This window comes from Mirounga leonina, unplaced genomic scaffold (genome assembly GCF_011800145.1).
Source record: "Mirounga leonina isolate KUSES-001 unplaced genomic scaffold, KU_Mleo_1.0 Mir_94, whole genome shotgun sequence".
Taxonomy (NCBI): domain Eukaryota; kingdom Metazoa; phylum Chordata; class Mammalia; order Carnivora; family Phocidae; genus Mirounga; species Mirounga leonina.
In genome coordinates, this window is record NW_023270855.1 from 50600608 (window position 1) to 50661555 (window position 60948).

The 60948-nt window shown below is 49.8% G+C and overlaps 3 protein-coding genes and 1 pseudogene across 10 annotated transcripts; 3 read left to right on the forward strand and 1 right to left on the reverse strand.

Annotated features, from left to right (window-relative positions):
- The first annotated feature begins 1857 nt into the window (after positions 1-1857).
- LOC118005906 lies at positions 1858-2109 on the forward strand (annotated as a pseudogene).
- A 22244-nt stretch (positions 2110-24353) lies between these two features.
- On the forward strand, positions 24354-27864 carry ACP5 (acid phosphatase 5, tartrate resistant). Of its 2 annotated transcripts, none has more exons than XM_034997238.1 (6): positions 24354-24375; positions 25472-25559; positions 25819-26079; positions 26283-26410; positions 26517-26862; positions 27260-27864. In XM_034997238.1, the coding sequence occupies exons 3-6, from the start codon at positions 25819-25821 to the stop codon at positions 27530-27532; spliced, it is 1008 nt and encodes a 335-aa protein (XP_034853129.1). In that variant the 5' UTR covers positions 24354-24375; positions 25472-25559; the 3' UTR covers positions 27533-27864. The 2 variants fall into 2 exon arrangements, with proteins under 2 accessions (XP_034853129.1, XP_034853128.1); XM_034997237.1 differs by lacking the exon at positions 24354-24375 and adding an exon at positions 24405-24575.
- Positions 27865-33547: 5683 nt separating this feature from the next.
- On the forward strand, positions 33548-39747 carry ELOF1 (elongation factor 1 homolog). Of its 5 annotated transcripts, none has more exons than XM_034996871.1 (4): positions 33548-33617; positions 37365-37498; positions 37659-37729; positions 38005-39747. In XM_034996871.1, the coding sequence occupies exons 2-4, from the start codon at positions 37383-37385 to the stop codon at positions 38067-38069; spliced, it is 252 nt and encodes an 83-aa protein (XP_034852762.1). In that variant the 5' UTR covers positions 33548-33617; positions 37365-37382; the 3' UTR covers positions 38070-39747. The 5 variants fall into 5 exon arrangements, with proteins under 5 accessions (XP_034852762.1, XP_034852763.1, XP_034852764.1 ...); XM_034996872.1 differs by having other exon boundaries at positions 33563-33870; XM_034996873.1 differs by having other exon boundaries at positions 33598-33837.
- A 2070-nt stretch (positions 39748-41817) lies between these two features.
- On the reverse strand, positions 41818-48572 carry CNN1 (calponin 1). 3 transcript variants are annotated; one of them, XM_034998550.1, is made up of 7 exons: positions 48418-48572; positions 46229-46350; positions 43842-43908; positions 43602-43739; positions 43316-43426; positions 42675-42821; positions 41818-42592 (listed from the first exon to the last, which is right to left on the reverse strand). In XM_034998550.1, exons 1-7 carry the CDS (start codon positions 48478-48480, stop codon positions 42347-42349), a joined length of 894 nt encoding a protein of 297 aa, XP_034854441.1. In that variant the 5' UTR covers positions 48481-48572; the 3' UTR covers positions 41818-42346. The 3 variants fall into 3 exon arrangements, with proteins under 3 accessions (XP_034854441.1, XP_034854443.1, XP_034854442.1); XM_034998552.1 differs by lacking the exon at positions 48418-48572 and adding an exon at positions 47014-47091; XM_034998551.1 differs by lacking the exon at positions 43316-43426 and having other exon boundaries at positions 48418-48568.
- Between the last annotated feature and the right edge of the window lie 12376 nt (positions 48573-60948).

The following is a 60948-nucleotide window of genomic DNA, read 5'->3' on the forward strand; positions in this document are numbered from 1 at the left end:
ATTGACATTATACAGATTCCCTATATAATGTTTCAGTTGACTGTGCAATTGTTTCATATATCTTCCACATATGTAATATTTTAGTAAGTTTCCAGAATGTAAAACTCAATATAAAAATAAATCTCGGGGTGCCTGGGTGGCTCAGTCAGTTGAGCGTCTGACTTTATTTTGCCTCAGGTCCTGATCTCAGGGTCCTGGGATAGAACCTGGGTAGGGCTCTGTGCTCAGTGGGGAGTCAGCTTGAGGATTTTCTCTCCCTCTTCCTCTCCCTCTTCCTCTCCCTCTGCTTGCATTCTCTCTCTCTCTCTCAAATAAATAAATCTTTAAAAAAATAAAATAAATTTCAGTGCAGTTTGAATCGCTAGCAATAAGACACTGGAAGTAAATTTTAGAAGATATCATGGCTATAGTTTTAACAAATTTCTATTACAGCTAATTTTCTTAAAATCCTAAAATATGTCTAATGAGGGCTATTAAATGGTTATAATGGAAAACTATACATTGAATGACATCAAAGTATCATGAAATAAATGTTAAAATGATGTATGTCCTTAGAAAGGAGACTGAATATCACAATGATGTAATCATCCCATGTAGATCTAGCGTTTTAGTGAATTCCATTAAGTTCACAATCAGGTTTTTGTATTCTTTTGTTTTTGCTTTTTCTTTTAAAGATTTTATCCTTAAGTGATCTTTACACCCAACATGGGGCTCAAACTTACGAACCCGAGATCAAGAGTCACATGCCTTACCGACTGAGCCAGCCAGGCGCCCATGTTTTGTTTTTGAGCTTAATTAAAACTCCTTTTAAAAACCAAAGCAGGGGCACCTGGGTGGCTCAGTCGTTAAGCGTCTGCCTTCAGCTCAGGTCATGATCCCAGGGTCCTGGGATTGAGTCCCATGTCAGGGCCCCTGCTTGGTGAGAATCCTGCTTCTCCCTCTCTGCCTGCTGCTTGTGTTCCCTCTCTCGCTGTCTCTCTCTGTCAAATACATACATACATACATACATACATACATACATACATACCAAAACAGAAGACAAATGTCTAAGAATAGCCAGATTTTCTATAGAACACTTTGAGAGTGTCATGGGACTGAATGTTTGTATCCTCCAAAATTCACATGTTGAAATCCTGCCCTGCGTTGTGATGGTATTAGGAGGTGGAGCCTTTGGGAAGTAATTAGGTCATAAGGATAGAAACCTCATGAATGGGGTTATATGAAGAGACACAAGAGAGTTTGTTTATTCCCTCTGCACTCTATCATGTGAGGATACAATGAAATCACAGCCATCTGCAAGCCAGGAGGCAGATCTTTACCAGACACCAGATCTTCTAGCATCTTAAACTTGGACTTCCCAGCCTCCAGAACTGTAAGAAACAAATGTTTGTTGTTTAAGTGACCCAGTCTATGGTAATTTGTGATAGAAGCCCAAATGGACTAAGATAGGGAGGCACTTTCCCTAGCATACATCAAGGCTTTTAAATCTATAGTAATCAGGACAATATGGTATCAGTAGAGATATGTACAAGTAGACAAATGGAAAATAGGAATTTCTGGAACAAGGGCATCAATTTAAAATACATGAACCTATGACAGAACAGGTAATATAAAAATGATGGACATTTTAACACAGAGAAATGACAAGTGGTTACCTACAGTAGAATAATGAATCACCTGCCTATCATATCCATATACAAACATTATTGTAGAGCTACCTCTGAAAGACAAAAATAGAACACTTTCAAAGTTACAGGCAAATGTTTTTTTATAGCTTCACAATAGGGAGAGCTTTCTTATATAATAAAATAAAGGAGGCCCTTTCTCTACCTTTGTGGAGTGTGTGGTTGACTCACCATGTTTTCTCACAAGACTTTTAGAATCAAGTGATTCTTGGCCAAGAAAGAAAAGCAGAATTGTCCCATTCCCCAATGGATTCAGATGAAAACTGGTAATAAAATCAGGTACATCTCCAAGAAGAGACACTGGAGAAAAACCAAGCTGGGTCTATAAGGAATCACACATCAGATGGCCCACATATTTATGCTCCACTGTGGTAACCAACATCTTACCAGGCCACAGTGAAAACATCACCACAATCTCTGAATAGTTGGGCATGTTTTATTGGGGAAATCATTTTTCTCTTTGTTTCTATGCTTCTGCACTAGTAGGTTGGTTCAGAAATAAATATGTGAGATCTTTAGTTTGGGGGAAAAAAAGGAAGAGAAGAAAGTGAGATGGACAAATTCAACGCTATTAAAATTAAGAACAGTCCAGGGGCGCCTGGGTGGCTCAGTCGTTGGGTGTCTGCCTTTGGCTCAGGTCATGATCCCAGGGTCCTGGGATCGAGCACTGCATTGGGCTCCCTGCTCTGCGGGAGGCCTGCTTTTCCCTCTCCCACTCCCCTGTTTGTGTTCCCTCTCTCACTGTGTCTCTCTGTCAAATAAATAAAATCTTTAAAAATAAAATAAAATAAAATAAAGAACAGTCCATCAAAATGTAAAATTGAGTGAAAATTTGGGAGAAAGTGAATTTGGGAGAAAATATTTTAATACCTAAGATGATAAAGGATTAGTGTGCAGAACAGTAAAAAAAAAAATGTAAGAAATCAATAAATGTACAAATAAATTAAATATGAGAAAATGACTGAAACTTTCATCAGAAGATGAAAAACCATATAGGAAAAATGCTCAACACCAATGGTAATTAACAAAAACAATATATAATCACATGGAGATTCTGTTTAACACCATACAGGCAAAAATAAAAGGTGTTGGCCAATTGCAAAGAATAAATAAATGCACGTGCATGAATGGTCAGATAGTTAATTCATATCTTCTATCAGCATTTCCTAGTAAATTTGAATTTATCCATAATCTATAGCCCAGCAATTTTTTCCCAATGTTTAAAAAATTTAATAATGCACTAGCACTTGAAGACAAAAAGAAGAATAACATTATCAACAAGTTTGAAAAAAAACCAACAAAACCTCAATCAACTCTGTCCCATAAGCAGTGAGGTAGTGTAAGTAAACTGGGTGACCCACAGCTTCGCAAAGCAGTATGTGTGAAACAGACTGAGGCAAAGAAACCACAAAAAAGCCTTTTCAGCATAATATGAATGATATATTAATGGTAATATTAACGTATTAATCCAAAAGAGGCAGAACTCTGCTTCATGATAAATAGATGAAGGTCACCATATAAAGTTAAAAAAGTGAATTGAACAGGAAGATATAACAATTTTATATGTGCACCCACCACATAAATACATCTAAGTACCTAAGGCAAGTATTTACATGTGAAGGGAGAAATTGACAATATCATAATAGTATGATCATAATATCATAATAGTATGAGACTTCGATAGTATGAGACTTCGATAACCTGCTTTCATTAATGGACAGAACATCCAAACAGAATATCAATAAAGAAACAGCTACCTTGAACTATGCTATATATCAAATGGAACTAACAGATTATACACAGAGAGAGAGAGAGAGAACTTTCCACCCAAAGCAGAAGAATACACATTCTTCTCAAATACTCACAGAACATTCTCCAGGATAGATCACAGGATCACAGGTTAGGTCACAAAACAAGACTTAGTACATCTAAGAAGGTAAAAATCATCCCAAGTATCCTTTCACACAGTATGAGATGTGATGAAACTAGAAATGAATTAACAGCAAGAAAATTCACAAATATGAGGAAACTAGTCACAACACTCTTGAACAACCATTGGTTCAAAGAGGAAATCAAAAAGGGATTTTTCTAAATATCTCAAGACAAATAAAAATAAAAATACAACCTAACAAAACTCATGTGATGAGGGGCGCCTGGGTGGCTCAGTCGTTGAGCGTCTGCCTTCGGCTCAGGTCATGATCCCAGGACTCTGGGATTGAGCCCCGCATAGGGCTCCCTGCTCAGTGGGAAGCCTGCTTCTCCCTCTGCCTCTGCCCCTGCTTGTGTTTCCTCTCTCACTGTCTCTCTGTCAAATAAATAAATAAAATCTTAAAAAAAAAAAAAAACTTGTGATGCAGCAGAAGCAGTTCTAAGAGGGAATTTTATAGCAATAAACACCAACACTAAAAAAGAAGAAAGATCTCAAACAATCTAACTTTATACCTCAAGAAACTATAAAAAGAACAAACTAAGCCCAAAGTTATCAAAAGGAAGGAAATAATAATAAAGATTAGAGCAGAAACAAATGAAATAGAGAGTAGAGAAACAGTAGAAAAAAAATCAACAGGGGCGCCTGGGTGGCTCAGTCGTTAAGCGTCTGCCTTCGGCTCAGGTCATGATCTCAGGGTCCTGGGATCGAGCCCCACATCGGGCTCCCTGCTCTGCGGGGGAAGCCTGCCTTTCCCTCTGCCTGTCACTCCCCCTGCTTGTGCTCATGCTCTCTCTCTCTTTCTCTGACAAATGAATAAAGAAAGAAAGAAAGAAAGAAAAAAATCAAATCTAAGAGTTGGGTTTTTTAAAAAGTAAAATCAACAAACCCTTAGCTAGACTAAAAAAAAAAAAAAGGGAGAGAGAGAGACTCCAATAAACCCAGAAAGAGGAAACATTGTAATGAGGCTTCAAAAATAAAAAGGATCATAATAGACTTTTATGTACGATTAAATGCCAACAAGTCAGATAATCTAGAAGAAGTGGGCAATGTCATTCTTTACAGAAATTGAAAAAAAAAAATTCCTAAAATTCAGATGGAACCACAAAAGACCCAGACTAACCAAAGCAATCTTGAATAAAAAGAAAAAAGCTGGAGGAATCATACTGCCTGACTTCAAAATGTACTACAAAGCTATAATAATCAAAACAGTATTGTACTGGAATAAAAATAGCCATATAGACCAATGGAATAGAACAGAGAGCCCAGAAACAGATCTAAACATTTACAGTCAACGGATCTTCTACAAGGATGCCAAGAACAGACACAGGGAAAGTCTCGTCAATAAACAGTGTCAGGAAAACTGGATACCCATGTACAGAAGAATGAACTTGGATCCCTGTCTCACACCATATACAAAAATCAACTTAAGGGATGCCTGGGTGGCTCAGTCAATTAAACATTTTCCTTCAGCTCAGGTCATGAGCTGTCCCACATCAGGCTCCTTGCACAGTGGGGAGCCTGCTTCTCCCTCTGCCTGCTGCTCCCCCTTGCTTGTGCTCTCTCTCTCTGTCAAAAAAGTAAATAAAATCTTTTTTAAAAAATCAACTTAAGGGGCGCCTGGGTGGCTCAGTTGGTTGGGCGACTGCCTTCGGCTCAGGTCATGATCCTGGAGTCCCGCATCGGGCGCCCTGCTCGGCAGGGAGTCTGCTTCTCCCTCTGATCCTCCTCCCTCTCATGCTCTCTCTCTCTCAAATAAATAAATAAAATCTTTAAAAAATAAAATCTTCTGCACAACAAAACAATCAGCAGAGTGAAGAGATAAACTAAAGAATAGGAGAAAATATTTGCAAACCAATAAGGAGTTAACATCTAAAAAATAAAAGGAACTCAACTCAATAGCAAAACCAACAAAAAACAGTAGGCAAAGGATCTGAATAGACATTTCTCAAAATAAGAACAACAACATACAAATGGCCAATAAGTCTATGGAAAGATGTTCAACATCACTAATCATCAGAGAAATGCAAATCAAAACCACAATGAGATACCATCTCACATGGCTAATTGTGACAAGACAAAAGATCAAGAGTTGGCAAGGATGTGGAGAAAAGAGTACCTCTGTACACTGTTGGGAATGTAAATTGGTAGAACCATAATGGAAAATGGCATAGAGGTTCCTCAAAAAATTAAAAATAAAACTACCATTTGATCCAGCAACACCACTTTAGTATCTCAAAGACCTATCTGCACTCCCATGTTTATTGCAGCATTATTTTCAATAGTCAAGATATTGAAACAACTTAAGTGTCTCAACAGATGAATGAAGAAAATATTATATGCCTATAGATATAGACACACACTAGAATATAGTTCTTCCTTTAAAAAGAAGGAAATCCTGCCATTTGCAACAATATGGATGAACCGAGAGGACATTAGCTAAGTGAAATAAGCCAGACATAGAAATACAAATACTGCATGATCTCATTTATTTTTTGAGAGAGAGAGAGTGGGGGCGGGGGCAGGCAGGGGCAGAGAGAGAGGGAGAGAAAGAATTCCAAGCAGGCTCCACCCTGGGTGTGGAGCTCAATCTCACAACTCTGAGATCATGACCTGAGCCAAAATCAAGAGTTGGATGCACTCAACCGACTGAGCCACCCAGGTGTCACTGCATGATCTTACTTATATGTGGAATCTAACAACGTCAAATTCACAGAAGCAGAGAGTAAGATGATAGTTACCAAAGGTTGAAGGATGGGGAAATGGCGAGATGCTAGTCAAAGGGTGGTAACAAGTTTCTGTTATGCAGGATGAATAAGTTCTGGAGATATAGTTAATAATATTGAATTGTATACTTAAAATTTGCTAAGAGAGTAAATCTTTCTTTTTTTTTTTTAACTTTTGATTTTTTTTTTTAAGATTTATTTATTCATGAGAGACACAGAGAGAGAGAGAGAGAGGCAGAGGGGGAGAAGCAGGCTCCCAAGGAGCAGGGAGTCCGATGTGGGACTTGATCCCAGGACTCTGGGATCATGACCTGAGCCAAAGGCAGACGCTTAACCATCTGAGCCACCTAGGCGCCCCAAGAGAGTAGATCTTAAATGTTCTCATCACACATAAGAAACGGTAACTGTGTGAGGTGATGCGTATGTTAATTAGCTTGATTGTGGCCATTATTTTACAATATATACATGTATCGAAACATCATAAACATATTTTTGCATATGGTAGAGAAGAAAAATTCTAAGGTACTGTTTATGGATAAAAATACTGGCAAATAACTATTTCTTTGAGACTACAAAGATGCCCATACACTATCATTTTCACATTAACAAATTGCTATGTAAAACAACTAATCAAATCTGAACTTTTATCTCTGCTTCAGAGCTGTCCGACCTTCATCAGTTCGTGGTTGTCACCAGGTGCTCCATGCCTGAGGATACACATGTCCAATTTACCAATTTGAAACTCTCTCTAAACCCCACTCTCACCCCCACTGATCCATCCAATCATTTCTGTAGCTAAGTCCTAACCATCGCATAAATAGCTTTCTCTTTCAAGCAATCTGATTGGCTCCAGGTTGAATCCACCTCTGCCTCTCTGATTTCCCTTAATTTTATTTGTTTGTTTGTTTATAGTAAGCTTTATGCCCAACGTGGGGCTTGAACTCTTGATCCCCAGATCAAGAGTCACATGCTCTACTGACTGAGCCAGCCAAATGCCCCTTCCTCAATTTAAATTATTAATTTGAAATGGTCTTCCAAGATAGATTGTAATGTCTTGGGTAAGTGCCACAGCCATTTTATTTGCTTCTGTTCTCCCTAACCTGTAACACCACCTGCTCATTGAGGCCACACAGAGAATATTTTAAACTGACTATCATCTGCTATAACAGTGTGTGGATATTAATGCTGCCCTCACCACAAAAGGGAGCACCACTGCCTTTCCATTTCTGGAAAATGGTTTAAAGCAGTCTCCTGGAGGACTTTTTATATAAGATAATACAGTTAATAGAAGTAAAAGTAACACTGTTAAACTTAATCCCATCTACATGGTTTAATTTTTTGTAACTTCTTTTTTTTTTTTTTAAAGATTTTATTTATTTGACAGAGAGAGACACAGTGAGAGAGGGAACACAAGCAGGGGGAGTGGGAGAGGGAGAAGCTGGCCTCCCACAGAGCAGGGAGCCCGATGCGGGGCTCAATCCCAGGACCCTGGGACCATGACCTGAGCCGAAGGCAGACACCCAACGACTGAGCCACCCAGGCGCCCCAATTTTTTGTAACTTCTTAAGAAGGCAATAAACCCTGTGAACCTTGATTTCCTTAATTCTGAAAAGTGTGATGAAAAAAATCCACACTTGGAAAGTAGTAGGAATAATTGAGGTAGGAGGACAGACACTCTTGGAGGAGCTCACATTAGGGAAGAGACCTGATGTAATTGATTAGTATAAGAAAAGCAGAGGATACTGGGAAGATGGCAGAGTAGGATGCACCAGGAATGTCTCCCTACTTAGACAACAATTGCACTGGTAAAATCTGTCTGACATAAGCATTTGCACTCTGTAGTCTATTGAAGGCTTGCAAATTCCAGGGGATGGTTTGAAAGGTAAACTGAGGTAAACTACAATTAATCTCAGCTCTTTGCACAGTAGCAGCCACCCATCCCCACCCTAGCCTGCTGGCAGTAATCTGTGCATGTGTTCCTGGAGCAGCTTACACACAGCTTGTGGGAGAAAGGGTGGACAAAAAAGGACCTTGTTCCCCAAATATCAGGGATTTGTGCTCTGATGGTTGATTACTGCTTCTGATCACAGAGGTGCAAACAAAGAAGCAGTGGCCACTGTTGCTGCAAATCCCTGCACTGTTGTAAGCCCTTCCCTCTACAAGTGAAATCATTTCCAAGGTATTTGAAGGGTTGGTGCCCTTTTGTCCTCTTTCATTTCTTCCCCTTCTTTTAGGAGCCAGCCTAGAATATTAAAAATCAACTACGTATAAGGAAAAATTAGAAAGTCACCTGTGCATGCCCAAGGAAAGGCACACACTCAGAAAAGACCTAAATTTACACATCATGCTGATCTTTGGCACAGAGAAAACCTACAACAATAAAATAACAAAAAATTTTAATTTTTAATTTTTAATTTTTTTAAAGAGTTTATTTATTTGAGAGAGAGAATGAGAGAGAGAGAGCATGAGATGGGGGAGGGTCAAAGGGAGAAGCAGACTCCCTGCTGTGCAGGAAGCCCGGTGCAGGACTTGATCCTGGGACTCCAGGATCATGACCTGAGCCGAAGGCAGTCGCTTAACCAACTGAGCCACCCAGGTACCCCAAATTTTAATTTTTTAAATTAAGTAAGTGCTATACCCAATGTGGGGCTTGAACTTACAACCCTGAGATCAAGAGTCACACACTCTACCAACTGAGCTAGCCAAGCATCCCTAAAATAACAACAACAACAAAATTATAAAGCAAACCCTGGAGAAAGGGGAGAATCTGATTCCCAGCATTACAACATTTTTAGATTCAATTGTCCAGATTTCAACAAAGACATCACAAGGCATACAAAGAAATGAGAAAGTACAGCCATTTCAAAAGAAAAAATAAACCAACAAAAACTGCCCCTGAAAAAAAACCTGATGGCAGATCTACTAGACAAATACTTTAAAACAACTGTTTTAAGGTTGCTCAGAGAACTAAAGAAAGATGTGGAAAAGAAAACCATGTATGAACTAAGTGGATATGTCAACAAGAAATAGGAAACAAAATTGGGGCACCTGGGAGGTGCAGTCAGTTAAGTATCTAACTCTTGGTGTTGACTCAGATCATGACCTCAGGGTCATGAGATTGAGCCCTGTGTTGGGCTCTGTGCTCAATGAGGAGTCTGCTTGAGACTCTTTCTCCCTCTCCCTCTGTCCCTCCCCTCTGCTTTCTCCCTCTCTCTCTAAAAATAAATAAATTTAACAAATTAAAAAAAGAAATAGAAAACATTTAAAAAGTCTGGTTACAATTTTTATTTGTCAATTGTACATCAATAAAGATGGGAAAACATTAAAAAATAAACCTATTTCATCTGGAGCTGAAAAGTCCAATAACTGAAATGAAAATTTCAAGAGGCGTTCAAAGGCACATTTGAGCAGACAGAAGAAAGAATCAGCAGACTTGGAGATAGGAAAATGGAAATTATTGAGTCTGAGAGACAGAAAGAAAATTGAAAAACATGAAAAGAGCCTAAGGGACACTATTGAATGGGCCAACATATACATTATGGGAGGCATAGAAGAAGAGAGAGAAAAGGGGAAGAAAGAGTATTTGAAGAAATAATGGCTGAAAACTTCCCAAATTTGATGAAAGACACAAACATAAAAAACATACAAGAAGCTGAATGGACTCCAAGTGAGATGAACTCAAAGAGACTCACACCATGACACATTATAATCAAACTGTCAAAACCAAGGGCATAAAGAATTTTGAAAGCAACAAGAGAAGAGTGAATATAGGGATTCTCAAAAAAAATATTTGCAAGTTTCTCATCAGAAACTTTGGAAGCCAGAAGACAGTGGGCTGATATATTCAAAATGATAAAACAAAACAAAACTATCAATCAAGAATCCTATACCCAGCAAAATTATCCTTCAAAAGCAAGGGAGAAACAAGTTGCAAGGCATTTACAAAACAAATAGCAAAATGATAGAAGTCCCTCCTTATCAGTACTTATTTTACATGTAAATGGGTTAAATGCTCTAACCAAAAGACAGAGATTGGACTTTGAATTTTTTTTAAGTGGGCTCCATGGAGCCCATGCAGGGCTTGAACTCTTGACCCTCATAATAACATATGAGCTAAGATCAAGAGTCAGATGCTTAACCAACTGAGCCAGTCAGGCACCCCTGGACTTTGAATTTTTAAACATTAAGGTTTCCCATCTTTTTATGAATTATAAGTACCAGATATAAAAGCTTTATGAATCAGATGATGAAAACCATGTGGAAAATGAGACAAAACATCCAAAGGTCATTAATTAGAACAATATCTTTAAACCACTTATAATAGTTGTAACATTTTCTGCCACGTCAGATGGGCATGTTTGGAAGATAAGAGAACAAGATGACTGAGTAAAATGAATGAATAAATGATCCCATTTCCTTAGAAAATTACATGCACACACACACACACACACAGTCTAGTATCAGAGGACACTGTACCATCCCTGAAGGATAAAATACCATACTCTAAGATGCTCCTCTCCTCACTCCTCACAATAACTGCCCCATAAACTGTCATGTTTACTTGTTCCCAGAGAGGTGTTTAGAGAAAGGGCAGTGTATCCAGTTAAGTGGAAGGGGGTATTTATTTATGGGTTTTGTACATTTTTAAAGATTACAGCAATTAAATAGTTGATTATTGTATTGATTTAAATATTTATGAAAGCTTTCAGAAAAAATAAGCTTTCATGTTACCATGATGTGGGAAAAAGGAATAATTATTCTTGTGAAAAATTATAAAATAAATCCAGAAAACCTATAGGTAGAGAACCTTAGGAGAGCCCTGAGAGACCACATTTTGGCAAGGAATTTGGGGACTGAAACACACACATCACCATGTGCTTTTGCATTAGGATGTTTCCTTTTGGTCTTCCTTTAAAACAGATAAACAAACAAACAAACAACCTTCTTCCCTACCACTTGGTCAAGAAACATTAACCTCCACCTGCTGATAACTTTATATTTTTATATTTTTACTTTTCATTATTTCAATGTAAGTTAACTTTACTGTATGCTGTGAGGTAGGGAGTCTCAGGTCATCTTTCTGCAGGTTGATATGTAACTGTCCCAGCACCATATTGAGTAGACTTTCCCCAATGAATTGTCTTAGGCAATTAAAAAAACTGATTAACCAGGGCATGTGGGTGGCTCAATTAGTTAAGTGTCCAACTCTTGACTTCAACTCAGGTCATGATCTCAGGGTTGTGAGATCGAGCCCCATGTCAAGCTCTGCACTGGACAGGGAGCCTGTTTAAGATTCTCTCCTTCTACACCCCCCCTAAAAAATAAAAATAAAATAAATGAATCAATAAATAAATTAGCCAAAAATGTAAGGAATTGTTCCTGGACTGTCTCTTTAACCTCACTCAAATCTCAAGTGGGAAAGCAGTAGGCACTGCTCATAAAAGCTGCACGGCCTTATAAAGACCCACAATGCCCGAGGCAAGAGATTAGGGGGTAAAGACATATAGTAGACTGCCTAAATTCTAGAGGAGAAGCTAGAAAGTTTCTTTGAGATTTCAGGACATCTAAAAGCAGCTGTGTTGCAAGTGATGTCAGGGAGGATGGTGGAGTAGGGAGCACCAGGAATCTTTTTTTTCCCCACCTAGACAATTATACTGCTACAAATTGTCTGAAGTTAACTATTTTGAAACTATGGAGTCTATTTGAACTTGCACTTCCAGTTCCAGTTTTTTAACTTTCAGGGCTTTGAACTTGTGGCTGGTAAACTGCAGTTAATTTCAGTCAATTTTAGCCTTTAGTGCCGGAGTGGAGTGACCTATCTATTACCCACCACCCACTCCATGGCAGACAGCTTTGGAGAAAGTGACCTGTATTCCAGGTGTGTCTTGCTCGAACCGAGGTAGGACAAAAAGATTGTCTTCTAGTTATCCGGGTTCTAGGTTCTGATTGCTGCTTACTGCTTTTGATCACTGGGGTACAGACACCAAGGCTGGCTGCCATTGTTTCAACCCCCACCGACTACAGTGGGTTCCAGGAGATTTTTTTTTAAGACTATTTAATTACTTGAGCGAGAGATAGCCCATGCTCATGTAAGCACGAGTGGCAGAGGGAGAGGGAAAAGCAGACTCCCCCTCTGAACAGGGAGCGGACACAGGGCTCGATCCCAGGACCCCAAGATCATGACCTGAGCTGAAGGCAGACACTTAACCAACTGAGCCACCCAGGCACCCTGGCTTCCAGGACATTTTAATGAATAGTGTCTGTTTGGAACTCCCCCCACCTTTTCTCCCTTTGGGAGCCAGGCATTTAAGGATGATGACACTCATAAGCAACCAGATATATGGGTGAATTTAGAAAGCCACTGCACATGCCCAAGGGAAAACACAGGTTCAGAAAAGACTTCTGAAGGTCTTAAGCTTCCACCTTAGGCTGATCTACAGAACAGAGACCCCCCTACAACAATTAAAAAAAGAAAAAGGGAAAGAAAACCCTGGAGAAAGAGTGAGAATTAAATTTCCAGAGTTATCACATTGTTCAATGAACAGGTTCAATAAAACACAACGAGGCAGACAAAGAAACAGGCAGATCTGATCCATTCATAGAAACAAAATGAACAAAAACCAGTGTGAGGAAACACAGATGTTGTACTTACTAGAAAATAAAACAAAAACTATAAAACAATGATCTTAAATATGCCCACAGAGTGAAAGGAAAACATGGGCAAAGATGGGAAAATGGTGTATAAACAAAACGAGAATATCAATGAAGATAGAAATTATAAGAAGGAACCAAAGGGAAATTATGAAGCTAAAAAGTACAATAACTGAAATGAAAAAAAAAATCGACTACATGGTTTATAGATTTAAGCAAGAAGAAGAAAGAATTGGCAAACTTGAAAAACGGACAATTGAAGTAGGTGAGTATGAGAAGCACACTTCTTTACCAGCAGATTTTTAAAAAAGATTTTATTTATTTATTTGAGAGAGAGAATGAGAGAGAGAGAGCACATGAGAGGGGGGAGGGTCAGAGGGAGAAGCAGACTCCCTGCTGAGCAGGGAGCCCGATGCGGGACTCGATCCTGGGACTCTAGGATCATGACCTGAGCTGAAGGCAGTCGCTTAACCAACTGAGCCACCCAGGCACCCATACCAGCAGATTTTTCATCAGAAATCTTGGAGGCCAGGGCACCTGGGTGGCTCAGTCGTTAAGTGTCTGCCTTCGGCTCAGGTCATGATCCCAGGGTCTTGGGATCGAGCCCCGCATCAGGCTCCATGCTCCGCAGGAAGCCTGCTTCTCCCTCTCCCACTCCCCCTGCTTGTGTTCCCTCTCTGGCTGTCTTTCTCTCTGTCAAATAAATAAAACCTTTAAAAAAAAAAAAAAGAAATCTTGGAGGCCATAAGGTAGTGGTTGATGTATTAAAAGTGCTGGGGAAAAATTTTTTTAAACAGACTGTCAACTCAGAATTCTATATCCAGTAAAACTGTCCTTCAAAAAATGAAGTAAGGGATGCCTGGGTGGCTCAGTCAGTTAAGTGTCTGCCTTTGGCTGAGGTCATGATCCCAGAGTCCAGGGATCGAGTCCCGCATCGGGCTCCTTGCTCGGCGGGGAGTCTGCTTCTCCCTCTGTCTGCTGCTTCCCCTGCTTGTGCTCTCCCTCTCTCTCTGACAAATAAATAAATAAAATCTAAAAAAAAAAAAAAAAAAAATCTGCTTTGCTGGAACTTTAAAAAAAATGAGGTAAAAATTAAGATATGCTCAGATAAACAAAAGCTGATGAGATTCATTACTACTAGACCTGCCCCACAAGAAATGCTGAAAAAGTCCTCTGGGTTTAAATGAAAGGATATCAGACAGTAACTTGAGCCATAGGAAGAAATGAAGGTGCCTACAATAATAGGAAAATAAAGAGTGGTTGTTGTTTTTTTTTAACTGAGTCAGTAAAGTCTGACCCACACTCAAGCAAAGGGGAATTAGGCTCCATCATTTGAGAGGAGGATGTTATGGACTGAATGCTTGTTCCCTGCAAATTCATATGTTGAAGCCCTAACCCCCAGTGTGATGGTATTTGGAGGTGGGGCCTTTGGGAGGTGATTAGGTTTGACTGAGGTCATGAGAGTGGGGCCCTGTTGATGAGATATTGCCCTTCTAAGAAAAGACACCAGGGAGCCCCCCATTTGTTTCCCTTCCCCATATTGTCTCTGTCTCCCTCTGCCATGTGAGGACCCAGCAAGATGGTGAGCATTTGCAAGCCAGGAAGAGAGCCCTCATCAGGAACTGAATTGGCTGGCACCTTGACCTTGGACTTCCTAGCCTTCAGAACTGTGAGAAATAAATGTCTGCGGTTTAGACCACCCAGCTGATGGTGTTCTATTAGAGCAGGCTGAATGACTAAGACAGAGGAACAGCAAAGAAATTAAACTCATCACACCAGAGATGTGACATGATGGAGAGAGAGTGTTGGGGTTACGCCTGAGCTTTGGAGTTGGAAAGAACTGAGTTCATACCCAGACTGTTGACCTTGGACAAGTACCTTGAGTTCTCTGAACCTCAGCATGCCCTTTTATAAAATGAAGATGATAAAGCCACCGTGAAGCCACCTTTAAACCACATAACACAAGACTTGACATCGTGTAAATATAGGTAGCTGCTGTTTTTATTACTGTTATTATTGCTCGTGAAGTTTTTCATGCTAATGATGTGATGGAGCAGGCAGGTCTGGGTCTCCCACTACCCAATATACCAAGATGAAGGGTGTGGACTTGCTCTCCAGAGCACCTGGGAGCCAGGGCTGGGGGCTGGGGGCTGAGCAGGGGAGAGACAGGAAATGTCCCTTTGGGATTGCAGTAGATGACTAGGAATTAAAGGCTGGGACAGCCACCCAAGTGATGGGTGTCTGGCCCTGGGTGTTGGCCATGGGGATGACAGGAGTGAGAACAAGAGAGGAGCTCAGGACTAGGTGTGGGTCTCAATGGTGACCCCATGACCCAGGCTGAGAGGAGCAGTGAAGGGGATGAGAGGGGGGGAATGTATCAGGAATTCAGCTTTGACCTTGCTTTGCTCAGGCCCTTCCTTCTGCCTAGGATGTCTTTTCTTATTGTGCCTTCCTGATGCTCCCACTTGCCCCGGAAGATGCTGCCATAGACCCCTCCTCGGAGAATCTCTCTGGAGCAGATGTAGTGTGCAATTTCCCAAGAAGCCCACTGCTCATCAGGTTATCCTGAAAGTATCTGAATCCCCAGGTGTGTCATTCGGAGTTTCTCTGGAGCAATCCTTGGACCGATGCATCGCGGGGCTCTCCATGCCCTGCACAAGAGGACTGGAAGAAGCCTTTGCCTTGCTCACCAGAACGGAAACGCTGTGCTGCTGCAGTTCGGGATGTGGCCACGCGGGGGCAGCAGTGCACAGATCAAGGGTCTGAGAAAGGCACCTAGCCGATCTGGTCCCTGCTGGACGCCCCCTGAGCTTCCCAGGCCAAAACCTCCGCCTTTTTTTTTTTTTTTTTTTTTAATGGGTAGAGGGGAAACCTGTACAACCCAGTTTTTTCCCCACCTGCCCAACCCACCCAGTGCCCGAGCCCCAAATCCAACAGTTAGTGGAAATTATGCAAAACCAAGTTAGATCAGTCCCTCTGCTCAGAACTCCCCATGGTGAGCACCTCACTACGGATTCAGCCCTCATCCTTGCAACCCCCCAAAGCCCCTGACTGTCCCACATATCCCCTCTTCACCTCCTGGCCCTCATCTCCTCCCACTTAGCCCCTCATTCCCTCTGCTCCAGCCACACTGGCCTATTGGTTCCTCAAACAGTGCCTGGATTTGGGACAGCTTTAGTGCCTAGAAAAATGCATCATTGTGGTTACTTTGTAAATGTATAGTCAATTAAAATTATAGTTTTAGAAGCAGTTTCCCTTAAGCCTTTGGTTCCAATCGCAGCTGTTATGTTACTTATATACCTGGGTAAGTGGACCATCACTTGGCAAAGAGGCCACTGGGTACGCATTTGGATCCATTTAGAAATGTTGTGGGATGAGATCACTTAAACATTGTACATGGCATTTATAAAAGTGATATATCTGATTCTTTAATCTTGTTAAATGCCTCCACCAAGCAAACCCTTCTGAAATCCTTAGCAGTTACTACAAATCTAAAAATTAAATATAAGGAGAAATCTGTTCTTTTAAACATTCTGATAGTACTTCTAAACCTAGCCCAATTATCATGTTGTTTCCAACTTAAAGTTACCAGCCTGAAATCAATTAATCATCTCTGGAAGGAGACAGAAAAATCTGGTAACTCTTGTTCCTTCCAAGGGGGTGTGGGTGTTGGGAGGAGGTAGTTGAGGGACCAGAGAGGGAGAGAGGCTTCTCCTTGTAAACTGTTAGGGACTTTCTGAATTGAAATTATGGGGTGGGGGGAGGGTTCAACTTCAACCCTGTTTTCTTTCTTTTATAAAAGGAAAATGTATATCTGAAGCAATTACCACCAGATGTTAACTTTTGCTTCTTCATGTGAAGGTACAGGGGTGTTTGGGGGATTATCTTCTGTGCTTTTCTGTTTGTTTGCAACTTTTACTTTTGGTAAAATACAAGCAACATAAAATTTACCATTTTTACCTTTTTTAACTGTACAGTTCAGTGGTATTAAGTACGTTTCACATGGTCATGCAACCATCACCACCATCCACCTCTAGGACTTTTTTCATCGTACAAAACTGAAACTCTGTCTCCATTAAACCTTAACCCCCCTTCCCTCTCCCCTAACCCAGGCACCCACCCATCTACTTTTGATCTTTATGGATTTGACCACCCTAGGACCTTCCTATGAGTGGAATCATACAGACCTTTTGTAACTGGCTTATTTCACTCAGCATAATGTCCTCAAGGTTCATCCATGTTGTAACAGGTGTCAGAATCTTGTCTGTGTTTTTCAGATTAAATTTAAATTAAAAATACAAAAGCACATGCACATGATTAAAATAAAGGCGATCTTTTGCAGCACTTGTAATGAACGGCAAACACCTGTGGAATCGTAGCTTTCTCTCTGGTCATTTCCATCCTTCTCAATGTGCTGGCTCCCTCTAATCACCCAGAGGGGAATGGAGCCCTCACCTGCTGGTTTTCTGTGGCGGTGGATCAGGATTTAGCTCACAGCTTCCCTCTCTCTCCCCCTGCCTCCCCACACAGGTTTAGATCCCATGTAGTTCCTCTGTTGGCCATCTCTGAAATTTTTCAGGAACATACTTACCCCATTATTTCTTCTTCCACAAACTATAGTTCCTTTGTTCCAACTGGGTAATGCTAAAAGCGAGTGTTTTTAAGGCACTTGCTAGGGGCCAGGCACTCCTCGGTATTTCTACATAGATTAAGTAGTTTAATACCCACAATAACCATGTCTGATGTCAGATACGTCCCCTTCCTAGTCCATTTTAGAGATGAGAAGCTGAGGCCCAGAAAGGGTAAGTCATTTGCTCCCAGTCACAGAGCTTACAAAGTGGCAAAGCCTGAACTGCCTCTGGTTATTTTGATTTTTGTTTGTTTTGAATCTCACTGGGGGGAATAAGTTATTTCTTTAATGGCTATAGCTGAGGTTTATGAGAACTCAGGCCCTGTACACAAGATCTGTCCACATCATTGTATGCAAATTTTACATCAAAGAAAAGAGCTGTAAGCAAATATTGAACTCGTTAATGATACAGGCACTGAAGTATTGGGAGGGAAGTGTGTAGGTGTCCGTGACATATTAAAATGAGTAAAGAGCGGGGCACCTGGGTGGCTCAGTTGGTTAAGTACCCGACTTTTGATTTCGGCTCAGGTCATGATCCCAGGGTTGTGAAATTGAGCCCCGCATTGGGCTCCATGTTGAGTAGGGAGTCTGCTTGGGATTCTCTCCCTCTCCCTCTGCTCCCCCAACCCCCGCCACGTGCACTCTCTCTCTCAAAAAAAAAAAAAGTAAAAAGATGGATGAATGGATAGATATTAGAGCAATATATTCAAATGTTAATTGCAGTATCTAGGAGTGTGTGGGTATTCACTGTACAATTGCACGATTCTTTTTTTTTTTTTAAGATTTTTTATTTATTTATTTGAGACAGAGAGAATGAGAGAGACTGAGAGCACATGAGAGGGGGGAGGGTCAGAGGGAGAAGCAGGCTCCCTGCCGAGCAGGGAGCCCGACGCGGGACTCGATCCCAGGACTCCAGGATCACGACCTGAGCTGAAGGCAGTCGCTTAACCAACTGAGCCACCCAGGCGCCCCCAATTGCACGATTCTTTTAACTTCGCTGTATGAAATATTTCAGAACAAAATGTGGGCACCCCTGTCCTGAGCTTCCCAGGAAAACCTGTCTTCTCTCACCCAGACAGGCAAGAAGTCCCTCAAACTCAGTACAGCCACACGGGTTTGTCCACTTCCCCCCAAATGGTTCTTCTCCCTGAGTCTCTTCCTTGGGGTGCTTCTCACTCACCAGGCCCCAAAGCTGGGAGTTGCCAGAGATTTCTCCTTCTCACCAATGGGTCCCAAGATTTATATTATGGCGAGCAGCTGTCCTCCTGTTTTACCCAAGACCGAGGGTTCCTGGGCTGTGGGACATTCTGTGCTAAAATCAGGGAAGTCCCAAGCAAACTGAGATGAGTTGGGCCCCCAACCTACCACTTTTGCCTCTTAAACATGTTCAGTTTATCCAAATTACCACTGCCCTAGTCTGTACTCATAACACACATTACAGTGATGACAATACACTGTGGTAACTGCTTCTTTCAAGGGCTTGTTATGAGCAAGGCGCGGTTCTGCATATTCATCCGTGGCAGGACTCTGATGCACACAACACCCTGTAGTGAACAACTGTAATATCTGTGTCAGAGATGAAGGAATAGGCACAGAGAGGCAAGGTCACTAGTCTGCAGTCATATAGCTAAGTCACAGCAGAGGTGCTGGCATCTGAAGCCAGGCAGATGGCCACAGAGCCCTCAGGCTCACCGACCTTTGGATAGCCATGCTGGAGCACTGACTCAGTCACACCACCCCCTAGGGGTTCCCCTCACTGTAGGTTCACCCTCAATCCACCCAATCATCCGCGCTTTCACACAATCATCCGTGTTTTCATCAGAATGATTATTTAGGTAAATATTGTTTCCCCCATCACCCATGTATCACCAGCTTATAATCTTTAAAGACAAATGCAATAAAAAAATAAAGTAGAAAGTAATAATTTCCCATAGCAATCCTCCCCAGGGATACTACTTTTTTTTTTTTTTTTAAGATTTCTTTATTGGAGCACCTGGGTGGCTTGTTTGGTTAGGCGTCTGCCTTCAGCTCGGGTCATGATCCTAGAGTCCTGGGGCTGAGTCCCATGTTGGGCTCCCTGCTCACCGGGGAGCCTGCTTGTCCCTCTACCCTTCCCCCTGCTTGTGCTCTCTCTCCCTCTCTCTCTCTCTCTCTCTGACAAATAAATAAAAGCTTTTAAAAAATAAAGATTTATTTATTTATTTGAGAGAGCAAGAAAGACAGTGAGGGAGGGGCAGAGGGAGGAGAGAAGCAGACTCCCCGCTGTGCATGGAGCCCATCTTGGGGCTTGATCTCCTGACCCTGAGATCAAAGACCTGAGCCGAAATCAAGAGTCAGACGCTTAACCGACTGAGCCACCTAGGTGCTCCAGGGATACCACTTTTAATTGGATTCCTATTGGCACCAGAATTTCTTTTTGGTGTATAGCAACCAGGACTTGTAGTTCTAGATCACGATATAGTGTGACAGATGGATGGATAGATAGACAGACAGATATAAAGACAGATAGATATAAAGATGGATGAATGGATGGGTAGACAGCTAAATAGAAAAAAACTGATATAGATAGGGGTGCCTGGGTGGCTCAGTTGGTTAAGCAGCTGCCTTCGGCTCAGGTCATGATCCTGGGGTCCCAGAATCGAGTCCCACATTGGGCTCCCTTCTCAGTGTGGAGTCTGTTTCTCCCTCTGACCCTCCCCATCTCGTGCACTTCCTCTCTCTCTCACTCTCTCTCTCAAATAAATAAAATCTTAAAAAAAAACTGATATAGATAAATAGAGGATATGCATACAGATCTGTCTTTGTCTTGTTTTTTCCCAAACTGATCTTGTAAAAACACAGCTCAGAACCCATCCTCCAAACCGGTCACCTCCAGATCAAGTCCATACTCCATGGCTCCAGGCCCTTGTTCCTGTGTCCCCGTGAGCCCCTTATCCCTACCTACCTGCCTCCCACCTGAGGCTATCCTCACCATATGTGGCAGTCTGGTGCACAGCACCCTTCACTGACCTGCGCTTGTCAGAAGTCATGTTAACCCTGTGCCCCCATCTGCCCCATTGAGTGTACATTGCTTGTCCATGCAGACCTGCTTTCATGGGAACTCCCAGCGGGGAGGTGTGTGTGGGGGGGTGCTTGACAACGTAGAGATTGGGGAATTTGTGATGGGGGTGCTGCTAATTGACTCAAGAGGTCAGGATAGTCTGAGGAGGTGGCATTTAAGCCAAATACTCATTGACAAGAAGATGAGGGAGAGTGGCTCAGTGGCGGGAACAGCAATGCAAAGGCCCTGAGGTAGGAATTAGTTGCCTTTAGTGTGACTTGAGCACTGTGACCTGGACATGAGAGAGATGCAGAATCTAATCAGGGGTCATTGAAATACCTCCAAGAGTTTTGTCCTGGGCAGATTATCAACAACAACAACAACAACAACAACAACAACAACCAGGTTAGAACCAAAGCAAGCTATAAGGGAGTTGATGGAACTCACTCAAGGGATGAAGCCAGGAGAGTAGGGGGAGGCTGGACACTCAGACAGGAGGGAAGAGTGTGTGTGTCCTGAGGGTGTTCCTTCATTCCATCACTCCCCCAAGTGATTCCTCAGCAATGGCCCTTCTGTGCTCCAGCTTCCAGATGCCAAAGAAAACAGCAGTGAACCAGACCAAGAGAGTTCGTGTCCCCGAAGAGCTCATTCTGGTGGGGAGACAGACAGAAAACGAGATAAGCAGGTGTGTGGTTTGTCAGGCAGCGATAAGGGCTACAGAGGGTGAGGAGGGTGAGAGGGAGTCAGATGGGGGTGGGGTGCATTTTTGATACGTTACAGAAACTTGAATACAATGGGGAGGAGCCACGGAGTATCTGGGGAAGGAAGGGCCTTTCAGGCCAGTGGAATGGCAAGAGCCAAGGCCCTGAGGTCAGAGTGAGGCTCTATTCCAGGAAGGGTGAGAGGCCACAGGAGTGTGACTGCGAGAGAAGAGGGGAAGTGGGGAGGGCAGGGCCTCCAGAAGCCAGAGGAGGAACTCAACCATAGGATTGACGTTGGTGTTGGGAAGCAAGGCAAGAGGGAGCCAAATCCTGATCCACCTCCATAGAAAATGGGCAGAACAGGGCTACGCTGGGCAAATGGAAGGATAAGAGCTTATTCAGAACCCAGGAGGTGACCAGAGAGATAAAGCCAGGAATCCACATGCTCAGCACAAAGTCTGGTTTCTTTTAATCATGTGCCCTATGCTTTTGCATTTTTTCGTTTTTTGTTTTAGATTTATTTATTTATTTGAGGTGGGGCAGAGGGAGAAGGAGAGAGAGAATCTCAAGCAGACTTCCTGCTCAGTGCAGAGCCCAACATGGAGATTGATCTCACAACCCTGAGATCATGACCTGAGCCAAAACCGAGAGTCAGACGCTTAACCAACTGAGCCACCCAGGCACCCCTGCCCTTTTTTCATTTAAAAAAATATGAAAAATGATGGGCGCCTGGGTGGCTCAGATGGTTAAGCGTCTGCCTTCGGCTCAGGTCATGATCCCAGGGTCCTGGGATCAAGTCCTGCATCGGGCTCCCTGCTCCTTGGGAGCCTGCTTCTCCCTCTCCTTCTCTCTCTCTCTCTCTGTCTCTCATGAATAAATAAATAAAATCTTTAAAAAAAAAATGAAAAATGTTAACACTTGAAAAAACTATAAAATGGTATGTATCACTGACATCCCACTTTTCTGAACACAAATGTAGGCATAGAATAATTGACAGGAAAAAAAACTTAATGGATAGTGACTCTCCGGGCAGGGGTATGACAGGCGAGTGTATGGTTTTCTTTCTGTTTTTCAGTATTTTCTAACTTTTTTATGAAGACCATGTACTACAAAAAGATAATAAGTATAATCTTGTGGGATCTCAAAAAAATAAAAAATGAAAAAACACAAAAAGCAGACAAGATAATCCCTAAAACACCCCGGCACCCTCCACATAAAGAAGCAAATGTTAACACTCATTCCTAAATGCTTTAAGATACTTTTTTTCCTTTTTTTTTTTTTTTTGGTGAAAGAAAACAGTAAGGAGAAAGTAGAAGCCCCATTCCCAGCTCCCCTTGTCCCCAGCCCCTGTCTCCCCAGAAAACATCTGTTGCCCTGAATCTGAAATGAGGTCTTTGTGTCCTGGGTTTACATTTTAACATATAGATATGTTAAGAGGAAGACTGGCAAAATAACGAACAAGACTTTTCAAGCCAAAATCCAAACAGTACATAAAATATAAGATGGAAAAAGAATGCCCCACCCCATCCCCAAAGAAAGGAAAGTAATTAAAAGCTAGAGTCTAAATTTCCCTGCCCCAACAGAGCAGGTTTTCCTGTCTGTCTTGTTCACTGCTGGGTCAGCTGGTACTGGGTATACAGTGGGTGCTCAATACGTGTTGAATAAAATTTTAGGTTTCTTGGATCATTCCCTTTTTTCAGAATAAATTTTTTTTTTTAATTTTAGAGTAATTTTAGATTTCCAGAAAAGTGGCAAAAGATGGTGCAGGGCACTCCAGGATCATTCAGGCTTTATTTGGATGTCACCAGTTTTTCTACAACTGCCCCTTTTCTGGTCCAATATCCCACATTTGATTTTGTGCTCAAGTCTCTTGGGTCTCCTGCAATCTGTGGCAGCTCCTCAAACTTCTTCTTCACGACTGGGACATTTTTGCAAATACGGGTCAGGTATTTTATAGAATATCACTCAATTTGGGTGTTTCCTGGGTGTTATTTTTCTCACCCTCAGCTTGTGGTTACAGGTTCCTGGGAAGAAACCCACAGAGGCAAGGTGCCCTTCTCACGACATGACGTTAGTAAGACATCCCCAGGAATGTTAGCATGGACCATTTGGTTAAGGCGATGTCTGCCAGGTGTCTCCCCTGGACGGTTCCTGTCTTTTTTTTTTTTTAAAGATTTTATTTATTTATTTGAGAGAGAGAATGAGAGACAGAGAGCATGAGAGGGGGGAGGGTCAGAGGGAGAAGCAGACTCCCCGCCGAGCAGGGAGCCCGACGCGGGACTCGATCCCGGGACTCCAGGATCATGACCTGAGCCGAAGGCAGTCGCTTAACCAACTGAGCCACCCAGGCGCCCCTGTCTTTTGTTTTTCCATACTTTCTTCTTTGGATGAAAGTCACTCCTTTGAGTCCAGTCCACACTCAAAAGGAGGCAGTAAGGGTTGAGTTCCAGCTCCTGGAGGGGCCTTTCCCCTTACTTGGAATTCTTTCTAAGGAAGATTTGACTTTTCTGCCCTCACGCCCATTTTAAAGACCAGGAAGCTGAGGTTGAAGACGACATACTTCCTCAGTAGAGGGTGGCCCGGCCCAGGGTGAGGCCCTACGCAGCCATCGCGGGCTGTGGGTGTCCCAGGTGTGAAGGAATGGGGACACTCGGCTGCGTGGGGGCAGAGGGAGGAACTCCGGTCTCTGAGCCCGGTCGCTGGCCTGAGCTGCAGCCCAATCGGCGGGCCTGGGCCGCCCCTCGGGTGCTGAACCCCATTTCACAGACGGGCCGCCCGCGCCCCGGAAGCGTGGCGGCGCTCAGCGGCCCAGCCGGATCCAGGGGCGTGGCGGCCGGGGCCCCGGGCGGCCGAGGCGCCCGCCCTCCCGGCCGGGGATCACCTGGGCCGGCCCGGCCCGCGGACCGGGCAGGAAGGCCGCGGCCGCCTGCAAGCCGAGCCGCCCGCCGCCGCCAGCGCCCAGCTCCTGCCGCCCCCCCCGCCCCGCGACGCCGCCGCCGGCCCCGCCGACGGCAGGTGAGACCCGTCCGGCGGGTGTGAACGCCGCGGGGGCCCCGGGGGAGGGGGCTCCGCCTGCCGGGGTGGCCCACTTCCTGTTTGTCCGCGCTGCGGAGGCGGGAGGCACAAACAGCCAGCCTGTGCTGGGTGACCCAGGGCAGGTCACCTCACTTCGCGGAGCCTCCGCGTTGAAAGAGGGGCCCCCCCATCGGCCCGTCGTGAGTGTGCAGGGAACGAGTCTGGAGTCAGGGCGGGCAGCAGGGACAGGGGCAGGTCCGACAGGGCACCAGTGCGGGGGGCGGGGGGGGGGTGCCCACTGCCCACTGCCCAAGCGCCCACCTGCCTACCTACTCCCAGGGGCAGCCGGCACTGGGAGGCCTGCAGGCAGTGTGAGGGTAAAAAACCAGTGGTCACGTGGGTGTCACCAGCTGCCCTCGCCTGGGTTCCTCCTGTGGGGAATGGGGGGTGGGGAGGAGGGGAAGGTGTGGGCAGGACTTCCTGGAAAAGGGAGACCCTGGTGTTTGGGGGAGGGAGGTGACCCTGGGACTCAAACCCGGATGTTGTCAAACACACAACTCACGTGAGACACAACACGACTCGGGCCACAACTCAGGGACACAAATCGATATCCCACACAGTTCCACTGTAGAACCCAGGCAAATGTCACCGACACGCCACGCGGGCCTTGCCCGGCTCCATGTGCGCATCTACAGGGACAAAGGACTCCCGGGCACACAACAGACATGTGACCCAGGCAGGCACGCTTGGCTACACACAGGAAACAGTGCAGACACACCCAGACACAGGCGGACAAACACGTCCTGGGGGCGCATGGACACACAAGATGTGTCTGGCTGGGGCCCACAGATACAGCGACAGACACGGCACACACAGATAACGGGGTGCCTGGGGCCCACGACACAAACAAGCTCATGTGGACAAACACAGGCTGCGAGGGAAGGCACGGCTGCACTCGCTCAGGGGCCAGACCCCCACCCGAATCCCGTGTCCAGCACTGGGGAACTCCAAAGCTCACATGACCCAAGGGGAGGGCTTCTGGAACAGTTTGCGGAGAAACTGCATCATCCTCACTAATGATCCATTTCCGCCCCAGGGAATAAAGGCTCGGTGACTGCCAGTTCTGCCCAGGAGCTAACCTGCCTCTCTGAGCCCCTGGCTGACTGGCTTGTGCCTCCCCCAGGGTGAGTGCTGGGTGTGGGATGAGGGCGGCCAGAAGGGGCCTGCACTGCCACCCTTCCCTGCCCCTGGACCCCGCCTACCCTCTGACCCTCCCAGCCGGCTCCTGCCCTGAAGTCCTGGGAATGAGGGCCCCACCCAGGGCTTCCCCCTGGGCCAGCCCTGTAGGGGGCTGTCTCCCCCTCTCTCAGGGCAGGGGTCTCAAGGGCCCGCTAACCAGGCCTCAGCCCCGGGCCCTCCAGCTCCTGTCTCTCCCCCTCCCAGATGGACACACACACTGTGCTGCTTATCCTTCAAGCCTTGCTAGTGCTCCCCCTGGCTGACGGAGCCAACCCCGTCCTGCGCTTTGTGGCTCTGGGTGACTGGGGAGGAGTCCCCAATGCCCCGTTCTATACCGCCCGGGAGACGGCCAATGCCAAGGAGATTGCCAGGACCGTGCAGATCCTTGGCGCAGACTTCATCCTGTCCCTGGGGGACAATTTCTATTTCACTGGCGTGCAGGATGCCAACGACAAGAGGTTTCGGGTATGTGCCAGTGGGGTGGGGGACACGTGTGGAAAAGCCATTCGACCTTTGGACTCTGGAGAGGGCAGAGGGAAGCTGACACTTGTGGGTACCTAGAGCACTCCTTGTCTCCCTTGGCCCTGGACCCCTGGACTTGGTGGGAGCATCAGGGTAGCTGCTTGACCCTGGGGTTGGGGGGGGCGTCTCCCTTCTGTGTGCCGCAGGAGACCTTCGAGGATGTGTTCTCTGCCTCCTCCCTCCGCAACGTGCCCTGGTACGTGCTGGCTGGCAACCACGACCACTTGGGGAACGTCTCGGCACAGATAGCCTACTCCAGGATCTCTCAGCGTTGGTGAGCCTGCCCCACGCCCTCCGCCACGCCTCACCCAGGTGGACAGAGAGGCCCCCCGGGGCCTGAGCCGAACCTGGGGCTCATCTGCCTCCGTCTCCCCCAACAGGAACTTCCCCAGCCCTTACTACCGTCTGCGCTTCAAAGTCCCGCGGTCCAACGTGTCCGTGGCCATCTTCATGCTGGACACGGTGACGCTGTGTGGCAACTCAGATGACTTCCTGAGCCAGCAGCCCGAAAGGCCCCGTGACCCGGCGCTGGCCCGCACACAGCTGGCCTGGCTCAAGAAGCAGCTGGTGGCGGCCAAGGAGGACTACGTGCTGGTAGCCGGCCACTACCCCGTGTGGTCCATTGCCGAGCACGGGCCCACCCGCTGCCTGGTCAAGCAACTGATGCCACTTCTGGCCACGTACAAGGTCACCGCCTACCTGTGTGGCCATGACCACAACCTGCAGGTGAGGGGTCTGCGGGGGAGGGGAGGGCGGTCCCCAGCCCAGCCAACGGTGCCGCATGGGGATCCTCCTGCTGCTTGGGGGGAGGCGGGGGGAGATCTCCCAAGTGTCCCTTAAGCTGTATGCTGTCTAACCAGGAAAACAGCCCAAAGTTTCCTAAAAGTCAGCATACTAGCCACCAGGGGCCAATTGCTTACTCAGTTCTCAGGCTGTGAAGTAGGATGGATACATTGCTACAGGCAAGGAAACTGAGGCCCCGAGGGGGTCTGGTCCTTTCCCAAGATGACTCTGTGGTCAGGGACAGACCTGGCCCCGGACTCCAGACAGGCGGGCACAAAGCCGGTGGTCAGCCTCACCGAGGGGCTGGGGCCCCCACTGACCCAGCGCCCTCCGTGCACAGTACCTTCAGGATGAGAATGGCGTGGGCTACGTGCTGAGCGGGGCCGGAAACTTCATGGACCCTTCGAAAAAGCATCTGCGCAAGGTTCCCAACGGCTATCTGCGCTTCCACTACGGGGCCGAAGACTCGCTGGGTGGCTTTGCCTACGTGGAGATCAGCCCCAAAGAGATGAGCGTCACTTACATCGAAGCCTCGGGCAAGTCCCTCTTCAAGACCAGGCTGCCAAGGCGAGCCAGGCCCGAGCACCCTCAAGTACACCAGTCTAAGGCCTGAGGCAGAGGGGCCTCCCTGCCAGGGGGTGGGTGGGCCCTGCTGGGACCCGTGCCCATGGGCAGGCTTTCTCAAGGGCCCGCCGGGGCCGCAGCAGAGCAGAGGGAGCACCACAGATGAGGAGCTGTGGTTCCAGGTGGCCCTTGTGACAAGGATGCTCACGTATGTGAAAGACACAGGGACACGTGTACCAGCCGGAGTGCTGTGCCCAGTAGCCGGGCTTGTCCAACCTGAGTTCCGGGCAATGGGGGGCAGGGAGGGAAAGCCTTCTCCTGAATCAAGCATCTTTCTGTCACTGCCGAATATTCAATAAAAGAATAGTTGCAGAGGCTGAACGCATGAGCTGAGTGTCTCTTTCGAAACTCCCTTTGCTGGCATGTCCCATCACCTGGGTCCCAGAGGGTCGGGTCTCTCCCACTCGCTGTTCTAAGCCTCCATCTCTCACCTGGCCTCAGGCATGGATGCGATTTTAAGGAAAGACCAAACAGAAAGAAGGGTTACCACTCCAATCAAGCCTTCCTCCTGCACGCCCAGCTCCCCAGGGGCACCCGCTGTTCCTCATTTTCTTTCCTGCCACAATCAATGCCCCCCCTTTCTTACACAACATGATATACACCACACAGTTCGGTGCGTGCTCTTTCTGCTAACCACAACACAACTGTCCATACAGAACATTCCTTTTTGTTCATCTCCATATGGAATTGGCAATGCAGTCATGTGGGTTGAAAATCTAAGGTTTATAGAAAAGTGAAATATCTCCTTCCCTCCCTGTTCTTCTGTCCCCCTCTCCTGGAAGGAAATAACTTTTTGTAAACGCCTTGTTTCCTTCCAGGGTTTCTCTATTCAAATAAGAGCATGCATGAACTTGTTTTCTCCCCTCTCCCACGGATCTGCACCTTATCTGTTGTTTTCAAACCAACCGTATGGACGTGTCATTGACACATTTAAAGGGTGCAGTTCGCTGTTTCGACACAGCCACCCAGCCACAAACCCACCACTACCATCAAGATAAAAGCATTTCCCACAGCCCCAAAGGTTCACTTTGCACTTGGCTGTTGCTGTGTTATACCTGGAGATCTGCCCATCAGCTCTCAGGGGGAGCTTCTGGCTCTTTCTACAGCTACAGAGGCCCCGCCTGATCCCACTGTCTATCTAACTAGCCAGCCATCTACCGAGGGTTGTCTCAATTGCTTCCAATAATTTTGCTATCCTCAAACACTGCTGCAGTAAATAGCTCTATGCGTTCATTTCCTACCTGTACAGATACATTTGTAGGATAAATTGGATACATTCCCACAAGTAGGACTGCAATTCTTTATGACAGCCATGGAGCTTCCACCTTATGTCCCTGGCTCCTGGCTGGGGCCCGCTGAAATCTTTTCCAATCCTTCCCTCTTATGTGTTCCCTGAACAGAGCTTTAGGGCGCCTGGGTGGCTCAGTCAGTTAAGTGTCTGCCTTCGGCTCAGATCATGGTCTTGGGGTCCTGGGATGGAGTTCCACATTGGGCTCCCTGCTCTGCAGGGAGTCTGCTTCTCCCTCTGCCCCTCCTCCCACTTGTTCTCTCAATCTCTTTCTCTCAAATAAATAAACAAAATCTTTAAACACACACACACCTCCAGTGGATACCCCTGGGCCCATGTGCTTTTGTACATCTGTGCAAGTAGGTACATAGGAAAACTTTCAGAAGCAGAATTATGGCAGGGCCTGTTTCTTACAATAAATGCTGAAAGCAGAACGTGCATCCTGAGTCGAAAGCTGCAGAGAAGCCCAGTTCCCCTACGGGGAGAGTTGAGTAACACCCACCCACACACCGCCTGAGCCAGCCAGGGAGAGGCAAGTCACAGAGACTGCTCCCTTGGCCCGCCCCCAACTGTCACTTCAGCTGCCACAGGGCAGGGACCCACTTGTGTGCCTCCAACTGAGTGAAGTCAGCCCCACTGAGTGAAATGAAGTAACAACTTGGGCAAAATGCAACTGAGTTACTTCCAGGGAGAGGAACTGGCTGGAAGGGGCACCTTCCATTTGCTACTTGATAGAAGTTGATCTTGTTGCATTTGTTACAGATGCCCAGGTTCCTGTGAACAGGAAGCAAAGCTTTCTTACCAAAAATGCCAGCCCTGGGTTCCTTCCAGCTGATGTTTACCTGCCTGGCATGACTATCAGCCAAGCTCTATGCCAAAAAAACACCATCACATCTAATCCTGACCCATGAGGCAAGGGCCAGAATCATCCTTGCTTCTCTGAGGACTTTCGAGAAGCTCGACAGATTAAGTGATGTGCCCAAGGTCATGCCAAGGAAGTGGCAGACCCTTTATCTTAACCACAACAGCAAGGCGGTTCACAGCTACCCAGCCTCTTCCCACTGACTCAGAGGCTCCGGGCAGGCAGGGAGCTGAATCAGAAGTCAGCCCAATGTCCCTGTTCACAGGGCCCAGAGCGTGGAATTAGCCCAATGTCCCTGTTCACAGGGCCCAGCACGTGGAAAGGAGAAGTGACACATCCAAGCTGACACAGGGAATGAGGGGCAGGGAGCCGGACTGTCAGCCAGGCCCCCTTCTCCACAATGACCAAGCCTTGTGCCAGGCAGCTGCGGACCCAAGGAGAGCCAAAAAGAAGAAGGCAGGGCAGACACTCGCCCTCAGAAGGCTTCCGTCCAGCTCAGGGGACAGTGCTAGCTAGCACGCAGCCCCTGTTAGAAAGATGCCTTCTAGGGGCGCCTGGGTGGCTCAGTCGCTAAGCGTCTGCCTTCGGCTCAGGTCATGATCCCAGGGTCCTGGGATCCAGCCCCGCGTCAGGCTCCCTGCTCCGTGGGAAGCCTGCTTCTCCCTCTCCCACTCCCCCTGCTTGTGTTCCCCCTCTCGCTGTCTCTCTCTCTCTCTCTCTGTCAAATAAATAAATAAATAATCTTAAAAAAAAAAAAAAAAGAAAGATGCCTTCTAAACGTCCCAGAACAAGATGGCAGACCTCCTCAAGGCCACTCACAGGCTCTCATCTCCTCTCACTCTCCCCAGGCAACCTCTAGTGATCCAACCATCATGGATATTCTCATCTCCCGCACTCCACTCCACTCCTCACCCCAGGTGCCGGGTCAGCAGCTTGTCCCGGAGGTCAGGCCCCACCCTCAACAACCTCGCAGGCCAAGAATCATAAATAATAAGGTGAGAGACCCGCCTTACAAAATGCACTGTCATCAAAACAACAGGACACGAGCTCAGAGAAAACATCCAGAGGAAATCCAGAAACAAATTCAAGAACACATGAGAATGTGATGCAGGTTGAAGGCAGCGCTGTAATTTCACGGAAAGGTGTTATTTGCCTTGTTAATTTTCCCAGAAGACAGAGCCTGAGCCCTACTTCAGACCATTGACAAAAATTAAAACCCAGAGGGATCACATATTTTTAGTATAGAAATAAAACACCATAGGAGATGAAAACGAACATCCACACAAAGATCTGAATGAGACGGTTCAGACTAGCTCTACTCATAACTGCCCCAAACCGGAAACAACCCACATGTCCATCAACAGGTGCAAGGATAAACAAAGTGTGGTCCGTCCACACAATGGAATGCAACTCAGTGATAAAATGAAGTAAACTAATGATAGACACAACATGCACAAGTCTCAAACCGAGTAAGCTGAACAAAAGAAGCTAAACTCAAAAGACTATACATAATGTATGATTCTCTTCATAGGACTTTCTGAAAAATACAAAGCTATAGGAACTAAAAACAGATCAGTTGGTGCCAGGGGCTAGGGGCAGGGGCAGGGGCAGGAACTGACTACAACGAAACGTGAAGAAACTTTTCGGGGGGCTGGGGCACCTAAGTGGCTCAGTCGGATAAGCGTCTGCCTTTAGTTCAGGTCATGATCTCAGGGTTCAGATCAAGATCTCAGGGTCCTGGGTTCGAGCCCCACGTCAGGCTCCCTGCTCAGCGGGGAGTCTGCTTCTTCCTCTTGCTCTCTCTCTCTCTGCACCTCCCCCTGCTCATTCTCTGTCTTTCTCTCTCTCAAATAAATAAATAAAATCTTTTTTAAAAAAGGAAACTTTTTGGGAGTGATAGATATTCACTATCTTAATTGTGAGGGTTTCATGGGTGTACACATAGGTCAAAACATGAAATTTCATAGTTTACAAGTGATTTATTGTCTGTCACTTATATCTCAATAAAGCTGGGAAGGAAGGACGGAAGGAAGGAAGGAAGGAAGGAAGGAAGGAAGGAAGGAAGGAAGGAAGGAAGGAAGGAAGGAAGGAAGTGAGAGAGAGAGAAATAGAAAAAAATAGAATGAGAAAGAAAAGAAACAAACCTGGCAATCATGAGCAAATATAGGATTGTCCATATCCTATGGCCAAGTTGCAATATGAATTGTGTAGCTACTAAAAACAAAAGCTACTTGTATGTGTTTTGACTATTCAGTGTAAATAGCAAGTTGCAAAGTAATATATAGTATGATCCCATCCTGTGTGTGTACAAGTTTGTATCAGCACTGAAAGGGTCCCCTAGTCAGTTCCAAGGGTAACACTGCCCCCTAGGGGATACCTTGAAGATAGCTCAACTTAAAATACATGTCATTATAAATTATTTTCCTGAACACTCTAATGAAACAGCTCTTATCAAGGTCACCAGTGACCAAACACTTGCAGAGTCAACGGAGTTAATTCTCTTGCAAGCACATGTGACATAGCTGACCACTCTCCCTCTCTTGAAATACCTTCTTCTGGAGGCTTCTGGGAAAGGACACTCGCCTCTCTCTCCTCCCTACCTCACCAGTCCGCTCAGTCTCTTGCTGACTCCTTCTCCTACCATCTAAGGATGGGGTGCCCTGGCCTCCTTCTTAGTCCTCTTCTTTTGCTATACTTTACCCCCCCCACCCTGAAACGAGGTGACTTCCTCTGGCTCCAAGGCTTCAGATAACCCCCATAGGTGAATGACTCTCAAAATCACATCCAGATCCTTCAATCTGAACCCCAGACTCCACTTCCAATGGCCTGCCCCATACCTCTCTTTGCTTGTCTCAAAAATCATGGCTAGAACACAACCCTTGATTTCTCCTCCAAATCATCTCTCTGAGAGGCAGCACCCAGGGGCTCCAGACAGTGGGAATTGTCTTTGATCCCTTTCTCTCCTTCACTCCATCAGAAGTTCTGCAGGTGCTATCTCTGTGTAACTCTTGCTCAGTCTTCGATTTCAACCTCAGCGTCAGCCTCCCAGAGAAGCCTTCCCTAACCTCTCAGACTAGTTTGGCAGTCCCCTCCACCATCATACGCTCTGAGATCCACACATATTCCTCTGCTGCACTGAAGAGTGTAGTAATTGATCCTTTATGTTTATGTCCAGCTTCTTCCCTAAATTGTGGGATTCGTAGAGCCTTATTCCTTCCTCCCCCAACTCCAAAACAGTCCCTCACATGGCCCACAAAACTCCACCTGATTTGGTCCGTGTATGCCCATTCAACCTTTTCTATTATAACTTCAGCATTCAGGGTGGTCCGCGGACCAGCAGCATGGACGTCACCGGGAAATGCAGACTTTTAGACCGCACACCTGACCTAATGAATCAGACTTGAACTTTAAGAAGATCCGCAGGCTCCTACTGAAGTTTGAGAAGAGAGTCCGACAAGCTCCCCCATCACCGATTCAGCCGTACTGGTATTTGCAATTCCTTAGCACTGAGATATTTGAATGTGTCCGCAGTTGGGGAGATCCAGGTGGGCTGCGAGGGGGTGGGGCTTGAACTGGGAGAAAAGACAAGTGCAGATGCTGCGGCCAAGGGCAAGTCAGCCTTTCCAATGCTGGAAACTCCCAGCCACCACGGCTCCCGAAACGCGGTAACCGCCACTCACGGGAGCGCATCAGAAGCGGCGTGTGCACTACCACAGTCCAAAGCGCACGCGCCCTCGCGCAGGCGCACTACGACCCCGCCTCCCGGCCCGGTACGCGAGTACGCGGGTGCACTGGAGGAGGCGGGGCCCGCTTGCGGGGCGGTCCCGGCCTCGGGTGAGAAGAGGAGAGGGGTTTCCGCTTCCGGCGGAAGACGGAAGCCACTGTCTCCCGGGTGAACGAGGCCGTCGCAACGAGGGGAAGAGTGTAGGTGACGGTTCGCACCGGCGGGCGTTGGGGCTTGGCGCGAGTGGGCGATCTTCTACTTGGAGACGCTCACGGGGTCCAGGAGGAGGCGTCGAGGACCCCGGGTTTGGGGGGTGGCCTGCCGGGGAGCTTGGCTCCCCCGGACCCCAGCCCGCTAAGCGCGGCTGCTCGGTGGCGCGGCTCCCACGGGCGGCCGGCGGGAGGCGTCGCCGAAACCTCGGTGAGCTTGGAGGGACGGCTCACTCGCCGCCGCGTGAGTCACGGCAGGGTTGGGGACCGATCCCTTTTCCGGGCCCCGTTGGCGCGCTTGGACTTAGGTCGCCACAGGAGTGGCTAAGGCCCCCGGAGCTTTGTGTAGAGGCCAGACCCCTTTTCTGCTGTGGGGTTGGGGATGCAGCAGACGCCGGGTAAAATGAGATTCTGGGGCCCATCCGTACCTTCTGATTCAAGAGACTTACTTATTCATTCAGCAGGTATTTACTGAGCGCTTAATGCATACCAGGCTCTACCCGAGCTGGGGATTCAGCAGTGGGCAAATCGTGCCTCCCACCCCGTTCCACTGGGGGCAGGGCTGAGATGAGGTTCAGAAATCTGCATTTTTTTGAGCACCACCCCCCACCCAGGTGATTCTGTTACAGGTGGTACCCAGGGCCAGGCTTTGGGGAAACAAAACACTGCCCTGAGCAGGCGAGACCATGCGCTGTAGAACTGGCCACTCCTTTGGGGTCTGGCTGCTTTCCTCTGCTGCCCCATCTCGTACTCTTTCTCATTGCTCACTGAGCTTCAGCTGTACCAATCTTTCTCTTTCTGGAAAAAAAAAGCTGCTTCTGCCTCAGAGCCTTTGCAGTTGCTGTTCCGTCAGCTGGACTATTTCACGTGGTTGCTTTCTCTCATCATTCAGGCCTCCGCTTAAATGACTTTTACCCAGAGGGTACTTCCCACCCCACTCTTATCTGAAGTAGCCCCACTCTGGAAGTATTCACTTGGCCCTGATTGATTAATCTCACAGCACTTACTGATAATTGAAATTCTTTCCCTTATTTAGTTGTTGAGGGTCTGTCTGCTTCTACTAGAGTAGAGGCTCCATCAGAGCAGACACTTTGCCTGCCTTGATTGCAGCATTACTGTGGTTAGCGAAGGGCCTGGCATTGGTTCATTCATTCATTCGGTAAACATTTGTTGCACGCCAGCTCTGGGCCACCAGCCGTTCTAGGCTCTGGGGATCCAAAGAAGAGACAAATCCCTGCCACCATAGAATTTACATTTGGAGGGAGGCGGGTGGGGAAGGAGATGCAGGGAGACCAGTGAGGAGGCTGTGTGAGCATGACCAGGACTCCCGGACTCAGACCATGGTCTTGGCAAGAAGTGGGCAGATTCTGGATGTCTTTTAGAGGGAGGGCAGCAGGATCAGGATCAGATAAGGGGTGTGAGAGGGAGAGAAAGGAATCTAGGGTGAGTCCAAGGTTTTTGGATAGATGGATTTGTTATCTGCTGAGATGGGGAAGGCCGGAAAAGCCTCCTGAGGTGTCAGCAGCTTGGTTTGGGATGGGTTATGTTTAAACGTGTGTTAACATCAGGTGAGGGTGTAGCCGAGGCAGTAAAACGAGCCAGTCTATAGTTGAGAGGAGACACTGAGGATGGTGAAATCGGGAGGCATCAGTATGGAGGAGGCACTTGAAGCCCTGAGGCAGGGCGAGATCTCCATGGAGGTGAGTGCAAATGAAATGGAGCCCAAAGATTGAGCTTGTGGGCTCATGTACCATTAAGAGACTTCGGGGCTGGGGCTGGGGGCAACAGCAGAAACTGAAAGGCACCACCAGTGAGGCTGGGACAGAGTACAGGGTCCTGAGAGCTGCATGGGAAGGGTGGGACTAGGGACCAGTGTGTCCAGTGCCCTGAGGGCGGGTGAGCAGAATGGTGGGGAGGTAGAGGGAGAATGGGAGGAAATGAATCCAAGCAGTGAGGGCAGACAGCTCTACTAGAAAAGCCCACAGAATGAAAAGGTGGTTGTGTTTTTGTTTAGAAAGAGCCCCAGGCCTTGAGTGGTAGGAGGGACAGAGGGAGAGAGGAAGAGAATCCCAAGCCGACTCTGTGCTGAGTGCTGAGTGCGCGCGGAGTCCTACACAGGACTCGATCCCATGACCCTGAGATCATAACCTGAGCTGAAACCAAGAGTTAGATGCTCAACCCACTGAGACACCCAGGCACCCCACAAGGTGGTTGTTTTTAAGGATATATTTAATAACTGTGTTTGTTAATGATCTAGTGGATCTAGTGGAGAGAGAAAATGTGTTGATGGGACCCAGGGGAGCATGGACATTCTTCCATAGCAAAGGAGGGAAGGCAGAATGGGGGGGCCTGAGGGCTTGTGGATGTTCTCTATGGACTACTTCTGTTTACTCAGAGAATTGGGAACACCCCAAGTTAAGAGTGAGGATGGTATGTAGAGAGCAATTGCGAAATATGAGTGAAATTCTGTTTATTGTGGCAGGCTGCTGGCCTCCCATGTCAGGGCGGAATGATGCTAAAGCCACACAGGTGGGGGAGAGGGGGAGCGGCGAGAGGGGAGAGTGCCTTGGGAAGGCATTCCCAGGTCTGGTGATCGTTGAGCCCTGAGCACAGTGCCTGTCATGGGAGATATGCTCAGTTGTCGCCCCTGCTTCCAAGATGTCCCTCTGGTACTTGACCCCATCATTTCCCCAACATCTTGTTCTTCCTGTGCATTAGACATCAGAGAATGATGCCACCTTCTCCCCCATCCAGCCTCTCCATCCCCCACCACCTTAGGAGTCATCCTGGACCCCTGCTTCTCTTGCCACACTCACTCCTCTGATTTGTCTCGGTCTCTCGGCCACTGCCATCCCTCCAGGTCCTGGTTCTGACTTCATGTGCATCCAGACCTCTGACCTGTTCTCCTCGATGCCTTAGAAAGGCAGAGATTTCATCCTTCCTCTCCCCACTGCCCCCAGGATCCATCCAAACCCCTCCCACCATCCCTGCTCCTTCCTTAGCGTGCCCCACACCCCTGCCTGTATAGTCCCCAAATGCTGGCTGGGGCCCTCAGACACCTGTCCTCAGGCTTGGTATGTGGCGTTTCTCTACAGAGATGCTTGTCCCCTCTTCTCTGCCCAACAGCTCTTTATTTGTGGAGAGGCAGCCCAGGAGGCTCATCCGGAGGATCTGTCAAATTCCTTGAGTGTCATTGCTCCTGGGTGCCGCTTGCATGCCCTTTGACAAGAGGAGCAGCTGCTCCTAAAATCACCGGCTTCTGAGCACTTAGGCCCTGCCCAGCCCTGTGCAGCTGGGTCTGTCAGAGTCTCTCGTATCATCCTCATCAGGAACAGTGGCATCCTGTGTGGGTGCCGATGATGGACGGGCCGGGTCCTGTGCTCCGCACTTTACTTACCATGTGGAGTGGCAGCCCCACAAGACCTCTCTGAAATAGCAGCTTCATCTCTGTTTTACTAATAGGAAACCGAGGCACAGAGAGTTTAAGTCACCAGCCTGAGGTCACCCAGTAAGTGGAGGGCCAGGATTAGAGCTCAGGTTACCTGATGCCAGAGCGTGCTGCCATCCCCGCTGCCCGCAGTGGGCCTGGATTGTCCGCCCGCCTGGGGCCTGGGAGTCTCCTCCTTCAGGGGCGGAGCCTGAGGTGCCAGCCCCGCCTTCTTCCCCAGCCTGCTTCCCAGAGCGTCAAGCCAGAGGGCTCTGTGGGTCGCCTTGAGTTGCTGACTTCTGCCCCCCCAGGTTTGTCCTCCTACAGACATGGGGCGCAGAAAGTCGAAACGGAAGCCACCCCCCAAAAAGAAGATGACCGGCACCCTAGAGACCCAGTTCACCTGCCCATTCTGCAACCACGAGAAGTCTTGTGACGTAAAAATGTGAGTGGGGGACGGGGCCTCCTCTCTCCTCCCAAAGTCGGGAGCCAGCTTCCCTGCCCCACCATCCTCCTTTCTGCCCCAGCCTTCCCAGGTAGGGGGATCCTCACCCAGAGACACAGACTCCTTTACTCACCAGTCCCCCCACCTCCTCCTGTTTCAGGGATCGTGCGCGCAACACCGGAGTCATCTCTTGTACCGTGTGCCTAGAGGAATTCCAGACACCCATCACATGTATCCTTGGGAAGCCGGGCTTTTTCCGGAAGGTGGGGTGGGAAGGGGGTGCTTCCTTTGGGACACCTGGCCAGGGGCAGGGGGACTGGCCTCCAGTTTCTGCTCCTCTGGTCCTGCTGTTTGCCGTGGTGCAGGGCTGTGACTGCCCAGGGGAAGAGAGGTGCCACCTGCTGGCGTACGTAGGGTGTCGGGCGGGGACCTGGCTGACGCCGGTGAGAGGTGTGTACAGGGAAGGGGTCCAGTGCCACCAGTCGCCCTTGACCTCAGCGGCCCAGATCTGTCAGAACCAGTGGACGTGTACAGCGACTGGATAGATGCCTGCGAGGCCGCCAATCAGTAGCAATGCCGAGGACCCACTCCCCTGGCAGTGCCGCCTGCCGTGGACCTGCCCCGCTGGCTACCAGTCCAGAGACATTCCAGGGTCCAGGGTGTGGGTCCAGGGCCTTCACAGCCCTCTGCGTGTATGGAGTGGGTGTGGGTGTGAGTGTGAGTGTGTGCGGCCACAAGCGTGGCCGTGGCAGTGTGCTTGTGGGAGCGGACTGGAGGTGAGGGGGGGTTGTTGCCCCCCCGTCCCGGGAGGGGGGAGCCTGAAGTGCTTCACTTGGCTCTGAAAGCCTTTAAATTGCTTGCACCTCCTCGGAGCCAGTGTCCTGACATTCTGGGCAAGGACAAGGCCAGCAGAGGCTGCCTCAGGACCCTCCAGCCTCCTCACCCACCTCACCAGCACCTTGCCCACTTGAACTGGACTGCCCTCCCTCCTTCCCTGCCTTCCAAGGCCTGTGGCCTGAGATTCAGAGCCACGGTCCTGTAGCTCCCTTGGCTGAGCCCTGGCAGAACAGCCCCTTTTCATGTTTAGTTGCTTTTGTAGAGGAGGAGGGGCTGGGTCGGGGATATCTGTCACAGCCACAAGCCCTTAAATAAAGCAGCCGATGCAGACTCCTGCCTCTCTGTGATGTCCTGGGTTCTGGGTCAGGCCCAGGGGCTCAGTGAGGGAGAGGGGGAGACGGAGGCATTCGGAGGTGGCCTGGCGGGCCGTTGGAGATGGGGTTTGGTTAGTCCAAAATGTCCATTTTGTCCACGCAACAGGCATTCAGGGTGAAACCAGGGTAGCGCTGGGCCCAAGGAACATGGGTGAACCCACAGATGTCTGGCCAGGCATTTACAGGCACAACAAAATGGGGCCACTGGAGCCTGGGGTGGGATGGGGGGTTGGTCGGGGCAATTAGAGAAGGCTTCCTGGGGGGGGGGGGGGGGCAGCCTAACAGAAGTAACATTCCAGGCCCCCACTGTCCCTCCTGTGAGGCGGGTGCCCCGGGCTCACAGTGACGAATTGGGCCAGAGATGGGAGGTCATTGGCCCGAGGTCCCAGGGCCAAAAGGCTGCAGAGCAGGGCCTTGAACCCAGGAGGCCTGGCTTCATAGCCCAGGGTCTGCCTTCCTATGAGTCCAGGGTCCAGGCTAAGGGACCAGCTCATGGCTTCTTTTGGGGAGGAAGTGAGAACACTGTAGAAGATGAAGGGTCCACGAAAGGGACCTTTTTCCAGGGGTGATGAGGGGTCACTGAAGGCTGGAGGTGGGGCCAGATGCATGCGTGTGATACAATAAATAGTGGCCTTTGTCCCTAGTTCCTGGCACAGAGTTCCTCAAACCCTTGCAGTTTCCTGAATGATGGTGTCTTTTGTCGCTCAAAGGCGCCCCTTTTGATCACAACTGAGTTGATGCTGGTCACCAAAAGACGGCGTGATCACTGAGTGGGACCCTCAGGAACACCCACAACCTCTGAGGAAGAGAAAGGGGGGCTGCAGGTTAAGCTGTATAAAAACTTCAACACGATTTGATGAGCTCGGGCATGGTGAACCCGTGGAGCTGCTGGGACAGGGGGGCACCTGGGGAGGGCATGGGAGCTCCGCGCCCCGTCCCCACACTTTGGCCCCGGGCACCTCTTCTCCATCTGGCTGTTGCTGATTTAAATTCTTTTCTAATAAACCTGTAATCCAATAAAATACAATGTTTCTCTGAGTTCTGTGAGCCGCTCTGGTAAATGAATCAAACCTGAGGAGGTGGTCGGGGGGAATCCCGGATCTATTGCTGGTCTATCAGAAGCACAGGTGACAACCTGGACTTGGCAATGGGCCTGAAAGTGGAGGGACAGTCTCATGAGACTGAGCCCTTACCCTGTGGGATCTGATGCTGTCTCTAGGTCGTGTCGGAACTGAGTGAATTGCTTGGTGGTTTTGGAAAAAATGCCTCTGAACCTGGCTGATGCTGAACACCTGCACATTGCATGGTGCCCTCGGACAGTCTTGCAGTTACGGAGGTCCCGATGCTCTGACAGCCTGGGGGCTGATCAGCACCTGTACCCGGCCTTGAGCCTGGGCACCGGGTGACCCGTGCTTTGCGTTCTTCCTTGATATAGCAGGAAGGATGATGGAACCTTATGGGGCCATGCTGAGGCCGGAGGGGCCCAGCAGAGTACCTGGGTTTGAGTGACTCTGGGACCCACGCAGGGCAGTAAGGGGTGTGAAAAGCCAAGGGAGGGAGATGCTGAGCTGGCTGGGAGCCTGGGCCACTAGGCCCAGCCGCTGGGTCCAGCATGTGCCCCCACCCAGGCCCACCCTGCCCCTGACATGCCCCTCCCTGGTGTTCCCACCCCCCCACCCCACCCCCGCCAAAGTCCTAGGCAAGGTCCCCTGGCCCAGGCAGGAGCCAGTGGGTATGGGCAGAGCCTCGGACAGGCGCCTGGGTGGGGGGTGCCCTCGGGGGTCCAGCAGAAAGGGGACTCATTCCCCTGGCTTCCAGGGCCCGCCCACCCCAGTCACACAGGCCAAGTGCTAATATGGTGCTGTTTTCCCGAGGAGGCAGGGCCCTGGGCCAGGCATGAATCCTCCTCAGCATAGCTTCCCCATGCCGGCACTGGGGGAGCAGGACCTACACTAGCCAGGCCAAGAGCGCCAGGAATCCCTTTTACAAGGCCCCAGGGGCTGTGTGCGTCTGTGCATGCGGGTCTTCCCGTGTCTGTCTCCGCAAGTCCCCATGTTCCAGCATCTCCCCTGCTACGGGGAAGGAAGGGGAGAACACTGTTCTCTAACCTCCGCCGCCACCACCCCGTCCTCTCCTTGGAACTCTGCAGGTGGTGGCTTCCAGGCAGGACGGCTGGGGCCCGCATCACTCAGAGGACAGGGTCCCCTCGGAAATGTGGGGAGATTGAGGCTGTCCACACATTCCTAGGGCTCTGGCCTGGCAGGCCAGGCTCGGGAATCAGCCCTAAGAAGAGGGCAGAGAGTGAGCCGGGCGCACAGGGCAACCGCACCGGGCAGTCAGCTACTCACCGGCTCTGTGCCAGTCTTTAAAGGGCCATTGCTCTGGGCCCCCAAAGTGCCCATCCTCCTCCACTGCCTTGTCCCCTCCCACCTGCCCACAATCCACTCCAGGGCGGAAGGGGCCCAGCTGCCCACGGGGGCCTCCAGGACTCCGCTTGTCCATTCTCATACGTCAGTGCCAAATGTCATCCCCCGTCCAGAGGCACGGTTTCATGTCAGCTTCCCCATGTCCCCAGGAGGGACGTGTCTTCACCTTCCTGATGGGAAAACAGGCCTAGGGAGGGCAAGTGAGTTGCCGCAGGTCACCCAGCCAGTGCGAAGCAGAACCGTGATTCACACCCCATGTAGCCCGTCTCAGCGCTCGGGCTTTTTCATCACAACCTCAGGCTTTCCAGAGGCAGCAAGGGCCGAGCATGTGTGTGGGTATTGTGCATGCGGGCGAGGGTGTGTGTTGATGTGTCTTGAGTGGGAGCGTGTACCGCATGTGTAGATCTGTGAAAGGGGAGTGTGTGTGTGTGCGTGCACGCGCCCAAGGCTGCAGGGTATGCGCACGCCATCCACGCACAGTAGTGTGTGGTGTGTGGCTTTTGTGTGCGAGCGCGTGGCTGTCCTGGGCCCAGTCGCGCGGCCGCGGGCTCCGTGCGTGTGTCTCACGGCGTGTGTGAGCGTGTGCGCCGCCGTGTCCGTGGGAGATGGAGCAGATCCGAGCAAGGCTCTTGGCACGTGGGCCGGAGCCACGCAGGCTCTGGGACAGAGCAGCCCCGAGACGATGATTTTACAGCTGTTTATTGTGCTCCAGTGAAATAGAAAAAGAAAGTGCTTGCATTACAAACGCCGCTGTCACATCCACATTTTATGCCAGTCGCTGCAAACCAAACTGCGTGTGTCCGCTGCGCCTCTGGGCATGCAGTTTGCTCCCACTGCGGGGATGGGGTGGGGGCGGGCCGAGCCTGGGCTCTGGGGGCTTTGCTTGGGGGGACTTCTTGCCCTGCGGGGACCCACCTGTGAGGGAGTGGGGGGACAGCTGGGGTAGCTTTGCTCAGTGCGTCCTTTAGGTGCTGTTGGGCACACCCGGCTCGATGTTGGATCCTGCGGCGCTCCAGGGAGGAGGGCCCCCTTCCCCCCGACACACACGCCCCCCCCAGTCTGCCCCCCCCAACGCTAACCCTGTAGGCAGGTGCCAGGGGGCTGGAGGACGCCATGCAGGGGAGGGGGTCGGCGGGGCCAGCTCGGCCATGCCGAGAGCAGCAGCTAGCCTCCCTGGGGGGGGGGGAAGGCGGGGTGGGGGGCCCAGGGCCCTAGGCAGAGTTGTAGTAGTTGTGCGCGTGGTGGTTGTGGGCGGGCTCGCCCAGCTCCGGGTACTCGGGCGTCAGGCAGTACTTGGGGTCATAGACCTGGCGTGGCAGCCCATACACTGTCATGCCCCTCTGTGAGGCCCCCTTGTTGCTGCCCATCTGCAGGCTGACGTTGAGTGTGTCGCAGTGCTCCATGCCCAGCCCTGGCTCGAAGATCTGTCGCTTGGTCCCGGGTGCAGTCATGCCGGCCTGCAGAGGACACAGCGGTCAGACCCTGGGGACGGCGGAGGGCAGGGGCCCCACCGGCCCCACCCCACGACCCCCCACATACCTGGCTGGCTCCCTTGTTGGTGCCCATCTGCAGGCTGATGGTGGCCTGGTCCAGGGGCTGGTCCGTGCCCAGCTTGGGGTCGTAGAGGTGACGCCGGGTGCCATAGGCCGTCATGCCCTGCTGGCTGGCAAACTTGTTGGTGCCCATCTAGGAAGCCAGAAGGAGAATCATCCCAAGGGTCACAGAGCCTCTCCACAGGCACAGCAGGGGACACAGCACGTCAACGCACACTTGCATGGACCTCTAACGAGCCACTGCATTCACTCTCGGGCTCCGGACTGGAAACAGGCCCAGAGAAGGCATGTCCCATAACCTGTAAGTGGCTCAGACCACTGGCGCCTGACCTCCAGGGTTCGAGCCCCAGCCAGGCCACCTATCACCTGGGCAGCCCCGGCCGGTGAGCTAGCTTCTCCAGGCCCCCATTTCCTCATCTGCATAAAGGGTGCAATGATAACCCCTTAGGGCTGCTGGAGGAGTGAGTTAGGGTATGGAAAATGGCAAGCACAGTGCCTGCCATACATGTGAGCTAAAGCCAAATATCCTGTGCCCCAAAGCCCGCAGGGACCTGGGTGCCCTCCTGGCCTCCTCGACCTCCCGGCTCAGCTCAGCAGCAAGACCCCCAGGTGAGGAAGGGCCAGTACCTGCAGCCCGATGATGTTCCGCCCTTCTCTTAGCTTCTCTGGCTCAAATTTCCGTTCCTGCTTCTCTGCATACTTCACCCCTACGTTCACCTTACTCCCTTTCGTCTTGGCCTGGGGAGGGCAAAGGGAGTAGGGGGCTGACAAGGGAGCCTCCGGGCCACATTGTCCCCTCCTGGTACCTGCTCTCCCCCTCCCACCCACACTGGGCTGGGCTCCACTCGCAGCCCAGACCCTCCAAAGCCACCCCCACCATGGGCCCACACCCCGACCCTTCAGCCACACTCACCATGCTGGCCAGGGCCAGGAGGGTAGACTGCACCTGGGTGTGGTTGGTGTTCTCAAACAGGTCGTTGGCCTCAAAAATGTCGTGGGGCTTCACCCCATACTTGGTGATGGCCTTGATGAAGTTGCCGATGTTTTCCAGCTAGAGGGCAACAGGTGGTGGTCAGTGGAGGATAAGCAGGGTGGGGGGCTGAGGGGCTGTGGGCCAGGGGTTGAAAGAGTTAAAAACAGAGCCTGGTCTCACCTGGTGCCAATTTTGGGTCGACTCATTGACCTTCTTCACAGAGCCTGGCTGGAGCTTATTGATGAACCTACAAGGGGTCAGGGAGGGCAGTGAGAAAGGTGAGCCCCCCCTCCATACCCATGCCCAACCCAGTGGGAAAAGGGGTCAGGATGACAGCCAGTGGGCAATTTTGCCGTTCCCTACTACAACCAGCTCAGCTGATTCACCCCGCACACCCAGGCAGGACTGCGATGGCAAACTAACCTCTCAGGAGCTGGGCTCGGGTCTCTAGCAGAAAGCCCCCTCATCCCCGCCATGCAGGGGTCTCCTGCTGCGCCCCCCCCTCCACCTCCGCCGTCCCTGGTGACCACATTTCCATCTCCTGGCCTTTAGGGGGAGCCTGCACTGTGGAGAGCCCGCAGCTCAGGCCTCCGACTTCCCTTCTCTGGCCACACTCATCCCCTTGATCTCCTCCAGTCTCTCGCCCTTCAATGCCACTGGTACACCAAAAACTCCCCACTACTTCCCTGCAGCCAGGCCTCTCACTCCCCAATCCAGCGTCCTACCTGGCATCTTGAATCAAATGCACTCCACCCCAGACTCCAGACACCCACTTCCCCCAACTCAACTCCCTCCATCCTCCCAGGCTCAGGAAACACACCCTCCCAGGTGCTCAGGCAAAGCCCTCAGATTTGCTCTTGACTCTCCCATCCCTTTCTCCCATTCCCAAACGCAACCGCTCAGCACGTCCGCTGGCTCTGCCTTCTGGAGACATTCAGAAGCCTGTGGCTCCTTGCCACCTCCGCCCTGCTCTGAGCTGCACCTGTCTCTCTCCTGGGCTCTTGCAGGGGCCTCCTGTGGCACCCAGCTTCCACCTTGTCCCCTGCAGACCCTCGTAGCTAGAATGGCCTTTTCAAAATAATTCCAGTTACTCCCCAGCTCAAAACTGCCCCATGGTTTCCCTTCAGAATACAGATCCTAATCCTTTAGCAAAACTAAATGGCCCTACATCATCTGGCCCCCAGCTAACTTCACTTCCCATAATCTCTCCTCGCTATTCCTTCAACACACTATGCTTGCTCCTACCCCAGGGCCTTTGCACCACTGTTCCCCCCACCCCCCCACCCCCTGCCTGGCCCACTCTTTCCTCAGATGCCCTCCCAACTCCCTCACTCACTTCATCCAAGATTCTGCTCAAATGCTACCTCTTCTGAAAGACCTCCAGACCATTCTATACAAAGCAGCAACCCCAAAAGGGATTATTTCATTGATTTGATCTCCTCAACTAGGACTCAAGCTCTGTGTGAGCTCGGAGGTAAGTCTGTTTTGTTCACTATCCCCAGTGCCTAGACCTGGCACACAGTAGGTGTTGCATAAATTCTTGGCGCATGAATGACTGAATGGGTGGGTGGTTCTGCGCTCTTTAATGCCCGAGCAACCCTGTCTGAGCTGGGACACCAAAATGTCCCCCTATTCCTTATTCCCACTGGATATGGTAGAATAAGATCCCCCCACCATGCCACCTTTCCAGCACCTAAACCTTGGTAAGGCTGCACCTTCGGGAAGCTTCCCAAGGTCACTCTTTGGCCATCACAGTCACCCAGCCCTGGGTGAGACTCAGAGATACAGACAGGACCCCACTGGGCTCAGGGCCCTATCCAGCATTAGTGTCGCTGTGGAATCTGGAACCAGGGCTTGGGAGCTGCGTGGATTTTCATTCCTCTCAGTGATTTAAGTTCTGAGAAGAGTAGAAAATCAGGGCCTACTTAAATTACTGTGGCGTGGGGCGCCTAGGTGGCTCAGTCGTTAAGCGTCTGCCTTCGGCTCGGGTCATGATCCCAGGGTCCTGGGATCGAGCCCCGCATCGGGCTCCCTGCTCCGCGGGAAGCCTGCTTCTCCCTCTCCCACTCCCGCTGCTTGTGTTCCCTCTCTCGCTGTATCTCTCTCTGTCAAATAAATAAAATCTTTAAAATAAATAAATAAATAAATAAAATAAATTACTGTGGCGTAACTCTCATGTCACCAAGCCAGTGATGAACAGCCATTGTTGCCTATTGATTTTAACTGTTCCTTGAACACACTATGCTTGGAACTCTTTCTTGGAACCTCTCTCTCTTGGAACTCTGGAGGCCATAAATAGGCCTGCCCTGTCTGCATGGTGGTTAAACCTAGATTCTGGTCATTTCTGTTGGAACAGCTTGGGACTCTGGGCGATGTGTTTTACTTAACTGAGCCTCCTTTTTCTTTCCTGTTAAATGGGCACAATGATTCTTTGCCACCGCTCTTTCAAGATCTCAGCTATAAAGTACCTAACCCAGCTCTGAGCTCATAGTTGTTTGAGGGGTTGAGGGGGTAGGGATTAATGTCCAGGTTGGGGGGCAGCCCAAGGCAGTGTAGGCTCCACTCACTCGCAAAGAATGATGCCATCTTTGAGGCCATCCATGAAGTTGTTCCCAATGCGGCGCCCTGTCACCCCCTCGATCCACTCTCGAAGCTCCTGCTCCCGCTGGTGGTCATACTTCTGGGCCAGCTGGGGGTGGGGGACACAGAGAAGGTGGTAAGGACGCAGTGGGGAGCAGAGTTAACTCTCCGGACCCAGTCGGAGGTTCCCTAAGCCCGATCTTCCTCATCCCTTCCCAACTAAGGCAATTCTGCCCCAGCATCCATGGGGGGGGGGGGGGGCTGAAGTGGGCCAAGGGCCAGGGCCGAGGTGGCACCTGCCCAGGGGGCCATTCCGGACATTCTGAGGTTTGGCACCAGAGAATGCAGACAAGGGGGGTTTGGAGAGCAGGGTACTCAGAGCTGGGGGGCGGTGCCTGGCCTCTTGGTCCCCGCCTCCAGGCCAAACTTGGGGCTTAGCTTCCCCTGGCCTTGCCCCCCAACCCCCTGCTGGAAGCCTGGGCGCCTCAGGCAGGGGAGGAAGAACCCTAAGGAGGTGGCTCTGAGTACTGCCTTGCAGGGGACTGTTCTGTCTTGCATGTCCCTCTGCCTCAGTGTCTCTCCAGGTCCTATCCCCTGGGCTCCGGCTCTGGCTGGAGGCTCCGGGGGCTTGTCTTTGTCTTACTCCTGGCCCCACGCATGCACGGCTGTATTTCTCTCTCTCTCTCTCTCTCTCTCCCCATCCCCTTGCCCTCTGTCTCTCCCCAGCTCTGTCTTTCCTTGGCCCTGTCTTCCTGTCCCCATCTCTCCGTGCCTGGTTGGGGGTGGGGCTCCTGGCCCGTCCATCTCTGCCTCCCCAGTCGCTCTGGTCTCCGACTCCAGGTTCTCTGCCTCTGATGGTGGTTGGGGGGGCTCATCTGTCTCCTCTCCCGGCCTCTCCATCCCAGTCTCCGTCTTATCTGGCCCCTGGCTCACCCTCCCCATCCATCCCTCTCAAGTCTCGGGCTCCCAGAATCTCTGTCTGCGACTCTCGCCCTCTTTCCCCACTCCCCACCCTGCCTCCTCCGTTTCTCCAGAACCCTCCGCCCCAGCCCAGTCAGGCTTCCAAGACTCTGGGGGACGGAGCTGCCCCTTCTCCTGGGGGGGGGGGGGGGAGGTGGGAGGGGGCGGCCCCTCACCTGGCCCCGGCCCTGCCGCCCCCCTCCCCACCAGCCCGGCTTTATAAAGCGAACCGGCCCTTATATAGCGCGGCCCCGCGGGCCGGGCTCCCCGAGGCCGCCTTATATGGCGCTGCGGCTTCGCGCGGCTCTGGGGCCGGCGCCGGGGGGGGGAGGGGGGCCGCGCTGGGATCCCGCCCGGCCCGAGCACCCGCCCCCAGCCAGCCCCCTCCTCCAGCGGCGAGGATCCCCCGGCCCAGGATCCAATCCCAGCTCCCCACTTCCTCGCTGTACGCTGGGAAAAGCCACCCCGGGCCTCAATGTTCTCCTCTGTCAAATGGGGCGCTGGGACCCCTGGCAACGCTCAGGGGAGCATTCCAGTGAGTTAGAGGTTCACTGCCCTGGAGAAGCTGAACCCCATTCCCGGGTGTGTGTGTTTCAGGGGGATGAGGCCAGGATCCTAGTTCTGCAGCTCCTTTACATAGAACCCAAGCTACTCGCCTCTCCTCTCTGAACCTCAGTTTACCCATCCATAGCATGAAGGTGATATCTGGATGTTTTCCCAGCTCAAAATTAGGAGATCCCTGCCATGTCCCTAATGCTCACTCTCTGACCTCCCCAGCTGTCTCCCTCTCCCTTCAGGATCTCCCACACTATCTGGGCCTCACTTCCCCAGAATTCCAGCTCTCAAGCACTCCCCAGTTTCTTTTTGAGATGGGGGTGTGTGTGAGGAAAATCAAATCCTTTCCCAGCGCCCCAGGAACACAAAAGGAACAGGGGGCAGGTTAACAGGAGACTCTGAACAAGGGGGGATCTTTACAAGGGACCGACCACCTCAGTTTACCTGTGGTTGCCTGCATGCCCTCCATTTTACCCGCCCCCCAACAGTAGCTGAGGGCTCTGGGATGCTCTGGTTGGGGAGTAAGGCCGTCCCTACCCTGTATCTGTCCTTTTTCCCTCTCTGGTTCCAAGTCACATGGGCTAGGCAAGAGGGGGTCCAGAGAACCCCAAGAGCGGAGCCTCTGACCTGCCAGGGTGTGTGGGCCAAGCGGGGGCCCTACCTTGTTCTTGACCTCAGCCGACAAGCCATAGGCGGGGCCCCGGTTGAAGTGAGCAGAGGACATGCCGGCTGGTGGTGGGCCGCGGTAGCAGTAACTCTGAGGACCCTCTGAGGACCCGACCGAGGCAGCTGCTAAGGCTCCGTCTGCAAACTCTTCCCTCCTCACACGTTTTTGAAGCTCTGGAGGCGGCCCGGGCCTCTTCCAAGGTCGTCCCATTGGCTGCAGGGGCCTGCCAAGGGGCGGGGCACCCCCCACCTCGGCCATCCTCCCCCCTCCCCCCTCCCCCCCCCCCCCCCCGTGATGTCAGGGCCTTGGTATTGGGAGCTGATTGTGTCATTGTTTCCACCTAGGGGGGCGGCCTGGGTTATTATTTGGGGTGGGGGGGCTTGGTCATGGGAGATGAAGATTTCCCCATCCTTGCCGGCCCTCCACTGTTTGTTGGACCTCTGGCTGGGCCTCCTGGTTTCTTTGTGTCTGTCACTGAGGCCATCTCTCCTTGTCTCTGAGGTCATCTCTCTGCAGCCCATGGTAGCTTAGTGAGCACCACCCTGGGTTTAACTCCAGACACCAACAGTCTCTAAGTGGGCCTCTGTTGCCACATCTGTAAAATGGGCTAATGGATGGTGCATGCCCAGTGGGCAGTGCCTGGCACAGGGAAGGACTCAGGATAATTGCAATATTTCCAATGAGCATCTGGCACCCTACTTCTGTCCCCTCCAGTCCCTCATAAGGATCTGGGGGAGCAGAGATCCTGGATGTTACCCTCTCCACTACCTGTGTTTGCCATGGAGCGGCTGTGTTAGCAGGTTCCAGGCCATGGACACCCCTGTGTTTCCCTGTTCCAGCCAAGGCGGCCTGGAGGAAACACCTGCAAACAGCCCCATCCGGCCAGATCTCACCCCTGGATGACATGACCACATCATGCCACATATGTCAAGGTGATGTTAGTGACGTTTGGATGACATGTCAGCAGCCTGCCATATACTGATGATACCTTAAGGACATGCAATTTGCTGCTACATGCTAAGGACACGGCTGTGACATGCTAATATGACAGCCACCCCTCATGTCAGGCCCTGTTACAAGTACTGTACGTGTATCAACTCATGCTTCAAAACAACCTCAGAAACGGATGCTGTTATTATACACACTTTACAGATGGGGAAACTGAGGCACGGGATGTGGAATCCCTTTCCGACTGTCACATGCGTCAGTGGCAGAGCGGAATTTAAAGCCAGGCCCCTGTGCCTAATGCTACCAGGCTGTCAGGGTTCCTCACCCTCAGCACTGTCGACATCAAGGCTGGATAATTCTTCCTGGCTGGAGTCTCTGCTGGGCCTCCTCGGACTTCAAGCAGCATCTCCAGCCTCTACCTACTAGGTGCCCAAAGCACTCCCTTAGTCTCGCCAAACAGAAATGTCTCCAGACATTGCCAAATGTCCCTGGGGAGGGGAGTGGTGGTTTGCGAACCACTGGGTTCAACCAATATGCTACGGGCTACGGGCAAGGTGACTAAAATGCGTAGAATGAGCTAACAATTAGCTCCTGCTATACTGTATTCCAAGTGCACTGGGTCTGTTAACTCATTCCTCACAACAGCCTTCTGAGATGGGATCTGTATGAGGCACAGAGAGGTGCAGCCGACGGCCTGGCGTTACACAGCGCGAGAGTGACGCAGTCAGGACTCGAACGCGCAGATTCCGGGATCCTGCCCACGCTGAGCGGCCCCCCGCCAACCCCCAGCGGGGCCACAGGTCGCTACTGCGCAAGTGAGAACCCGCGCCTTGGCGGAGTAGGCGGCTGGCGCCCCCTGGCGGCCCAGGAGGGGCGAGGGCGGAGGCGGGGCCTGGCGGGGTCCGGCCGGCGGTGACGCGAAGCGCTGACTCACTCGGCTCCGCCCCCGGCCCGCGGCCGCTTGGCCATTTATAGAATCCGCGCGGACTCTGAAGTCACGGCCCAGGCACGACGGGGGCGGGGTGGGGGCGCTCTTGGCGCGTCCCCCGACGGGGCAGCCCGGGGTCTCCCTAGGGGGTGGCCCTTTCTGAGTCTGTCGTGTCCCTCGGATTCTAAGTCTGTGTCTGCATCTTTTGCTCTGGCTCTTGGTTGCAATAAGCCTGTCTCTGCCTTGCCTAGTCTTTTTCTGACTTTGTCTATGAATCTGCCTGTCTCACTGTCTATCTCTGTTCCCCTGTCTCTCTCCATTATCTCTCCATCCCTGGGTCTCTGTTTCACCTCTCTAAGTCGTTGTTTTTCTCACTCGATGTCTCTCCGTCGTTTCTGTCTTTCTGTGTCTCTGTCTGGTTGATAGGGGTGGAAGCAGAAGGAGAGGGCTGATCCCATCCGGAGGTCCCAACCCCTAGGAACTCCCCCCCCATTACTGGCTGCCCCGTGCCCAGTCCCCTACTTAGCTCCTATCTGGTGTTTCTCAGGCCCCAGCCTCTCTGTGCCTCAGTTTCCCATCTAAATGAAAGGTGGGATCTTGTAAGAAATGGAGTCTCCCCGAAAGGTCCAGGAGGTCATGAAAGAAAAACGCTGCCCCACCTTATTTTTTGGAAACCCCTAAGACCTTCGTACCTCTCAGGGCCATCTAAAACACACACACACACACACACTCTGTACTTGTGTGTCTCCAGGAGAGAGTCCCAACCCCCTTCCCCCCGCACCTGCCTGTCTGGGCAGCCCCACTCGGCCAGCCCCCTCTCACTTAGCTTCCCCCTCCTGAAAATAAGCAGGAGCTGTTGTTCATAATGGCTTCTGTGTCTGGAGGGCTCATTCCATGCCAGGCACTGTGCCAAGCACAACGATTTAATCCTCACTGCCACCTTCTTGGGGTGGAAACATGCAGGCCCATTTTATAGATAAGGAAACTCAAGGTTCAGAGAGACCAAGCCACTCTCCCAGGGCTACGCTGCCCCTGCTGCTCCCGCTGCCCCCAGATCCTTCCACATGAATTTCCTGAGCACCCAAACATGCTCCCACCTCAGGACCTTGGCACTAGCAAAGGACACATTTCCAAAAGATGCCTACATGGCCTCTCCCTCACTTCCTCTGCTCAAATGTCACCCGCTTTGGAGAGGCCCTCCCTGACCCAGACCTGCTCTAAGATGATAGCATCTCCCACCCCCAGGCTGACTGGGAGAGGATAGGCATGAGGGAACTATTCACTTAGTGTTTGCACCTGACAGTGGCTATGTCTGCCTCCATAAAAACTTTCACTTTAAAAAATCATTTTTAGGGGCGCCTGGGTGGCTCAGTTGTTAAGCGTCTGCCTTCGGCTCAGGTCATGATCCCAGGGTCCTGGGATCGAGCCCCACATCAGGCTCCCTGATCAGCAGGAAGCTGGCTTCTCCCTCTTCCACTCCCACTCCCCCTGCTTCTGTTCCCTCTCTCACTGTGTCTCTCTCTGTCAAATAAATAAATAAAATCTTTTTTGAAAAAATCACTTTTTGGGGTGCCTGGGTGGCTCAGTTGGTTAAGCGACTGCCTTCGGCTCAGGTCATGATCCTGGAGTCCCGGGATCGAGTCCCGCATCGGGCTCCCTGCTCGGCAGGGAGTCTGCTTCTCCCTCTGACCCTCCTCCCTCTCATGCTCTCTGTCTCTCATTCTCTCTCTCTCAAATAAATAAATAAAATCTTCAAAAAAAAAAAAAAAGAAAAAATCACTTTTAGGTAGGGCACCTGGGTAGCTCAGTTGGTTAAACATCTGCTCAGCAGGGAGCCCGCTTCTCCCTCTCCCTCTGCCGCTCCCCCTGCTTGTGCTGTCACGCTCTCTCTGTCAAATCAGTGAATAAAATCTTTAAAAATATATCATTTTAAAGCCCCCATTTATACCTGAAACTAATATAACATTGTATGTTAAGTGTATTTTAATGACAAAATAAAATAAATTTAAAAAACCCACCCACCACTCTCTATCTCCTTTCCAGGCTTTCTTCTTCTTATCATCTCCTATTTGCTTACATCTATCTCATCCTGTGAGAATAAAAGCTCCACAGAGAGGCTGGGCTTTGTGTGTTTTGTTCAGTGCTCTAGCTCCAGTGGCCAGAACAGTGCCTGCACCCAACAGGGGCTCAAAAAAAGGCTCCCCGGATAAACGGAATTAAAGTTGGTGAGCCAGGACTCGAACCACATTTGTCCGAAATGTTGGTGTTTAACCACGCACAAAGGAAGGGCCTACTTTGCAGGCACTTCCTGGACTAAGGACAGTTGAGCTGGGTGTCTCTGTGTTTCCATTCCAACCTTCCCCTAAAAGACCAGTTGGAGGGTGGATAGCGGGATGGGCCACAGGCCGGGCTGGGGTTATGTAGGTCATTCCACACCTGCCCGCTCCCTTGTCCAGCCGTGAGCTTTGCAAGATGTTTTGTAGGAAAAACATATGGTTGAACAAGAGGAGCCTTTTTACAGATGTGTCCCGCTGACTGCCAGATGGGCAAAATTCAGAACACCTGACAACAGGTGGTGCTGGGGAAGCTGTGAGAATGGGGTGGGTGGGTGTGGGAAATTTGTGGATAGCTTTCAAAATGACAAGTGTCCTTACCTTTTCTGGTGGTTAATTTTATATATCAAGTTGATTGGACCATGGGGTACCCAGATAGTTGGTCAAACATTACTCTGGGTGTGTCTGTGAGGGTATTGGGGGATGGGATTCATATTTGAATTTATAGCCAGTAAAACAGATTGCCTTCCCTAATATGGATGGGCCTCACTCAATCAGTCAGAGGCCTGAATAGAACAGAAAGGCTGACCTTTTCTTTTCTTTTAAGATTTTATTTATTTGACAGAAAGAGAGAAAAAGAGAGAGGGAACACAAGCAGGGGGAATGGGAGAGGGAGAAACAGGCTCCCTGCTGAGGGAGCCCGATGCGGGACTCGATCCCAGGACCCTGAGATCATGACCTGAGCCGAAGGCAGATGCTTAACAACTGAGCCACCCAGGTGCCCAAAGGCTGTCCTTTTCTGTCCAGTAAGAAGAAACTCATGGGATGCCTGGCTGGCTCAGTCAGTAGAGCATGTGACTCTTGATCTTGGGGTTATGAGTTTGAGTCCCACATTGGGTGTAGAAATTACTTAAAAATCCAATCTTTAGGGCTCCTGGGTGGCTCAGTCATTGAGTGTCTGCCTTTGGCTCAGGTCATGATCCCAGGGTCCTGGGATCGAGCCCCGCATTGGGCTCCTTGATCGGCAGGAGGCCTGCTTCTCCCTCTCCACTCCCCCTGCTTGTGATCTCTCTCTCACACAAAAATAAATAAAATCTTTTTTAAAAAATAAATGAAATCTTTAAAAAAGAGAGAGAAGAAACTCCTCATATGGGACGTTGGTCTTTTCCTGCCTTCGGACTGGAATTGAAACATCAGCTCTTCTTGGTTCTCAAGCCTGCCAGCTGTGACACTGGAACTTACTGGCTCCCTGGGTTCTCGGGGCTTCAGATTGAGACTAGAACGACATCGTCTGCTCTCCTGGGTCTCCAGCTTGCCAACTGCAGATATTGGACTTCTCAGCCTCCATAATCATATGAGTCATTTCCTTATAATAACACACATACACACTGTCTCTGTCTTTGCTGCTCTTTATTCTGTTGGTTCCATTTCTCGGGAGAACCCTGCTATCTAATATAACTTCTGATCCAGAAAAATCTCTTTTTTTAGAATATAACAAGAAGTACAAGTGTAGGTGTGAAAAGAACATTTATTGCAGGGGCCTTTTAAGAACAGGTTACCCTGTAGATCCATCAACAGGGAACAGGTGAGACAGACACAGATGAAGGCAGAGTATGCAGCATTTTGTGTCAATGACGTAACAACCCTGTGGTTGTGGTGCTGTGGTTAAGAGTAGGGGGAAGGGGGGTTCTGGATCCATATTCCATGGGTTTGGGGCATGCCCTGGTGCTTTCTGGCTGTGTGACCTTGGATAGGTATCTTAACCTCTCTGCGATTCGGTTTCCTCCTCTGGAAAATGGGCATATTGATAGTGCCCGCTTCCTAGGTTTATTTTCTAATTTTTTATTTTGAGATAATTTTAGACATACAGAAAATTTGCAAAAATAGCACAGAGAATTCCCATATACCCTTCACCTTGCTGCTCCCACTGTTAACATCTTACATAACCATAGTACATTTATTAAAACTAAGAACTTAACCTTAGTACAATACTATTAATAAACTACAGACTTGATTTGGATTTCTCCAGGTTTTCTACTGATCCTTTTTCTGTTCCAGGACCCAATCCAAGATCTCTCATTGCATTAGGTTGTCATGTCTCCTTAGACTCCTCCAGTCAGTGACAGAGCCTCAGTCGTTCATGACCTGACACTCTTGAAGGGAGTTGGCCAATATCTGTGTAGACTATCTCTCAGTTTGGTTTATGTTGATTAGATTGAGGTTTTCACATTACTGGGAAGGATACCAGAGAGGTGATGTTCTCTTCTCATACCAGGGGCTTATGGTGTCACGGTGACTCACTGCTGGTGATTTTAACCTCCGTCCCTTGGTTAAGGAGCTGTCTGCCAGGATCCAACCCTGTGAAGCTGCTATTTTTCCTAGGGTTGTTTTGAGGACTCTGCGTTAAAGGGTCTACATCGGGGCTCCACACACACTGTCGTTCTCTGTGTTAATAAATACAAAAAAAGAAATATGTAAACGCCTGTGTTTGAATCCGTTACTTCTGTAAGGCTGCATAAGAAAATGAGAGCTGTAACTGCCTCGACAGGAGAAGGGACACTGGTGGCTCGGAAGGCCGTGGCCAGTTCCGCGACACCACCACCACCACCCACGCGTGCCCTCACCCACGTCCGTCCCAGTTGAGCAGAGCGGAAGTGCGCCTGCGCAGAGCTGGGCACTGGAGCCAAGGGCCGGAGCCCTCCCAGCAGCTGCCCACGTGGCTGTCAACGTGCTGGAGTGGGGCGCACCAGCCCCCCTGGGCCGGCAGCTGATTGGCTGGAGCTCCTTTCAGCCTGGCCAATCACAGGAATCTTGATGAGGCGGAAGTGCGGCGGCTGCGCAGTCTTTGAGGCATCCTACCGGTGGCTGAGTAGCCTCCTGTCCCCCGGGGCAGCGCCCTGTGTCGCGGAGGCCAAGGGACTGCAGATAGGGCTTTTCGGAGGTGGATAAGTGTCCTCGCCTGGAGCCTCTGTTACTGCCAGGCCTCTGTTTTATGTGCTAATCCGCTTAGGTTAATAGCCTTCAACTGGCGCTCCCCGCTCCCCCGCCCCCCAGCCCAGGAGCCCCGAACTCCAGTCTGACTTCAGCTCTTATCACTTTTTTTTTTAAGATTTTATTTATTTATTTGACAGAGAAAGACACAGCGAGAGAGGGAACACAAACGGGGAGTGGGAGAGGGAGAAACAGACTCCCCGCTGAGCAGGAAGCCCGATGCGGGACTCGATCCAGGGACTCCAGGATCATGACCTGAGCCGAAGGCAGTGGCTCAACCAACTGAGCCACCCAGGCGCCCTCTTATCACTTTTTTTTTAAAGTAGACTTTTTTTTAAAATGCCATCTCATTGTTCCCATTTGTATTTATTTTTTAATTTTTTTAAAAAGATTTTATTTATTTGACAGAGACAGAGCAGGAACACAAGCAGCGGGAGAGGGAGAAGGAGAAGCAGGCTTCCCGCCGACCAAGGAGCCTGATGTGGGACTCGATCCCAGGACTCTGGGATCATGACCTGAGCGGAAGGTGGACGCTTAACGACTGAGCCACTCAGGCGCCCTAAAGTAGACTTTTAAAAAATTGTAGTAAAATGTACATAACATAAAATGTACCATTTTAAGTGTCCAGTTCTGTGTTACTAAGTACATTCACATTGTTGCACAACCATCACCACCATCCATCACCAGAACTTATTTCAATCTTCTAAAACTGAAACTGGGGGTGCCTGGGTGGCTCAGTCGTTAAGCGTCTGCCTTCCGCTCGGGTCATGATCCCAGGGTACTGGGCTCAAACTCCACATCTGGCTCTCCGATCGGCGGGAAGCCTGCTTCTCCCTCTCCCACTCCCCCTGCTTGTGTTCCTTCTCTTGCTGTGTCTCTCTCCGTCAAATAAATAAAATCTTTTAAAAATATAAAATAAAACTGAAACTGTTGCCATTAAATGCTAACTCCTCATGCGCTCCTCCCTCCAGCTCCTAGCAACCACCATTCTACTTTCTATCATTTACCTTTTCTAGGGACCTCATATAAATGGACTAATACAGTATTTGTCCTTTTGTGGCTGGTTTATTTCATTTAGGACCATGTCCCCAAGGTTCATCCGTGTTGTATCATGTGTCAGAATTTCCTTAATTTTTAAGGCTGAATAATATTCCATTGTATGTGTATGCCACATTTTGTTTATCCATTCAGCCATCCATGCACACTTGAGTTGCCTTTGCTATTGTGAATCATACTGCCATGAATATGGGTGTATAACTATCTGTTCGAGTCCCTGCTTTCAGTTCTTTTGGGTATATACCCAGAAATGGAATCGCTGAATCATATGGTAGTTCTATTTTTAATTTTTTGAGGAACTCCACCATACATTTTCCTTAGTGGCTGAACCAGTTTATATTCCCACAAGCCAGTGTACAAGTGTTTCACTTTCTTCAAATCCTCAGTGACACTTGTTTAGACTTTTAAAATATATTATGCATACAGAAAGGTGTGTAAATATAGCTCAATGAATCAGTTATTATATTTTAAAACTTTTTTAATTTTTTTTTAAAAGATTTTATTTATGTGTTTGACAGAGAGAGACATAGCGAGAGAGGGAACACAACCAGAGGGAAAGGGAGAGGGAGAAGCAGCCTTCCCATGGAGCAGGGATCCCAATGCGGGGCTCGATTCCAGGACCCTGGGATCATGACCTGAGCCGAAGGCAGCTGCTTAACGACTGAGCCACTGGTGCCCCCATATTTTAAAACTTTTAAATTCAGCTATTACCTAAAGTAAAATGTACAATCTTAATGGAGAGCTTGATGAATGTTTACATACATATACACCCATGTAATCATCACATAGCTCAAGCCATTAAATATTTCTTTTTAAAATTTCTTTATTAATGTCAACATTTTGTTAATCACATGTAGCATTTTACATTTTTACTTCATGAAAAGATGTCCTTCCTTGGAAAATTCTAAGTACTTGGAGAACTTAAGTTTCTCCCTTTTTTTTTAAGATTTTATTTATTTATTTAGAAAGATCTCGGGAGTGCATGCCAGTGGGGGGAGGGGCAGAGGGAGAAAGAGAGAGAGAATCTCAAGCAGACTCTGCACTGAGCACAGAGCCCAATGCAGGGCTCAATCCCATGACCCTGAGATCATGACCTGAGCCAAAACCAAGAGTCAGATGCTTAACCAGCTGAGCCACCCAGACCCCCAGTTGGAGAACTTAAGTTTCTTTACCTGTTCTCAAATTAATTTTACATTTCCTTCTGGATCTAGCACACAACATGAATTTTTTTTTTTTTTTTAAGATTTATTTATTTCTTTGACAGAGACACAGCGAGAGAGGGAACACAAGCAGGGGGAGTGGAAGAGGGAGAAGCAGGCTTCCCGCGGAGCAGGGAGCCCGATGCGGGGCTGGATCCCAGGATCCTGGGATCATGACCTGAGCCGAAGGCAGACGCTTAATGACTGAGCCACCCAGGCGCCCCTGAATATTATTTTTTAAGATTTTATTTATTTATTTGACAGTGAGAGAGAGCACAAGCAGGCAGAGAGAGAAACAGGCTTCCCGCTGAGCAAGGAGCCCAACATGGGGCTTGATCCCAGGACCCTGGGACCACGCCCCGAGCCAAAGGCAGCCATTAACCGACTGAACCACTCAGGTGCCCTGAATTTGTTTTTTAAAATGTATAAATATTTGTTGAATTAATAAATGTATTTTGATGCTTTGTTTGAAATGGCAGATTGGCAGAAGGCATAAATCTAATTAAATTATACACAGGAGACAGAGAATCCCCCTCTACACACAAGCAAGAAGGGATTAAAATATTTTTTAATTACAAAAGGTAAATGTTCTGGGGCACCTGACTGGCTCAGCTGTTAAGCGTCTGCCTTCAGCTCAGGTCATGATCCCAGAATCCTGGGATCGAGCCCTCATAGGGCTCTCTGCTCAGCAGGAAGCCTGCTTCTCCCTCTCCCACTTCCCCTGCTTGTGTTCCCTCTCTTGCTGTCTCTCTCTCGGTCAAATAAATAAATAAAATCTTTTAAAAAAACAAACAAAAGGTAAATGTTCCAAGTTCAAAATAGGTTAACATTAACAAGATAATACACTTGATCTTACCTAAAAGGCCAAGAAGCCATTAATGTTAACAAGATGATATAGACACAATTATATCCTAAGCAGTTTTGAAGTTGCACTTAAGTTTTTTTCAAGCTGCAAGTAGTCATTAAATGTTTCTATAGAACAAGGGTCTTTTGTCTGTCTCTCCCAAGGACTTGTCTGTGCTCACTGTTCTTCCTCAATGCTTAGAACAGTATCTATTACAAAGGCAGCAGTCAAATTCCTGTTGAGTGAATCTGAGTCCTCTCATGGTGGGGTGGGAAGAAGCCACAGGTTCCTATACACAGCTCCCCACACCTTTGGCCGAGGGTCCCAGTCTGCAGCAGGATTGAAGAAGCTCTTCTAGATCTTTTCAATAACTTCCCACTCTCCGCTCAGGGTCATGAGATTTCCCCTGCCTCAGGCCTTGGACAGTGTGAAGTGGTACCTCCACAGCATGTCGAGGATGTCCAGGGCCAGCAGAGCCAAGGTCAACACCCCTCACATTTGAGAATGGCATCACAATGATGCCGGCTACATAGACTATAGCAAGGCCACTAATGAGTTTCAGGGGCAGCTCGCTGTACTCAGGAACCAACTGTGGGCAGGTGAGTTGGAGGATCGGAGGCTGAAGGAGGGGGAGGGGGATGCAGGAGAAGACCAGAAAGGCCCCCACATGTCCCCAAACCCAAGTACCCAAGATTAACGAAGGGCTTTGAGCAGACACGCACTGGCATAGAAGTCTGCAAGGTAAAGCAGACTGCCCTGGGGCTGGGGAAAGATGGGGAAAGGTAGTGGCAGGGTAATTAGTCAGGCATGCGGAAAGCAAGCCACATGGGGCTGTCACAAGGGACTGTTGGTAGGGTTTCAAGATTGGGATGAGCATCAGGCCCATTCATGCATTAATTTAGTCATTGTTGTAACTAACATCTATTGAGTACTTAACACGTCTAGGCCCTGTCCATAGAGCTGGGGACACCACACATAACAAACAAAATCCCCCTGTCCTCATGGAGCTTATGGTAACTGAGCCCACAGGCGATGTTCAATACATGCGGGCATGGAGCAGGGCGTGTGTGTGGGGGTGTGTGTGTGTGTGTCCAGGGGTCTTTACCGAAGCAGTAGAAACCTTATAGTAACATGGGAACATCTGGTCCCAGGTGTGGAGAATGACTACCAGGTCTGGAGGGAGCAGGGGTCAGAAGGGTGCAGGGGATTGTGTGAATGGGATCCCGGGGTCCCACCCAGCTGGATCCTATCTAACATTGAGCAGGTAACCAGAGACAGCAGCCACAGTCCGTGAGGTGAGCAGGCAGCCCACTGAACCCTGGACAGCTCTGGACAGGGCAGCTGGGGGCCTCGCATGGAGGGGTCAAGGCCTTGGGTCAATCTCTGCCTGGGCTAGGGTAGAGAGAGACCACAGGCTGGCCAATGAACCCCTTAGCTGGGCCAGCCTCAATCTGAGAACCTTCCTGAAGAGATCCCTTCATCATGTGGCCACCCTCAGCAGTGTCCACCCCACTTCCCCATGCTGCCAGCTCCCCACACCCACAGGAGTGCAGAGTAGAGGTGGGAGTGAAATGGAGAATGTCCCCCTCATCCCCCCATCCTGCCCCCAACCCCCGCCCAAGGCCCACTGACTCTGTAAGAATAAGATCAATGTCGATTGTCTCCATGGAAAGCAGGTTGTACCTGCTGAGAGCGCTGATGGCAATGGAGAGAAGGATGAATACACACCCGGAGAGGGGACAGGGGCAAGTTAGGCTCCGCCCCTCTCTCTGCGTGGCCCTTCTGCCACGCCCCAGCACTACCGGAAGTCCCACTGCAGGCATTTGTTTGAGTCCAAAGCACTCCTAGGCCAGCCAGAGCCTGCTCAATACGCGCTGGCTGAGCACCCAGGAGCTCATCTGGTGCAAGATGGAAGTCAGAAGGCTGAACCACGGGGGCGCCTGGGTGGCTCAGTCGTTAAACGTCTGCCTTTGGCTCAGGTCATGATCCCAGGGTCCTGGGATCGAGCCCCACATCGGGCTCCCTGTACCGCGGGAAGCCTGCTTCTCCCTCTCCCACTCCCCCTGCTTGTGTTCCCTTTCTCGCTGTATTTCTCTGTCAGATAAATAAAATCTTAAAAAAAAAAAAAAAAAGGCTGAACCATGGCAGGGGGGCGTCATAGGGATGGGCTGGAGTGATCATTGTGCTGTGGCCCAGCGTGCACCCCAGGTACCGCCCCTGCCCAACTGCCCAGTTCCCACGGCCAGTGGGGAGGATGCCAGCTGCACTGTCTCCAACGTGGCCGTG

Excerpts from the sequence above, each read along its gene's own strand:
- ACP5 (XM_034997238.1), top strand. The coding sequence starts at position 25,819 with ATGGACACACACACTGTGCTGCTTATCCTTCAAGCCTTGCTAGTGCTC. Across the intron at positions 26,080-26,282 it reads CCAACGACAAGAGGTTTCGG|GAGACCTTCGAGGATGTGTT; the intron begins GTATGTGCCAGT and ends TGTGTGCCGCAG. Across the intron at positions 26,863-27,259 it reads GCCATGACCACAACCTGCAG|TACCTTCAGGATGAGAATGG; the intron begins GTGAGGGGTCTG and ends CTCCGTGCACAG.
- ELOF1 (XM_034996869.1), top strand. The coding sequence starts at position 35,255 with ATGGTGAAATCGGGAGGCATCAGTATGGAGGAGGCACTTGAAGCCCTG. Across the intron at positions 37,499-37,658 it reads AAGTCTTGTGACGTAAAAAT|GGATCGTGCGCGCAACACCG; the intron begins GTGAGTGGGGGA and ends CTCCTGTTTCAG. Across the intron at positions 37,730-38,004 it reads ATTCCAGACACCCATCACAT|ATCTGTCAGAACCAGTGGAC; the intron begins GTATCCTTGGGA and ends TCAGCGGCCCAG.
- CNN1 (XM_034998550.1), bottom strand. The coding sequence starts at position 48,480 with ATGTCCTCTGCTCACTTCAACCGGGGCCCCGCCTATGGCTTGTCGGCT. Across the intron at positions 46,351-48,417 it reads CGGCTGAGGTCAAGAACAAG|CTGGCCCAGAAGTATGACCA; the intron begins GTAGGGCCCCCG and ends CCCCACCCCCAG. Across the intron at positions 42,593-42,674 it reads CCAACAAGGGAGCCAGCCAG|GCCGGCATGACTGCACCCGG; the intron begins GTATGTGGGGGG and ends TGTCCTCTGCAG.